The sequence below is a fragment of the Rutidosis leptorrhynchoides genome, chromosome 3, assembly GCF_046630445.1.
Source record: "Rutidosis leptorrhynchoides isolate AG116_Rl617_1_P2 chromosome 3, CSIRO_AGI_Rlap_v1, whole genome shotgun sequence".
Taxonomy (NCBI): domain Eukaryota; kingdom Viridiplantae; phylum Streptophyta; class Magnoliopsida; order Asterales; family Asteraceae; genus Rutidosis; species Rutidosis leptorrhynchoides.
The window spans coordinates 196,155,679-196,227,767 of record NC_092335.1 but is presented as its reverse complement, the minus strand read 5'-3'; the positions used below and the strand labels follow the sequence as shown (position 1 = coordinate 196,227,767).

The window sequence follows — 72,089 nt, the reverse complement described above, 5'->3', positions numbered from 1 at the left end:
CTCTAGTCGGTAAGCTACTGGTCCGACACGATCAATAATCTTGAATGGTCCAATATACCTTGGATTTAATTTCCCTCGTTTACCAAATCGAACAACGCCTTTCCAAGGTGCAACTTTAAGCATGACCATCTCTCCAATTTCAAATTCTATATCTTTTCTTTTAATGTCAGCGTAGCTCTTTTGTCGACTTTGGGCGGTTTTCAACCGTTGTTGAATTTGGATGATCTTCTCGGTAGTTTCTTGTATAATCTCCGGACCCGTAATCTGTCTATCCCCCACTTCACTCCAACAAATCGGAGACCTGCACTTTCTACCATAAAGTGCTTCAAACGGCGCCATCTCAATGCTTGAATGGTAGCTGTTGTTGTAGGAAAATTCTGCTAATGGTAGATGTCGATCCCAACTGTTTCCGAAATCAATAACACATGCTCGTAGCATGTCTTCAAGTGTTTGTATCGTCCTTTCGCTCTGCCCATCAGTTTGTGGATGATAGGCAGTACTCATGTCTAGACGAGTTCCTAATGCTTGCTGTAATGTCTGCCAGAATCTTGAAATAAATCTGCCATCCCTATCAGAGATAATAGAGATTGGTATTCCATGTCTGGAGACGACTTCCTTCAAATACAGTCGTGCTAACTTCTCCATCTTATCATCTTCTCTTATTGGTAGGAAGTGTGCTGATTTGGTGAGACGATCAACTATTACCCAAATAGTATCAAAACCACTTGCAGTCCTTGGCAATTTAGTGATGAAATCCATGGTAATGTTTTCCCATTTCCATTCCGGGATTTCGGGTTGTTGAAGTAGACCTGATGGTTTCTGATGCTCAGCTTTGACCTTAGAACACGTCAAACATTCTCCTACGTATTTAGCAACATCGGCTTTCATACCCGGCCACCAAAAATGTTTCTTGAGATCCTTGTACATCTTCCCCGTTCCAGGATGTATTGAGTATCTGGTTTTATGAGCTTCTCTAAGTACCATTTCTCTCATATCTCCAAATTTTGGTACCCAAATCCTTTCAGCCCTATACCGGGTTCCGTCTTCCCGAATGTTAAGATGCTTCTCCGATCCTTTGGGTATTTCATCCTTTAAATTTCCCTCTTTTAAAACTCCTTGTTGCGCCTCCTTTATTTGAGTAGTAATGTTATTATGAATCATTATATTCATAGATTTTACTCGAATGGGTTCTCTGTCCTTCCTGCTCAAGGCATCGGCTACCACATTTGCCTTCCCCGGGTGGTAACGAATCTCAAAGTCGTAATCATTCAATAATTCAATCCACCTACGCTGCCTCATATTCAGTTGTTTCTGATTAAATATGTGTTGAAGACTTTTGTGGTCAGTATATATAATACTTTTGACCCCATATAAGTAGTGCCTCCAAGTCTTTAATGCAAAAACAACCGCGCCTAATTCCAAATCATGCGTCGTATAATTTTGTTCGTGAATCTTCAATTGTCTAGACGCATAAGCAATCACCTTCGTTCGTTGCATTAATACACAACCGAGACCTTGCTTTGATGCGTCACAATAAATCACAAAATCATCATTCCCTTCAGGCAATGACAATATAGGTGCCGTAGTTAGCTTTTTCTTCAATAACTGAAACGCTTTCTCTTGTTCATCATTCCATTCAAATTTCTTCCCTTTATGCGTTAATGCAGTCAAGGGTTTTGCTATTCTGGAAAAGTCTTGGATGAACCTTCTGTAGTAACCAGCTAGTCCTAAAAACTGGCGTATGTGTTTCGGAGTTTTCGGGGTTTCCCACTTTTCAACAGTTTCTATCTTTGCCGGATCCACCTTAATACCTTCTTTGTTCACTATGTGACCGAGGAATTGAACTTCTTCCAACCAAAATGCACACTTTGAAAACTTAGCGTACAATTCTTCCTTCCTCAATACTTCTAACACCTTTCTCAAATGTTCACCGTGTTCTTGGTCATTCTTTGAGTAAATAAGTATGTCATCAATGAAAACAATGACAAACTTGTCAAGGTATGGTCCACACACTCGGTTCATAAGGTCCATGAACACAGCTGGTGCATTAGTTAAACCAAACGGCATGACCATAAACTCGTAATGACCGTAACGTGTTCTGAAAGCAGTCTTTGGAATATCATCTTCTTTCACCCGCATTTGATGATACCCGGAACGTAAGTCAATCTTTGAATAAACAGACGAGCCTTGTAGTTGATCAAATAAGTCGTCGATTCTCGGTAGTGGGTAGCGGTTCTTGATGGTAAGTTTGTTCAACTCTCGATAGTCGATACACAACCTGAATGTACCATCTTTCTTCTTGACAAACAAAACAGGAGCTCCCCACGGTGATGTGCTTGGTCGAATGAAACCACGCTCTAAAAGTTCTTGTAATTGGCTTTGCAGTTCTTTCATCTCGCTGGGTGCGAGTCTGTAAGGAGCACGAGCTATTGGTGCAGCTCCTGGTACAAGATCTATTTGAAATTCAACGGATCGATGTGGGGGTAATCCCGGTAATTCTTTCGGAAATACATCGGGAAATTCTTTTGCAATGGGAACATCATTGATGCTCTTTTCTTCAGTTTGTACTTTCTCGACGTGTGCTAGAACAGCATAGCAACCTTTTCTTATTAGTTTTTGTGCCTTCAAATTACTAATAAGATGTAGCTTCGTGTTGCCCTTTTCTCCGTACACCATTAAGGGTTTTCCTTTTTCTCGTATAATGCGAATTGCATTTTTGTAACAAACGATCTCCGCTTTCACTTCTTTCAACCAGTCCATACCGATTATCACATCAAAACTCCCTAACTCTACTGGTATCAAATCAATCTTAAATGTTTCGCTAACCAGTTTAATTTCTCGATTCCGACATATATTATCTGCTGAAATTAATTTACCATTTGCTAATTCGAGTAAAAATTTACTATCCAAAGGCGTCAATGGACAACTTAATTTAGCACAAAAATCTCTACTCATATAGCTTCTATCCGCACCCGAATCAAATAAAACGTAAGCAGATTTATTGTCAATAAGAAACGTACCCGTAACAAGCTCCGGGTCTTCCTGTGCCTCTACCGCATTAATATTGAAAACTCTTCCACGGCCTTGTCCATTCGTGTTCTCCTGGTTCGGGCAATTTCTAATAATGTGGCCTGGTTTTCCACATTTATAACAAACTACATTGGCATAACTTGCTCCGACACTACTTGCTCCGCCATTACTCGTTCCGACACCATTTGTTCCTTTCGTTCTATTAACCCCTGGTCCGTAGACCTCACACTTCGCCGCGCTATGACCATTTCTTTTACACTTGTTGCAAAATTTGGTGCAGAACCCCGAGTGATTCTTTTCACACCTTTGGCATAGTTGCTTCTGATTGTTGTTGTTGTTGCGGTTATTATTGTTGTTGGGATGATTGTTGTAGTTGCTGTTGTTGTTGTTGTTGTTGTTGTTGGGCCGTTTGTTGTAGTTGCGATTGATGTTGCGATTGTTGGGATAATTGTTGCGATTATTGTTGTAATTGCTGTTGTTGTTGTATTGGTGATTCTTATCACCGTTTTCCTCCCACTTTCTTTTGACTTGCTTCACATTGGCCTCTTCAGCAGTCTGTTCTTTAATTCTTTCTTCAATCTGGTTCACTAGTTTGTGAGCCATTCTACATGCCTGTTGTATGGAGGCGGGCTCGTGTGAACTTATATCTTCTTGGATTCTTTCCGGTAATCCTTTCACAAACGCGTCGATCTTCTCTTCCTCATCTTCGAATGCTCCCGGACACAATAGGCACAATTCTGTGAATCGTCTTTCGTACGTGGTAATATCAAATCCTTGGGTTCGTAACCCTCTAAGTTCTGTCTTGAGCTTATTGACCTCGGTTCTGGGACGGTACTTCTCGTTCATCAAGTGCTTGAATGCTGACCACGGTAGTGCGTACGCATCATCTTGTCCCACTTGCTCTAGATAGGTATTCCACCATGTTAACGCAGAACCTGTGAAGGTATGCGTAGCGTACTTCACTTTGTCCTCTTCAGTACACTTACTTATGGCAAACACCGATTCAACCTTCTCGGTCCACCGTTTCAATCCGATCGGTCCTTCGGTTCCATCAAATTCCAAAGGTTTGCAGGCAGTGAATTCTTTGTAGGTGCATCCTACACGATTTCCTGTACTGCTAGATCCAAGGTTATTGTTGGTATGTAGCGCAGCCTGTACTGCGGCTATGTTTGAAGCTAGAAAAGTACGGAATTCCTCTTCATTCATATTCACGGTGTGTCGAGTAGTCGGTGCCATTTCCTTCAAAATAGTTAAATGGAACAAGTTAATCATACAGAATATTAAGAGTAGTTAATAGTATTTCGTAGCATAATATGAACTCATTTATAAAAGCTTTTTCTTCATATTAGCGTTTTATAAGTTTAAATTCGGGTAGTACCTACCCGTTAAGTTCATACTTAGTAGCTAATATACAATTCAACTACTACAATTCTATATGAAAAACTGATTATAATAATATTTCGCGTTCAAAATTTTATACAATATTTTACAAACTTACAATACCGCTTATTTTACTTAAAGCATGAAATATAGCACACAATAACTTTGATACAAGATAGTTGTGAAGACAATTCTAGCTAGTACACAAGTCGTTCAGCAAAGGCAATAAAGACACGTAATTCATACGTCCAGAAACAAGTCATGCATTCTGGTTTTACTAGGACTACTTCCCATCCTTGGTCTTGTGCAACATAACCGTTATGGCCGTTGATAAGACAGCGTGTTGTAACGTCATCAAAGGGACGAGGGTTACGTAATGTCCAACAGTCTCGTAATAATCTAAAAACCTCATTTCTTACCCCAATTACCGACTCCGTCACTTGTGGAAACGTTTTGTTTAACAGTTGTAGCCCGATGTTCTTGTTCTCACTTTGGTGAGAAGCGAACATTACTAATCCGTAAGCATAACATGCTTCTTTATGTTGCATGTTAGCCGCTTTTTCTAAATCACGAAGTCCAATATTCGGATATATTGAGTCAAAATAATTTCTTAACCCGTTGCGTAAAATAGCATTTGGGTTCCCCGCAATATATGCGTCAAAGTAAACACATCGTAACTTATGGGTTTCCCAATGTGATATCCCCCATCTTTCAAACGAAAGTCTCTTATAAACCAAGACATTCTTGGAACGTTCTTCGAATGTCTTACAAACTGATCTCGCCTTAAATAGTTGTGCCGAAGAATTCTGGCCGACTCTAGACAAGATTTCATCAATCATGTCTCCGGGTAGGTCTCTTAAAATATTGGGTTGTCTATCCATTTTGTGTTTTTAAACTGTAAAATAGACAAGAGTTAGATTCATAAAAAAATACTTATTAATACAAGCAATTTTTACATATATCATAAAGCATAAGAACACTATATTACATATATTACACCACACGAATACAACTATCTTATTCCGACTCGCTCGTTTCTTCTTCTTCGGTTTTGGTTCGTTTTGCCAAGTTTCTAGGGATATATGATGTTCCCCTAATACGAGCCGTCGTTGTCCACATTGGTTTAGAAAAACCTGGTGGTTTAGAGGTTCCCGGGTCATTGTTACAACTTAAGGACTTCGGGGGTTGACGATACATATAAAGTTCATCGGGGTTGGAATTAGATTTCTCTATTTTTATGCCCTTTCCCCTATTAGTTTCTTTTGCCTTTTTAAATTCAGTTGGGGTAATTTCTATAACATCATCGGAATTCTCGTCGGAATCCGATTCATCGGAGAATTGGTAATCCTCCCAATATTTTGCTTCCTTGGCGGAAACACCATTGACCATAATTAACTTTGGTCGGTTGGTTGAGGATTTTCTTTTACTTAACCGTTTTATTATTTCCCCCACCGGTTCTATTTCTTCATCCGGTTCCGATTCTTCTTCCGGTTCCGATTCTTCTTCCGGTTCCGACTCTTCTTCCGGTTCCTCTTCGGGAACTTGTGAATCAGTCCACAAATCATTCCAATTTACATTTGACTCTTCATTATTATTAGGTGAGTCAATGGGACTTGTTCTAGAGGTAGACATCTATCACATAATATCAAACACGTTAAGAGATTAATATATCACATAATATTCATATGTTAAAAATATATAGTTTCCAACAAAAATGTTAAGCAATCATTTTTAAAGAAAACACGGTCGAAGTCCAGACTCACTAATGCATCCTAACAAACTCGATAAGACACACTAATGCAAATTTTCTGGTTCTCTAAGACCAACGCTCGGATACCAACTGAAATGTCCCGTTCTTATTGATTAAAAACGTTCCATATTAATTGATTTCGTTGCGAGGTTTTGACCTCTATATGAGACGTTTTTCAAAGACTGCATTCATTTTTAAACAAACCATAACCTTTATTTCATCAATAAAGGTTTAAAAAGCTTTACGTAGATTATCAAATAATGATAATCTAAAATATCCTGTTTACACACGACCATTACATAATGGTTTACAATACAAATATGTTACAACAAAATAAGTTTCTTGTATGCAGTTTTTACACAATATCATACAAGCATGGACACCAAATCTTGTCCTTATTTAAGTATGCGACAGCGGAAGCTCTTAATAATCACCTGAGAATAAACATGCTTAAAACGTCAACAAAAATGTTGGTGAGTTATAGGTTTAACCTATATATATCAAATCGTAACAATAGACCACAAGATTTCATATTTCAATACACATCCCATACATAGAGATAAAAATCATTCATATGGTGAACACCTGGTAACCGACAATAACAAGATGCATATATAAGAATATCCCCATCATTCCGGGACACCCTTCGGATATGATATAAATTTCGAAGTACTAAAGCATCCGGTACTTTGGATGGGGTTTGTTAGGCCCAATAGATCTATCTTTAGGATTCGCGTCAATTAGGGTGTCTGTTCCCTAATTCTTAGATTACCAGACTTAATAAAAAGGGGCATATTCGATTTCGATAATTCAACCATAGAATGTAGTTTCACGTACTTGTGTCTATTTTGTAAATCATTTATAAAACCTGCATGTATTCTCATCCCAAAAATATTAGATTTTAAAAGTGGGACTATAACTCACTTTCACAGATTTTTACTTCGTCGGAAAGTAAGACTTGGCCACTGGTTGATTCACGAACCTATAACAATATATACATATATATCAAAGTATGTTCAAAATATATTTACAACACTTTTAATATATTTTGATGTTTTAAGTTTATTAAGTCAGCTGTCCTCGTTAGTAACCTACAACTAGTTGTCCACAGTTAGATGTACAGAAATAAATCGATAAATATTATCTTGAATCAATCCACGACCCAGTGTATACGTATCTCAGTATTGATCACAACTCAAACTATATATATTTTGGAATCAACCTCAACCCTGTATAGCTAACTCCAACATTCACATATAGAGTGTCTATGGTTGTTCCGAAATATATATAGATGTGTCGACATGATAGGTCGAAACATTGTATACGTGTCTATGGTATCTCAAGATTACATAATATATAATACAAGTTGATTAAGTTATGGTTGGAATAGATTTGTTACCAATTTTCACGTAGCTAAAATGAGAAAAATTATCCAATCTTGTTTTACCCATAACTTCTTCATTTTAAATCCGTTTTGAGTGAATCAAATTGCTATGGTTTCATATTGAACTCTATTTTATGAATCTAAAAAAAAAGTATAGGTTTCTAGTCGGAAAAATAAGTTACAAGTCGTTTTTGTAAAGGTAGTCATTTCAGTCGAAAGAACGACGTCTAGATGACCATTTTAGAAAACATACTTCCACTTTGAGTTTAACCATAATTTTTGGATATGGTTTCATGTTCATAATAAAAATCATTTTCTCAGAATAACAACTTTTAAATCAAAGTTTATCATAGTTTTTAATTAAGTAACCCAAAACAGCCCGCGGTGTTACTACGACGGCGTAAATCCGGTTTTACGGTGTTTTTCGTGTTTCCAGGTTTTAAATCATTAAGTTAGCATATCATATAGATATAGAACATGTGTTTAGTTGATTTTAAAAGTCAAGTTAGAAGGATTAACTTTTGTTTGCGAACAAGTTTAGAATTAACTAAACTATGTTCTAGTGATTACAAGTTTAAACCTTCGAATAAGATAGCTTTATATGTATGAATCGAATGATGTTATGAACATCATTACTACCTTAAGTTCCTTGGATGAACCTACTGGAAAAGAGAAAAATGGATCTAGCTTCAATGGATCCTTGGATGGCTCAAAGTTCTTGAAGCAAAATCATGACACGAAAACAAGTTCAAGTAAGATCATCACTTGAAATAAGATTGTTATAGTTATAGAAATTGAACCAAAGTTTGAATATGATTATTACCTTGTATTAGAATGATAACCTACTGTAAGAAACAAAGATTTATTGAGGTTGGATGATCACCTTACAAGATTGGAAGTGAGCTAGCAAACTTGAAAGTATTCTTGATTTTATGAAACTAGAACTTTTGGAATTTATGAAGAACACTTAGAACTTGAAGATAGAACTTGAGAGAGTTCAATTAGATGAAGAAAATTGAAGAATGAAAGTGTTTGTAGGTGTTTTTGGTCGTTGGTGTATGGATTAGATATAAAGGATATGTAATTTTGTTTTCATGTAAATAAGTCATGAATGATTACTCATATTTTTGTAATCTTATGAGATATTTCATGCTAGTTGCCAAATGATGGTTCCCACATGTGTTAGGTGACTCACATGGGCTGCTAAGAGCTGATCATTGGAGTGTATATACCAATAGTACATACATCTAAAAGCTGTGTATTGTACGAGTACGAATACGGGTGCATACGAGTAGAATTGTTGATGAAACTGAACGAGAATGTAATTGTAAGCATTTTTGTTAAGTAGAAGTATTTTGATAAGTGTATTGAAGTCTTTCAAAAGTGTATAAATACATATTAAAACACTACATGTATATACATTTTAACTGAGTCGTTAAGTCATCGTTAGTCGTTACATGTAAGTGTTGTTTTGAAACCTTTAGGTTAACGATCTTGTTAAATGTTGTTAACCCAATGTTTATAATATCAAAAGAGATTTTAAATTATTATATTATCATGATATTATGATGTACGAATATCTCTTAATATGATATATATACATTAAATGTCGTTACAACGATAAACGTTACATATATGTCTCGTTTCAAAATCATTAAGTTAGTAGTCTTGTTTTTTACATATGTAGTTCATTGTTAATATAATTAATGATATGTTTACTTATCATAATATCATGTTAACTATATATATAACCATATATATGTCATCATATAGTTTTTTTACAAGTTTTAACGTTCGTGAATCACCGGTCAACTTGGGTGGTCAATTGTCTATATGAAACCTATTTCAATTAATCAAGTCTTAACAAGTTTGATTGCTTAACATGTTGGAAACATTTAATCATGTAAACATCAATCTCAATTAATATATATATAAACATGGAAAACTTCGGGTCACTACATAAAGCATCCGGTACTTTGGATGGGGTTTGTTAGGCCCAATAGATTTATCTTTAGGATTCGCGTCAATTAGGGTGTCTGTTCCCTAATTCTTAGATTACCAGACTTAATAAAAAGGGGCATATTCGATTTCGATAATTCAACCATAGAATGTAGTTTCACGTACTTGTGTCTATTTTGTAAATCATTTATAAAACCAGCATGTATTCTCATCCCAAAAATATTAGATTTTAAAAGTGGGACTATAACTCACTTTCACAGATTTTTACTTCGTCAGGAAGTAAGACTTGGCCACTGGTTGATTCACGAACCTATAACAATATATACATATATATCAAAGTATGTTCAAAATATATTTACAACACTTTTAATATATTTTGATGTTTTAAGTTTATTAAGTCAGCTGTCCTCGTTAGTAACCTACAACTAGTTGTCCACAGTTAGATGTACAGAAATAAATCGATAAATATTATCTTGAATCAATCCACGACCCAGTGTATACGTATCTCAGTATTGATCACAACTCAAACTATATATATTTTGGAATCAACCTCAACCCTGTATACCTAACTCCAACATTCACATATAGAGTGTCTATGGTTGTTCCGAAATATATATAGATGTGTCGACATGATAGGTCGAAACATTGTATACGTGTCTATGGTATCTCAAGATTACATAATATACAATACAAGTTGATTAAGTTATGGTTGGAATAGATTTGTTACCAATTTTCACGTAGCTAAAATGAGAAAACTTATCCAATCTTGTTTTACAAATAACTTCTTCATTTTAAATCCGTTTTGAGTGAATCAAATTGCTATGGTTTCATATTGAACTCTATTTTATGAATCTAAACAGAAAAAGTATAGGTTTATAGTCAGAAAAATAAGTTACAAGTCGTTTTTGTAAAGGTAGTCATTTCAGTCGAAAGAACGACGTCTAGATGACCATTTTAGAAAACATACTTCCAATTTGAGTTTAACCATAATTTTTTTCATGTTCATAATAAAAATCATTTTCTCAGAATAACAACTTTTAAATCAAAGTTTATCATAGTTTTTAATTAACTAACCCAAAACAGCCCGCGGTGTTACTACGACGGCGTAAATCCAGTTTTACGGTGTTTTTCGTGTTTCCAGGTTTTAAATCATTAAGTTAGCATATCATATAGATATAGAACATGTGTTTAGTTGATTTTAAAAGTCAAGTTAGAAGGATTAACTTTTGTTTGCGAACAAGTTTAGAATTAACTAAACTATGTTCTAGTGATTACAAGTTTAAACCTTCGAATAAAATAGCTTTATATGTATGAATTGAATGATGTTATGAACATCATTACTACCTTAAGTTCCTTGGATAAACCTACTTGAAAAGGGAAAAATGTATCTAGCTTCAACGGATCCTTGGATGGCTTGAAGTTCTTGAAGCAAAATCATGACACGAAAACAAGTTCAAGTAAGATCATCACTTGAAATAAGATTGTTATAGTTATAGAAATTAAACCAAAGTTTGAATATGATTATTACCTTGTATTAGAATGATAACCTACTGTAAGAAACAAAGATTTCTTGAGGTTGGATGATCACCTTACAAGATTGGAAGTGAGCTAGCAAACTTGAAAGTATTCTTGATTTTATGTACCTAGAACTTGTAGAATTTATGAAGAACACTTAGAACTTGAAGATAGAACTTGAGAGAGATCAATTAGATGAAGAAAATTGAAGAATGAAAGTGTTTGTAGGTATTTTTGGTCGTTGGTGTATGGATTAGATATAAAGGATATGTAATTTTGTTTTCATGTAAATAAGTCATGAATGATTACTCATATTTTTGTAATTTTATGAGATATTTCATGCTAGTTGCCAAATGATGGTTCCCACATGTGTTAGGTGACTCACATGGGCTGCTAAGAGCTGATCATTGGAGTGTATATACCAATAGTACATACATCTAAAAGCTGTGTATTGTATGAGTACGAATACGGGTGCATACGAGTAGAATTGTTGATGAAACTGAACGAGGATGTAATTGTAAGCATTTTTGTTAAGTAGAAGTATTTTGATAAGTGTATTGAAGTCTTTCAAAAGTGTATAAATACATATTAAAACACTACATGTATATACATTTTAACTGAGTCGTTAAGTCATCGTTAGTCGTTACATGTAAGTGTTGTTTTGAAACCTTTAGGTTAACGATCTTGTTAAATGTTGTTAACCCAATGTTTATAATATCAAATGAGATTTTAAATTATTATATTATCATGATATTATCATGATATTATCATGTATGAATATCTCTTAATATGATATATATACATTAAATGTCTTTACAACGATAATCGTTACATATATGTCTCGTTTAAAAATCATTAAGTTAGTAGTCTTGTTTTTACATATGTAGTTCATTTTTAATATACTTAATGATATGTTTACTTATCATAGTATCATGTTAACTATATATATATATATATCCATATATATGTCATCATATAGTTTTTACAAGTTTTAACGTTCGTGAATCACCGGTCAACTTGGGTGGTCAATTGTCTATATGAAACATATTTCAATTAATCAAGTCTTAACAAGTTTGATTGCTTAATATGTTGGAAACACTTAATCATGTAAATAACAATTTCATTTAATATATATATAAACATGGAAAAGTTCGGGTCACTACATTAAACGGTAAAACTCCCCTTTTATATATTATTATTACTGTATATAATTATATATATTTTATATAAATATAGTTTTTTTAAAAATATAGTACGTAATCGCTAGCTCCCTGTGGAATGAACCGGACTTACTAAAAACTACACTACTTTACGATTAGGTACACTGCCGATAGTGTTGTAGCAAGGTTTAGGTATATTCCATAAATAAATAAATAAATAAAACTTGTGTAATTTCATCGTATTTCGTAATGAACAATAATAGTGTTTCGTATACACCGCTGCATACATCAAGTTTTTGGTGCCGCTGCCGGGGAGCATACGCCGAAGCGAAACACTATATAAATAAAATTAGTTTTTAAGCTATTTTTGTAAAAATATAATAAGTTTTAAACATAAAAATACAAAGATATAAATATATATATATATATATATATATATATATATATATATATATATATATATATATATATATATATATATATATATATATATATATATATATATATATATATATATATATATATAAGTGTCTAAATAAAAAGAAAATATATTCTATATAAAGTATAAAAGTATATTTTTTTAGTTCTTAAAAATATAATTCTAAATATTTCTCATATATTAATTTTGTAAAAAGTATAAATTAAATTCATATTTGAAAAAAAAAGTTAAAAAAAAACGATTTGAACCTGCAAAATTTCGGCCTGCAACCTTTTTTGAATCTGCACTCCATGCGACCGCATGGCCCAGACACCCAGAACTCATGCGATCGCATGAGCGTGTCTGACAGGAAACCTAGTACGCCATAATTACAGTTTAGGGTTTAAATTAATTATTATTATTGTTTAACCTAATTAGGGTTTAATTAATTAATTAGTTTTTAATTTTAGTTTTGGTTTATAATTAGTAATATTAAGTTTTAAAATTATTATTAATTATATAAATTATTACTTTTATAAAATAATAATATAAAAATAATATTTTTATAAAAATAAGTAATTTTATAATTTTTTTTGTTCTCTTTTTATAAATTGTATATTTTAATCTTTTAATTCGTAAATTGTATATTTATCGTTCGTAATTAGTTTTAACTTAGTTTTTGCCATAGAATTTTTATATTTCTAGATTTTTAGGCTTTGCCATAAAATCCGTTAAGTGCTTTTTCTTTAGATTAAGATTTAGGCGCTTTAGAATTTTACGACGTCGCTTATCGCTTTAATATTTAATAGATTTTAGTGCCTTTTAAGTTATTGACGTTTTGGATTTAGAGTTCCTTTTAAGTTTTAATACCTTTAGACGCAAGTTTTAATTTTTAGTTTTTAGACTTTTAAGTTTCGACGCTTTACTTTCTTTCTTATTTTTTTCGACTCTTATTTTTCGATGCGCTTTTTCTTTCTCATTTCTACGCTCTAGTTTTTAGGACATAGATTTTATCTTCTTTAAATTTCGACGAAAAATTATTTTAAGCTGTTAAATTGATAGACATCTAAAATTTTCTGGTTCGTAGTAATAGTTGGATTTGTTAGTGGCGAGTTGTGGGCTTCCGATTTAAAGGGTCATGGCTACCTGCTGCATCTATTGGCTATTCGAAATGTGGGCAAAATCAGAAAAGTCTATTAATTTGATAACTTTAATAATTTTTATATTTATAACTAATAGGATATTTAGTGAATGCACCGAGCAAAACGTTCACCACCTTTCATACGTTCACCTCCTGTTACTCGATCAAGACATCTAGCCAATATTGTCGCCGTTGATTTTTCTTTAGAATCATCATCTAGTAGAACGAGTACTCCAATTCAAATTTCTGACAATCCATTTTTTGAACCCGACCTCACAATTGAGAACCCGGAGGATATTCAAGGACAATTCAGAGATTCTGAACCACTAATATTTCCTCCGGAACCACCAATCATACAACCAGAGATTGTCGAGGAAGAAACCATTAAATCAGAATCCTCTAGTGATTCAGATTCAACAAATTCAATCATGGAAAATCAGGAACCTCTAAGTATGAAAGATCAAATGAGAACCACACGCACTGGCCAAGGTCATGCAATTACTCAACCAGACATTAATGCACCAGATTATGAAATCAAAGGACAAATCCTACACATGGTAACTAATCAATGCCAATTTAGTGGTACGCCAAAAGAAGATCCAAATGAACATCTTCGAACCTTTAATAAGATCTGTACTCTATTTAAATTCAGAGAAGTTGAGGATGAACAGATTTATCTCATGTTGTTTCCCTAGACTTTAAAGGGAGAAGCCAAAGATTGGTTAGAATCGTTACCTGAAGGGGCGATTGACACATGGGATGTTTTAGTTGAGAAATTTCTTAAAAGATTCTTTCCGGCATCTAAAGCCGTGAGACTTCAAGGAGAAATTGTTACGTTCACGCAAAAGCCAAATGAAACATTATATGAGGCGTGGACAAGATTCGGAAAGTTGTTGAGAGGATGTCCTCAACACGGTTTAGACACTTATCAAATAGTACAAATATTCTACCAAGGTGTCGACGTTGCTACACGAAAAGACATCGACACAGCAGCTAGTGGTTCCATTATGAAGAAAACTGCAACTGAAGCTCACAAAAATATTGATAACACAGCATCCCACTCAAATGAGTGGCACCAGGAAAAAAAGATATTCTTCGTTCATCTAAAGTGGCTAGAGCCGATTCTAGCCATGACTTTGATTCCGTTTCCGCAAAAATAGATGCTTTCGAGAGACGAATGGAAAAGATGACTAAAGATATTCACGCAATACGAATCAGTTGTGAGCAATGCGGTGGACCACACTTAACGAAAGATTGTCACATTCAGTAAACGATGGAACAACGAGAGAATGTTTCCTAAATGAACCAAAGGCCGGGAAATAATTATCAAAATAATTATCAACCGCCAAGGCCAAACTTCAATCGAAATCAAAACATTCTTTACAATCCAAATGAACCCAACAATAACTCGTACAACCAACAAGGTCCGAATAACCAACCAACTCAAAACAACACTTTCAGTCAACAAAGACCTAGCTTGTATAAACCACCACAACAAACCAAAGAGAAAAAGCCAAATCTGGAAGAAATGATGGCAAAGCTAATGGAATCTCAAACACAATTTATTACATCTCAAACCCAAACGAATGAGAGGTTTGATCAGTCATTAAGAACTTAACAAGCTTCCATTTTGAATCTAGAAAAACACGTAGGTACTCTTGCTAGCTTGATGAGTGAGAGGGAACAAGGAAAGCTACCGAGTAATACTGAAGTAAATCCTCAGAATGAGAATGATAATATGGTGTCAACAAATTCTAAAAAACCAACACCAGAAAATGGGAAGGTTTTAGATGTGAGTAACAATGAAGAAGTTACACCACCACCACCACCCGAGTATGTAAAGCCAGTGGTGGCACCATACAGACCACCCATCCCGTTTCCAAGAAAAGGACTTGAGTATGAGCAAGTAATAGGTAATAAAGTTTGTGATGCATCTAGAAAGAAGAAGAATAAGAAAGAGCAAGAAACAAAAACCGTAAAGATAAACCCGGTGAAGACAGTTCCACCAAAACCTCCACCTAGGTTGGGTGATTCGGGTGAATTTATTATTCCTTGTCTACTTAGTGATTGTGTCATGTATGATGCACTAGCAGATTTAGGTGCAAGTGTGAGTGTTATACCTCTTTCATTATATAAGAGATTAGGAGTAGGTGAGTTAAGTCCAACGGAAATGAGTGTTCAACTCCTTGATTAAACCATTAAGCACCCAGTTGGAATTGCTGACAACCTACCCGTTCAAGTAGGTAATTTAACCTTTCTAATCGAATTTATTGTCATTGACATAGAAGAGGACTCAAACATTCCTCTAATTTTAGGTCGACCATTCTTAGTGTCCACCGGGGCATTATTTGATGTAAGAGAGGGTAGAATGACACTTAGTAATGGTGAAAAATTGATCACCTTTATGATTCGAAAGTCTAAATCTCCACCAACTAAAACCGTTGAACCAATAAAGACGATTGGTAAGAACCATGTTGTTTTACCAACTCCAACGGTAGTGCTTAACAATAATAAAATGCCTAAGTGTGGGAAAAATGAAGTAACACCTAATGATGACCTGATAACAAAGAACCCCGTTGTTGATACAAAATTAAATGACTCCGTTATTGACAGTTCAATGAAGAAACTTATTAAACGGATTCGCGATGCTAGAACCAAGAGGAACTTTAAGTTATGTAACTGGTTAGTATCTAATCTATCGCCTAAAGAAAAGGCGAAACTAGTTGAATTTGTGGATATTACACAGGAATCCGACCAATGGCTTAAAGCAAAAGTCACAGATATACTAATTGATTATGGTCCAAAAGAAATTGATGATGAAGTTAATCACAATTTTGACACCACAGCTACCTAAGTGTGGGGAGATTCTATTGTTATAAAAAGAAAATGCTGCCTAGAGTTAGATGTTCTGTTCTCGTGTAGTTCCGAGAATGGAATCCGATTGGTCTTTTCCACTAGCAGACACTAAAGAACTAGTTTTCTCCCCCCATTCTGAATTTTTTTGTTTTGTAGGTTTTATATGAAATTAATATGCTTTTTAAATTTAAGTTTTGTGTAAATTTTAAAAAAACAAAATTTACTTTATTTCATTAAGTTTAAAAAATGATTTCTAAAATTCGTCGTAAGTTAAAGACTAGGTCATGGAACTGAAATTGCTTTACCCGAGGGCGGGGCGAAAAATTTTATTATCATTATTTTAATATTATTGATCTAAAGTATGTAATATATATATATATATATATATATATATATATATATATATATATATATATATATATATATGTTTGTAGTTTATCTTATGTAAAACAGGGTAAAACATCGCACTTTCAAAGACTGACATTAAGTTCAGCAAAAGCTACTAATTTTGACGATAAGACGCAAAACATATGTGAAATTACAACAAAAGGAATGAACGATGAGGCGCGCCATCTATCATTCGACGAGCTTAGTAATTACAAATTGGGTATTTTTAATCACTTTTCTACACTAATCACCCTCATGAATTTAAATTTTTACTGATTTCTTGCAAATGAGGGCATTGCAAGATCTCAAGTGTGGGGAAGGGTTATAAATTCTCTCGGGTTTACACTTGGTTTAAATTGCCAAATTTTGTGAAAATTTGAAAAATTTTCAATTAAATGAACTCAAAATCATGTTTATACATATTTATGAATGATAAAACTAGGTGATAATACCGAAATTATTGTTACCTCGGAGAGAACATAAATTGAGAAACAACCCAAAACGCTTGAATTCATTTAAAATGGAATAAAGGAGAATAAAAAGGCAAAGAAAAGAATAAATAAAAACTAAGTGTGGGAAGAATTTACCAAGGTCTTTAAAACATATATCACATATTTTGTACAAGATTATTGCAGGTACTTTTGCTTTGGACTAAACTAATCAGTTTTACCCGATTTACTGTAATATATTTGAAAGAAAGATGGATCTACACGATGAATCAATTCCATCATTAAAAGGAAGTAAAGTCTTTCGAAAAAGAAATGCGCTTCTTGATTTCGGTCAGGAAGTTGTCATCCAGACCAGCTGTAGGTTAACGAAAAATCTAGAAAAGTCATCTCTAAGATCAGCAGGAAATCCATGGACCTCAGCATCAAACAGAGTCGCCAAGTGGTCAGACTTATCCTAACCATGAGAGGATCTGTCTCGTAAAATGGGGAGGGTACCGTGCAAATTAGCTTGATAAGACTAATGAATCAGACCCCCAGAAAGGATAATCTCCTTAAAGATTAAAAATCAGCATTTAAGCCTGATATTACTCAATCTTTGAGATTGACCTTAAAGATTGAGAATTATAAACTCATGGAATTCGATGATATCTAAACTCGAGCTTGAACGAGAAAATATTTTGATCAAATTAAAACCGATTTATTTTCTGAAAACCTATTTTTATTGCGTTCATTACCATTGAACGTAAAATCCTAAGAATTCACCTGAAATTCATTAGGTCACCTGAACCAAATCGGGTGTCAACCGTAAGAACGGTGGTTGCATAGCACGGTCGAAGACAGGACCTTGTGCCAGACCGAAAAACTATAGGGTGATCTTTGCTATTGCTCCAACAAAGGATAGTAATTGCATCCGACACGTTTTAGACCATGAACATCTGCATGTCATTAGACATTGCCTTAACAATTGTTTGTTCATCGCTTTCCTTTACAACCGGATGGTAGTTTACCGAAAGGTAATATACGGGACAAGTAAACTGGACGTGTGCTTTCCTAATACAAGGTTAGCAAGTGGGTGACACAAAACCACAAGTTTTGAGCTAAAATTTTAAAATCTGAAACCCACAAAATCCACAAAAACATTTTGCAAACACCGGTGAAGGGATATTCCGGAAAACTTGTCTAGGATAAAATCTAGCTTGAATTTTCAAAAGATCAAATGTTTTCATAAAGATCCAATTTCCTTAAAGGATCTAAATTTTCATAGTCATGTGGGACTGTAAACCACATTGTTACTATCATTGTTTATACCGCCATATTCAAATCACTGATGTATAAAGTGTGAGAATAAAAAAGTGATTCGAGTGAAGTGTGATTTAATTTCAAGTTCTGTATTGCTTGAGAACAAGCAACGCTCAAGTGTGGGGATATTTGATAGTGCTCCAAATGAACATATATTTAGTATCAATATCCTTCCAATATGTAAAGTTTTTAGTTACAATTTTTCTATTTCCAAGTGATATTCATTTAAATAAATAAGTGTGAAGACTGAAGACGCAAATGAAGATTTGAGGACACAAATGACCAAAAAGCTCAAATGTAAAATAAACAATCCAAGTGGTTAAATTTATTGATAAGAAAACGTCTAAAATGACAAATGTACAAATCGCGGAACGCAAAGTACAAGATATCTAAGCATACGAAAAGGCTTTCGAAAATCCAGAATCGGGACATAAACCGAGAAGAAATGTACGACTCAACAGACCTAAAATTACAAGAAAACTATGCACATGAATATATATATATATATATATATATATATATATATATATAATTATATATATATTATATATATATATATATATATATTTAAAAGTGTCGGCAAGCTAGTGTACAAAGAAGTGTGAGCTGGGCAGCCCTCCATGCGATCGCATGGAAACTGGGCATCACAGCCATGCGATCGAATGGCCCCAAAAAATCTGGCCAGGTCCTATAAATACCACGATTTCAGACGAGTTCTTTACCCCTTTTCCAACCTCAATCTCTCTATATGTATTTATATTTATATTTATATTTATATTTATAATTTTAATTTAAGTTTAATAATAATAAGGTTATTGTAAGAAATATTTTGCGGGTTTTAAGTCAGAACTCTGTCCGTGTAACGCTACGCTATTAATAATCACTGAAAGCTATGTTCTTCCTTTTTAAATTAATGTCTCGTAACTAAGTTATTATTATGCTTATTTGAGCCAAAGTAATCGTGATGTTAGGCTAAATATTAAGACGAGGTTATTGGATTTTGTACCATAATTCGGGTTTGGACAAAAGACGACACTTGTGGACATTGGACTATGGACTATTAATAGATGGGGGTATTGTCTAATCGAATGACAACTCATTAGAATCTGTCGAACCTATCTTTAAATTAGTTAATCTAATAATTATTAAATGATTATGCATGTCCTATTTAGTGACGTTTATACGACATCTTTTACGATCATTTAATTAATCAATTGGATTGGGTAATTGATTATTCATTATGGCCAAGTGAATAAATTAATGTATCATGGACTAATTAAAACAGGGGTGGATTACATACAAGGATAATTGGTGTAATTGTTAACAAAGTATTAAAACCTTGGATTAGACGGAGTCGATAATCTGGTGTAATTATTAACAAAGTATTAAAATCTTGTTACAGTTCGAATCCCTAATTAGTTGGAATATTTAACTTCGGGAATAAGGTTAATTTGACGAGCATATTATAATTATGACCGATGGACTATTATGGGCAAAACCCAGATAGGTATCAAATAAGCCAGAACAAAGGACAATTAACCCAGAGTAATAAATTAAAATCAAAACGTCAAACATCATGGTTACGGAAGTTTAAATAAGCATAATTCTTTTATCGTATTTCTCATCGTACTTTTAATTACTGTCATTTTATTATTCGCAATTTTATATATCGTCATTTATTTTACGCATTTTAATTATCGTCATTTATCTTTACGCTCTATTTAAAATTGACAAACCGGTCATTAAACGGTAAAACCTCCCTTTTATATATTATTATTACTATATATAATTATATATATTTTATATAAATATAGTTGTTAAAAATATAGTACGTAGTCGCTAGCTCCCTGTGGAACGAACCGGACTTACTAAAAACTACACTACTCTACGATTAGGTACACTGCCTATAGTGTTGTAGAAGGTTTAGGTATATTCCATAAATAAATAAATAAAACTTGTGTAATTTCTTCGTATTTCGTAATAAACAATAATAGTATTTCGTATACACCGATGCACACATCAACAAGGTTCAATCTACATATCAAAGAAGTGGTGATGGTGGGGCAGAGTACACTGTTAAATATTTGGCCAAAAAGTGCACTTGTGGAAGATGGCAACATCAAAGAATGCCTTGCTCTCATGGCATTGCAGTATGTCGCATGAGAAATAAAGATCCAAAAACCTTGATCAGTATATACTACACTACTACCACGTGGAGGGAATAATATATTTATCACTTACATCCACTAAGAGATGCCACATACTGGACCACAACAAACTGGACAATGAAGGCCGATCCAACACGATTGATCACACATAGGGGTAGGAGACAATCACGACGACACCATAATGAAATGGATGAAACGCACAACAGAGATACAGGTCCACCTAGGTGTGGTTTTTGCTCACAACCAGGTCATAACAGGAATTCGTGTCCTACTAGGTTCGGTTAAGATAAGAAGTAGCTGTAACCGTAGTTATTTGTGATCAATTGTTGTAAGCATAGTTATGTTGTTGTAACCGTACTTATGTTTTCAATAAAACTGTTGTTCGTAATAGTGACAATGATAATAATGAAATAACTCAAACCTATTACAACTTATAGTTTGAGATGCAATTTTACAAAATATATATATATATATATATATATATATATATATATATATATATATATATATTAGAACTAAAAAAAATGGATGAATTAGCATGAAATTTTAAATAAAACTAAAAAAAAAAATAGCATGCAAACAGGCCTTTAAAATGCCAGTTTGATTGTTTATACGGGTCCACATCGAAACCCTAAATATCGTATATTAGTTTGTATAAAAACACCCAAATCGGCATTTGAATAGCCGGTTTGGTGTCGAAACAGACAAACCGGCAAATAAATGCTCGGTTTACCTATTTTTATAAAAAAAAAATTTAAAAACTATTTCTATAAAACCTATAAATATATTACTATTTTGAAAAAAAATTCTGATGTGTGTGTAAAAGTGAGCGAGGGAGGTGAAACATTAGCTTATTCTAGAGGTGGAGATGGTATTTATACCTCATACCATCCCGTTACATATATGCACTCATTCCATAACCCTCTTTTTTCTCTCTGAATTGGGAGGTGTTACCAACTGCTTTCTGGCCTGATTTCGGCTACTTCCGGCAGATTGATCCTCTTCTTCAGTCATTTTTTCTTCTTCCGGTCAGGTTTTTCCATTTCACTTCGTCTTTTTATTCCTTTTGTTTTCATGGTAAACGTGGATTCTTCTAGTGTAGGGGATTCTATTTTTGTGGGGAGACTGAATAGGGTTTCTCATAATCTTTTCAAGGATGAATTCGGTAAATTTGGACCGATTTGGGAAATCAAATCTTGGTCCTTTAGGTGGTTTGCTTTTATTTCGTTCGAAAAACCAGTTCACGCTGCGTTGGCAATTCAAGAATTGAACTGGTCGTGTATTTTTGGCTCTCCTATCTATGTTGGAAGGCCATGTAGGCGTGGTGGTGGAACTCATAGTCGTCGTGGTCTTGGTGGTTCTCAGGTTACACTTGCACCGAACCGTCAAGCTGCTGATTGCTTGTAATGATGTGTGCTTTGTGTTGACTCGTCGTCGTCTCTATCGGAAGAAAAAATTAAGAATTTCTTGATTAATTGCAAAGTTAAGGAATATATTTTCAGAAGATTGGGGGCCTTTACAGGGGTTGTTGAGACGACCCGGAAATTTCCGACCAAATTTAAAACTTAATCTTTATATGATTTCCACAAGATAAGCAAAGTCTGTAATGTTGAGTCTCAAAATTTTTGGAATTTTATTCATGTAATCAATTACCCTTTTGACTATTGACCGACGATTCACGAACATCTATTTGTAAATAGATATATATATATATATATATATATATATATATATATATATATATATATATATATATATACACACACACACAATAAGTTGGAATATTAATTACTAAAATTAATTATAAATAACTTGCAATGTGTATTTAAAAACTGATTTATGTATATTAAATAAAGATAAATATATATATATATATATATATATATATATATATATATATATATATATATATATATATATATATATATATATATATATATATATATATATATATATATATATATATATATATATATGAAAGGACCCGTTCATATACATTATAAACGATTCACAATAGTTGATTACATCGCTAGGTATTTGAATTCTATATGATACATTTTACAAACATTGCATTCGTTTTTAAAAGACAAACTTTCTTTACATCGAAAATTGACAGGCATGCATACCATTTCATAATATCCACTATCCAACTATAAATTGACTTAATAATAATCTTTGATGAACTCAAAGACTCGAATGCAACGTTCTTCGAAATATGTCATGAAAGACTCCAAGTAATATCTTTAAAATGAGCAAATGCACAGCGGAAGATTTCTTTAATACCCGAGAATAAACATGCTTTAAAGTGTCAACCAAAAGGTTGGTGAGTTCATTAGTTTATCATAATCATTCATTTCCATCATTTTAATAGACCACAAGAATTTCATTTCCATTTCTCATAAATATACGTCCCATGCATAGAGACAAAAATCATTCATATGGATTGAACACCTGGTAACTAACATTAACAAGATACATATAAGAATATCCCCTATCATTCCAGGAAATCCTTCGGACATGATATAAAACAACATCGAAGTACTAAAGCATCCGGTACTTTGGATGGGGTTCGTCGGCCCCATAGATCTATCTTTAGGATTCGCGTCAATTAGTAGATCGGTTTACTAATTCTTAGGTTACCAAGCAAAAAGGGGCATATTCGGCTTCGATCGTTCAACCATATAATGTAGTTTCGATTACTTGTGTCTATTTCGTAAAACATTTATAAAAATTGCGCATGTATTCTCAGCCCAAAAATATAAAGGGTAAAAAGGCAAATGAAACTCACCATACTGTATTTCGTAGTAAAAATTCATATAACATCATTGAACAAGTGCAAGGTTAGCCTCGGATTCACGAACCTATATTAATTATATATTTATATGTTGGTCAATATTTGTCTAACAATTAAGGTCAGGTCATAGTGTACCACATTCCTAATGCCCGAGACTAATATGCAAAAGTCAACAAAAGTCAATTTAACTCAAAATGATTTCCAAAATCTATACATGATTCATATATAGTTTAAATATCGTCATTTTATATTTTTAAATATCTTTAAAAGATTTATTAGAGTAAATAATATAATTCATTTATTAATAAATAAAACTTTAAAAAAATATACTTTTATATATCTTAAGTAATAAAATTTATAAAGTTCATTTAATATCATAAAGATAATATGATAGGTATTATTAAAGAAATTTTATTACACGTAGTAAAAATATGTTTGTATCTCATATGTATTTGATAAAATAATATCTATAATAATAGTAAGTAAAAGTTGCATTATTTTGTAATAATAATTATTATTATTCTATTAATTAAAATATCAATATTCATAATTACTAAAATAAAATGATAATTCTAATTATGATAACATAAATATTTATGATACTTTTTAATATTATCTTTTAAAATAATAATTCTATTTAAAATGATAATAATAATGATATTTTATAGTAACAATGACATTTCTATTAAAATGGTAATTTTTGTTAAAATGATAGTTTTAATATAACGATACTTTTAATAATAATAGTAATGATAAAAAAATAATAAGAACGATAATTTTATCTAAATCATTATCTTACAATATTTAATTTTCATCATGATACTCATACTCATTATTTCTTAATTGATTCGTTTAATAGTTTTTAATCGTCTTTTATATCGTTTTCATGTTAATGATAATAATAGTAATCATAATAATTAAGTGTTACTAATATAAGTTTTGATCATAATAATACTAATGATAATAAATATTATGAGTATATTAATGATAATACTAATTATAACTTTAACAATAATAACGATAGTAATAATAATAAAAATAACAATTTTTAATGATAATACTTTTTATAGATAATGATAATAATAATAATAATAATAATAATAATAATAATAATAATAATAATAATAATAATAATAATAATAATAATAATAATAATAATAATAATAATAATAATAATAATTGAATAAAAATTAGGACGACGATAGTAACGACGATAATAATAATCATTTTTAATAATAATACAAAAATTCAATTGATTATAACTTCTAATCCGTTCATCGAAACCATTCGATATCTAAATGAAAAGTTCTTAATTTTTCGCTAGCTTTCCAACGACATGCATATCTTATACCTTATCTCAACCGCATACGTAACTAATTCAGGATTCAACATATCCTATCTAATGGCAATATCAAAAGAACAAGCATGCATAATCCTATATTCTCGAGCACTAGTCAGGGATACACTATTAATATATAAAAATTAAATTATGAGTACTCACGTATCAATATTGAGATTCAATATTGCAGGAAAAGTACGTAGACGCAACGGAGATGATAAACACTAGTTTGACTTACGAGCAATACTTCCGAACCATACCCATAACCTCCATAGCTATAACCCATAATTTCCTTAGCTCTATCCCGCTCGAAAAACAATTTCGAAATCACTCGGACAGCACTCCGTCGCAATATTTTATGTATACTAATGATATCTTGAAATAATACGGAGTAAATATATATATGTAAATCGATTGAGAGAGTTTAGAGAAAATATTTTTAAGTTTCTATGAAATAATGAAACCTACTGAATTCTATTTATAATAGATTTTTGAATTATTAAAGTGAATTATTAAAGTATGAATTATTAAAGTGAATTATTAAAGTATGAATTATTAAAGTAAATTATTAAACTATGAATTATTAAAGTGAATTATTAAAGTATGAATTATTAAAGTGAATTATTAAAGTTAAAGTAAAGTAAAAATAAAGTAAAGATAAAGTTTAAGTATAGTAAAAGTATAAAACTATGTACGCATAATACGCATATAAATATATATAATATTAATTTAAATCGTTATATATATTTAATAAAATAAAATATAAATATCGATATCTTTATCATACTGGTTAAGTAATGAGTTGTCAAAAGTGGTTCTAGATATTTATAAAAGTTATATACGTTTTAATAATAAAGTTCTTTTTAAACTGAAAACGTTTTTGTACGTTTGAAACTAAATCAAATAAATATGATAATTTTGTTTTCCAAAACTAAATATATTTAAGAATTATTTTTTTTAAAGGTTAAAATAATGAAAATCGTTATACCATAAAACGTTTTAGAAAAGTAGAATCATATATATTTATAATATGTTACAAGTCTTTAAATTACAGTCTGTTGGTGAAGCATGGGATAAAGTCCAAAGGTTAAATAAACGTATGAAATCATCTTAATGAAAAATGTCGAGTTACTTAACTTTTCGATATCTATTTCCTAAGTTATCTATATTCCCAAATTTCACTTTCACCCTAAATAATATGAAAGTTAACTAGTTAACACCTATATAGGAAATTGAACAGTAAACTCCACTAACCCTTGTCTAGTTCTCGTTAATTGACACATTTGTTCTTACTAATAAATCACTTTACCAATTATTCCGAATACCGTTAAAAAGAAATGTTTTCTAAATCAAAGTGGACCTCCTTACAGAGACTCGTAATCGTAATTCAATGTATCTAATAATTCAATCATTTGATATCATCTTTTAATTTCATTGATAACTATTAGAATATATTTTGAAACAAATACGTTTATATAAAGTATTATACATCTAATACTTTGTTAATGTTTTCAAGTTATAATATATACACATACACATATATAATCATGTTCGTTCATATAATGGTTCGTGAATCATAGAAACTTGGTCGAGGTTTAAATGAATGTATGAACACAGTTTAAAAATCTTTGAGATTCAACTTACAACTTTGCTTATCGTATCGGGAATATATAAAGATTAAAGTTTAAATTTGGTCGGAAATTTTTGGGTTGTCACAGTACCTACCCGTTAAAGAAATTTCGTCCCGAAATTTAAGTGGAAAGGTCGTGAATGATAATAAGTATGTTTTCATGATGCATACGGGCTGAAAATTAGAGTTTTATCATCAGTGAATAATTTGAATAAACAATCCATTTATATGAAGAGTACGAATGAAGCTAACATAGAAGAGTGAAATGAGTAAGTGTAGATTCATCTTATCATTTGACGTAGATATGATTGATTTCCAGATTTCAAGGGATTTGAAGAAAATCTTTGTAATAAGATTTGATTCTCCGGTAACCAAGGGAATTAGGATCCGCTTTAAATGCGATCGTCCATTTTAATTTTTCTGTCGGAGATTTTCTTATAAATTCACCTCCTTTGTTCCCTCATAACTCACACCTTCTGTTGATGCATTTTATGTAAATCCCTAGACATCTACCCACATCCATTGCAGGTACAATAGTTTACAGGCCACCATGATCGCTCGTTATTATCCTATCCGTGTTTGTATGTGGTTGCAGGAACTGCAGGAATGAGATTTGGATGTTTAACTATGTTAGACTTAGTCAGATGTACAAGTGAAGCCTCATTTGTACGGCTGACATGCTCATACACACGGTTGATGCTGAGCTAAGTCACAATTACAACCTAAATGAGAAGACACGAGTGAGTGATCACCCGTACGGCTGATGAAGATAACTCGTACGTGTGATGGATGAATCGTACGGGTGAGTCAACAGCAGGGGTATATAAAGTCTTATGTTTCTCATTTTAGGTTAAGCCTCTCATTTGTTACACACACTCAGATCTGGTGAGCTCCTCCGATTCCCTCTCAACCTAAATCACCCAGGTGGTGAATTATAGCTCTAGGTGTTGATCTAAACACACTTGATTTAGTTGTGGTTTGACTAAATTAATCCTAAAAAGCTTAACCTATTCACTAGAGGGATTGATTCACTTATTCCGTCATTGTGTGAGTTAAATCTGTTGATTTCTAAGTTCCTAGTCATGTTTCATCACCTTCTATTCTTTCTCCCTCAACTCATATTTTAAAGTATTCATCAATATGCTCCATCCAGTTCCGATTCTCGATATATTTCTAACTTTCATATCGGTCATTTTTCTTTTTCACCTACCGCCAGAAGAATCTATTTACTTCTACTATACTCTTGGGTTTATAGTGTTTCTAGTTCTCCCGTGTCTTTATATTGCTATATGCATCGATATATATGGTTTATAATTTTTGGTTTGTCGTTGGGCTTTATATCTTCCCTTATATTTCAAAGTCTCTGCTTCTGTCTTCTATAATCATTGTCATCCACAGTTAATGCTCTCTTTTATTTGCTGCAATTTATACCCCAATTTCTATTTCGGAGTTTTGTCCTTTCGTTTCTTCTTCTTGCGATTAAACACCGCTTGTAATGGTTCAAAATTCGCAGATATGAATTTCGGAATGAACATTGTTAATGTTCTAGGAAGGAAATTGTGATGGCACGATCTTGACTTGTCAAATTACCAGAATACCTTGGAAAAGGCTGAATCATCAAGAAATATTTTCTTGATATTTTAGAGGTTAAATAGAATACAAGAGTCGTATAACATGGCACATGATGATGTTATGATCTGTGAATCATCACGTTCCATTTAGAAACTTAGCATGACTTACTGTAATATAATCACGTTGATCAAGTGTCATTTTATTATATTAACTCATGCTTCAGCTCCCAACACTACTTCTAAAATATTCCTATTTTAAACTCAAATGTTTTAGAATTTAGAAACTAAAATAGTTTCTTTCATGATGTAATACAGATAGCGCGAAGAGGTAAATGATTTCAGATAAGAATAATTATGAAAATATCTTCAGAAATATGGAGGATATTTATAATGAAAGATACGATGATATCTTAGAATTTCTAATATCAGAGGATGATGAAGGATATTGTCCGCAGGAGTTTAGAGTCAGAAGCAAGGTATTCATTAATGACTTCAGCAGATACTGAATCATTTGGATTCTTTGAAGTCAGGTTCAGTCTTTGTGATATGTCCACAGCCTCCTTCATACTTTGCTCAATCCTGTTTCCAGTTCCAAGACTTCTCTTTTTTTGCGCTTTGCCAGTACACTATTCATTATCATCAAACTTTTTACTGTTAAGGTCGTTTTATAGTTTTTGCTGCTTCATCAACATTTCGAGAACTATTCCGCAGTTCAGGATGTTTTTCAGAAACTTCACATCCGAAGTATGTAAGTCCGTTATATGTACACATATAACTAATGGTGTAGACATGCTGCGAGATTTCAAAATACTAATTGCTAATTCCCAATGATTCGTATGGCAATTCTCGTTACAAGATGCGAATGAGTAAATGATGGGGTTTCAATGAATAATTATAATGACTTTTTGGAGAGGCTAAAGTCAAAGGGTAATGAAGTTGTTGGTACATCTGCTAATAATGTGGTGGAATGTAAAAGGTTCCCCGATAATGATGGTGTATATCTCAAGGTTATAATAAGGTTAATCTGACTGAAAAGTCGAAGTTGACTTGCTGGAGCTGTGACAAAACTGGCTACTTTGAAAAGGAATCGCAAAGTTATTTTTGCTAATAAATGCCAAAGAATCTGACGCGGATACGTTGTTTAAACTTTTACTTTGGTTTCAAGAGTTTTTCGGGTACATAACTGTGGGTAACATGTTGTTGGATCATCATCTCGATTGCTCATCATTCGAAGTGTCTTTAGAAATTTTTGAAGGGTTTGAACACAGATTGTAATTGTTAACATACATTTGATGTTCTAACACAGTTTTGAAGTCAAAATATAGCTTTGAAAGATGTAGGAATCTAAAGGTGATGGTAACCAGTTATATCTCGAATTTAATTCAGAGGTTTCAAAATCAGAATATGTAATTGAGTTTGAATGAGTATGGTTGTTTTGATATGAAAGAATGTATATTATTGTGAAAGTAGGAAGTATGGTTGATAATTTGCTTAATCAGATTCGAAGAATGTAACATATTAATTGTGAATATATATATATATATCTCTCGGGTATTACCTACCCGTTAAAAAAAAAATTTCACAATTAATATCTTTAAAAAAAAAATTATTACAGTCTTTATGAAAATATATATGTATATATTCTCTTCAGATGTAACATAGATTTTAATGAGTTAATACTAAATTAAACTCATTCGATTTACAGTTGGAACTAGATTGAATAATAACTTGAAGGCTTTAGAAATTACATAAGTATTTCTTCAATAATATTGAAATTATGAATCAATACTTCGTTATTTGTTAAGATGTGATGTTGGTTTTCGTTAAATTCTTGTGAACTTCGCAGAGTACGAATGATGTTATCTGAAAAGTTTCGGTTACATCAATGATGAAGTGTAAAATCAAATATATACTTGATTTATTAGCAATTGGAATTTGTTGAATTGAGACAGAGATTGTAGTTAACGCTGGTTAAGTTACGGCCGAAGGACGTACATTATTGCATATTTGTAATATGAATTAACCGATTAGTTAAGATTCACACACAATAGCTTAGCACGGAAAGATTTATTTTTATTTCAAAATATATATATATATATATATATATATATATATATATATATATATATATATATACATATAATTTCTTCAGAAGGAATGAGTTAATTCTTCATAACTCGTTGACACAATATACGCGTTACTGATTCGTAATGTTATCCACAGTGATTCTTGAACTGACGGATTTTGTGATGTTATAGGTGTTGTTGATTCTGATGTTGACTGTACTGACGATGCTGGTGACGTTGAAGGTACTGTTGATGCTGTTGGTAAAATAAGTTTAACTTGTTAATCACACACCATTTTGTCAGGGTTTCTACTCTTTCTTCTATCATTTTGGTTCGCTTAACTGATTTATGGTTAGGGCTAGATTAGATAATCTCTAAGACTTTAGAGATTATATAATCGCCACGGAATGTTTCTCCAATGAAGTTATGAATTAATATTTCGTCAGTTATTTTTGTTGGTACTCCTTGGTATCTATGGTGCATATGACGTTGATGTTCGTGGGACAGATTGTGAAGTTAAGGTTTACGACGCGGTTGTGGTTGGAGGTGGTAATAGTACTATTGGCGTTGATGATGGTGGTACTGGTTATGCTGCTGGCGTTTGTAATCTCTGCACCATATTCTCCAAAGCCACTACCCGAGCGCAAAGCTCGTTGTCTTCTTCTATTACACCGGGGTGATTGTCGGTTTGGATTAGTGGATAAATAAAATCTAGAATTTGATGTAGTATATAATCGTGACGAGATACTCTGGAAATGAGAGAGAAAATGGTGTTTCGGACAGGTTCACCGGTAAGTGCTTCAGGTTCTTCGCCAAGAGGGTAATGTGATGGATGGAAGGGATCACCTTCTTCTTGTCTCCAATGATTGAGAAGGCTACGAACCCATCCCCAATTCATCCAAAATAGATGATGGCTGATTGGTTGATCCATTCCGGTCACACTGCTTTCGGAGCTTGAATGGGATTCCATTTCGGAATCCGAGTGACTTGAACTAATGACGAATTCCATTTCGTACGATTGGATAAAGGATTTTTCGATATGAAATGATTTTGGCTAACTGATGGTATTCTAATTACATAGAATATCCATATATATAGAACAAAAGATTTCGTAATTTACGGAGGAATTTACGGAATATATCAGGCAACGTTTACAGTAATAGATACGATAAGATATGATTTAGCAAATACGCTAAGATATGAATTTTTGTCTATACACTATTCATGCAATCAATGCAGCAAGACGTGTCTAGATTAAGCAGGAAATTTTTCTAAGGGTGATAAGCAGATGATTTCCGGCTAGACATGATAAGCAAAACTTTTGACATGTAGACACGGTCGAAGTCCAGACTCACTAATGCATCCTAACGACTTATCAGTTAGACACACTAATGCAGACCTGGTTCGCTAAGACCACCGCTCTGATATCAACTGAAAGGACCCGTTCATATACATTATAAATGATTCACAATAGTTGATTAAATCGCGAGGTATTTGACCTCTATATGATACATTTTACAAACATTGCATTCGTTTTTAAAAGACAAACTTTCTTTACATCGAAAATTGACAGGCATGCATACCATTTCATAATATCCACTATCCAACTATAAATTGACTTAATAATAATCTTTGATGAACTCAAAGACTCGAATTCAACGTTCTTCGAAATATGTCATGAAAGACTCTAAGTAATATCTTTAAAATGAGCAAATGCACAGCAGAAGATTTCTTTAATACCTGAGAATAAACATGCTTTAAAGTGTTAACCAAAAGGTTGGTGAATTCATTAGTTTATCATAATCATTCATTTCCATCATTTTAATAGACCACAAGAATTTCATTTCCATTTCTCATAAATATACGTCCCATGTATAGAGACAAAAATCATTCATATGGATTGAACACCTGGAAACCGACATTAACAAGATGCATATAAGAATATCCCCTATCCTTCTGGGAAATCCTTCGGACATGATATAAAACAAAATCGAAGTACTAAATCATCCGGTACTTTGGATGGGGTTCGTCGAGCCCATAAATCTATCTTTAGGATTCGCGTCAATTAGTAGATCGGTTTACTAATTCTTAGGTTACCAAGCAAAAAGGGGCATATTCGGCTTCGATCATTCAACCATATAATGTAGTTTCGATTACTTGTGTCTATTTCGTAAAACATTTATAAAAATTGCGCATGTATTCTCAGCCCAAAAATATAAAGGGTAAAAAGGCAAATGAAACTCACCATACTGTATTTCGTAGTAAAAATACATATAACATCATTGAACAAGTACAAGGTTGGCCCCGGATTCACGAACCTATATTAATTATATATTTATATGTTGGTCAATATTTGTCTAACAATTAAGATCAAGTCATAGTGTACCACATTCCTAATGCTCGAGACTAATATGCAAAAGTCAACAAAAGTCAATTTGACTCAAAATGATTTCCAAAATCTATATATGATTAATATATAGTTTAAATATCGTCATTTTATATTTTTAAATATCTTTAAAAGATTTATTAGAGTAAATAATATAATTCATTTATTAATAAATAAAACTTTAAAAAAATATACTTTTATATATCTTAAGTAATAAAATTTATAAAGTTCATTTAATATCATAAAGATAATATGATAGGTATTATTAAAGAAATTTTATTACACGTAGTAAAAATATGTTTGTATCTCATATGTATTTTTTAAAATAATATCTATAATAATAGTAAGTAAAATTTGCATTATTTTGTAATAATAATTATTATTATTCTATTAATTAAAATATCAATATTCATAATTACTAAAATAAAATGATAATTCTAATTATGATAACATAAATATTTATGATACTTTTTAATATTATCTTTTAAAATAATAATTCTATTTAAAATGATAATAATAATGATATTTTATAGTAACAATGACATTTCTATTAAAATGGTAATTTTTGTTAAAATGATAGTTTTAATATAACGATACTTTTAATAATAATAGTAATGATAAATAAATAATAAGAACGATAATTTTATCTAAATCATTATCTTACAATATTTAATTTTCATCATAATACTCATACTCATTATTTCTTAATTGATTCGTTTAATAGCTTTTAATCGTCTTTTATATCGTTTTCATGTTAATGATAATAATAGTAATCATAATAATTAAGTGTTACTAATATAAGTTTTAATCATAATAATAATAATGATAATAAATATTATGAATATATTAATGATAATACTAATTATAACTTTAACAATAATAACGATAGAAATAATAATATAAATAACAATTTTTAATGATAATACTTTTTATAGATAATAATAATAATAATAATAATAATAATAATAATAATAATAATAATAATAATAATAATAATAATTGAATAAAAATTAGGACGACGATAGTAACGACGATAATAATAATCATTTTTAATAATAATAATACAAAAATTCAATTGATTATAACTTCTAATCCGTTCAACGAAACCATTCGATATCTAAATGAAAAGTTCTTAATTTTTCGCTAGCTTTCCAATGACATGCATATCTTATACCTTATCTCAACCGCATACGTAACTAATTCAGGATTCAACATATCCTATCTAATGGCAATATCAAAAGTACAAGCTTGCATAATCCTATATTCTCGAGCACTAGTCAGGGATACACTATTAATATATAAAAATTAAATTATGAGTACTCACGTATCAATATTGAGATTCAATATTGCAGGAAAAGTACGTAAACGCAACGGAGATGATAAACACTAGTTTGACTTACGAGCAATACTCCCGAACCATACACATAACCTCCATAGCTATAACCCATAATTTCCTTAGCTCTATCTCGCTCGAAAAACAATTTCGAAATCACTCGGACAGCACTCCGTCGCAATATTTTATGTATACTAATAATATCTTGAAATAATACGGAGTAAATATATATATGTAAATCGATTGAGAGAGTTTAGATAAAATATTTTTAAGTTTCTATGAAATAATGAAACCTATTGAATTCTATTTATAATATATTTTTGAATTATTAAAGTGAATTATTAAAGTATGAATTATTAAAGTGAATTATTAAAGTATGAATTATTAAAGTGAATTATTAAAGTATGAATTATTAAAGTGAATTATTAAAATTAAAGTAAAGTAAAAATAAAGTAAAGGTAAAGTTTAAGTATAGTAAAAGTATAAAACTATGTACGTATAATACGCGTATAAATATATATAATATTAATTTAAATCGTTATATATATTTAATAAAATAAAATATAAATATCGATATCTTTATCATACTAGTTAAGTAATGAGTTGTCAAAAGTGGTTCTAGATATTTATAAAAGTTATATACATTTTAATAATAAAGTTATTTTTAAACTGAAAACGTTTTTGTACGATTGAAATTAAATCAAATAAATATGATAATTTTGTTTTCCAAAACTAAATATATTTAAGAATTATTTTGTTTAAAGGTTAAAATAATGAAAATCGTTATATCATAAAACGTTTTAGAAAAGTAGAATCATATATATTTATAATAGGTTTCAAGTTTTTAAATTACAGTCTGTTGGTGAAGCATGGGATAAAGTCCAAAGGTTAAATAAACGTATGAAATCATCTTAATGAAAAATGTCGAGTTACTTAACTTTTTGATATCTATTTCCTAAGTTATCTATATTCCCAAATTTCACTTTCACCCTAAATAATATGAAAGTTAACTAGTTAACACCTATATAGGAAATTGAACAGTAAACTCCACTAACCCTTGTCTAGTTCTCGTTAATTGACACATTTGTTCTTACTAATAAATCACTTTACCAATTATTCCGAATACCGTTAAAAAGAAATGTTTTCCAAATCAAAGTGGACCTCCTTACAGAGACTCGTAATCGTAATTCAATGTATCTAATAATTCAATCATTTGATATCATCTTTTAATTTCATTGATAACTATAAGAATATATTTTGAAACAAATACGTTTATATAAAGTATTATACGTCTAATACTTTATTAATGTTTTCAAGTTATAATATATACACATACACATATATAATCATGTTCGTTCATATAATGGTTCGTAAATCATAGAAACTTGGTCGAGGTTTAAATGAATGTATGAACACAGTTTAAAAATCTTTGAGATTCAACTTACAACTTTGCTTATCGTGTCGGGAATATATAAAGATTAAAGTTTAAATTTGGTCGGAAATTTCCGGGTTGTCACAATATATATATATATATATATATATATATATATATATATATATATATATATATATATATATATATATATATATATATAATTTCAAGTTATTTAGTAAACGACAGTAACATTCTATTATTGATTCGATTGATATTTAGATAATTTAACTAAAACGTTTAAGATGAACAAGTAAAACACTAATTTGCTACAGTATTTTCGAATTGTTACAGTACCCGAAAAGCTACAGTGTTTTCGAAAACCACTATTTACTACAGTAAAAATCATTTTGCTACAGTAAAACACTATTTCAAAATAAAAATGTATGTATATTTTACAAATGTTATAAAATATAATATTAACTTAGATATAAAACGTTTTGATTTAAAATAATATTATTATATATTAAGACGTTAATTTATAGATGCAAATGATCAAAACACTCGAACGTACAAGATACACTTCGGGTAATATAGTTATTGGTAATGTAAGTCTATATTTTGATAAAGGTGCACGTCGCGAAACGTAAAGTATAAGTTATTACAACATACGAAGTAACGTTTGAAAATTCGGAACCGGGACATAAGTCAAGTGACAACGTACAAGTAATCGGAACTAAAATTACAAGTCAACTATGCACATGAATATAATATAATATATATATAATTAATATAAATTATATATATATATATATATATATATATATATATATAATATGTCAACAAACAAAAAAACAAAACATATATGAGCTGTCAGAGGCGGCCATGTGATCGCATGGCAAATAGCTTTCCAGTCCATGCGATCGTATGGGAGGTGGCTGGCCAAAACATTATAAAGCTCGATCGATTTTGCACTCTGGTCTCATTCATTTCTCTCTTACTCCCTCTGTATTATATTTATATTATTATTATTATTATTATTATTATTATTATTATTATTATTATTATTATTATTATTATTATTATTATTATTATTATTATTATTATTATTATTATTATTATATTATTATTATTATTATTATTATTATTATTATTATTATTATTATTATTATTATTATTATTATTAAGATTAATATTATTATTGATCTTATTATTATTATCAGTAGTATTAATATTATTATTATTAGTATTATACATAAAATACTACGACGAAGTACTGCTTAAATGATTTCAAACCGAATTTTCAAATGAGTCAAAGTTAAGGAAACTATGGAGGTTATGGGTAATGTTCATGGGTATTGTTCACAAGTCAAACATAGTGTTTATCATCTCCGTTGCGTCTACGTACTTTCCTGCAATATTGAATCACAATATTGATAAGTGAGCATTCATATCTTATCTTTTATATATTAATAGTGTATCCCTGTCTAGTGCTCGAGTATTTATATTTATGCATGCTTGTATGCTTTAATTTTGTCGTTAAATAGTTTATGATGAATCATGAATTTGATACATATGCTACTGATATAAAGTATATGATATGCATGTCGTTGGAAAGCTATCGAAAAATTTATAACTTCTCCTTTAGAAATCGCGTGATTTCGATAAATGGATTAAAAGATATGGTCAACTGAATTATGTTTGACGTTAATTGAAATTGTGTTTGAAACTGTATATTAATATTTAAACAACTTGTCTATGAGATTGATAAATTGGATTTCTAGATATTACTAAGCGAGTAAATGAATTTCTATATAAGGCACGTCTCATTTTGTTGAACAATTGTCAAAGTTGACTGTCTTATCATGTTTTAAAGCTTTATAAACACTATAATCTGATTTTACAAGTATTGGAAAACTACGTGAAATAGTAAAATATGTTCGATTGCCAAGATAATTCAAATATAATATAGCTCCTGAAATAAATAATATTTTGAGTTTGACAAACAATAAATTCGTTCAATTATCAAGACTTATACTATGTTAATATAATAAACATGTATAAAGATCATATTGGGTCAGGTTGACTTTTGAGATGACTTTTGTTAACTTTTGCATGTCGGTCTTGAGCATTAGGATTGTGATACACTATGACCCGACCTAACTTGTTAGTCCTGTATTGACCAACATATGTTCTCTAGGTTGAGATCTACGATTATCTTGCATTCCGAGTTTCGGTCACATTTCGGTGAATGACCTTATGTGCTGCTAAGGTGAGTTTATAGATCCCTTTTTAATTGCTTTTGCAATCTATATTTTTGGGCTGAGAATAAATGCACTTTATTTTAAACGCAATGGATACAAGTACATACTAAATTCTACACTGAGTTTGAACCAAAAATCTCTTAGCTTTGGTAACTAGTAACTACCAGTTATAAGAACTGGTGGGCGCGAGTAGTTGTATATGGATCCATAGGGCTTGACATCCCCGTATGTTCCAGGTATAGAAACCCTAGCCTGAACTATAAAACAGACGTATGCTATTTGAGTTTATTACATATTGGATTTTGTGTATTGTACATGTTGGTTGCATGTATATTAAAACAGGGGTACTTATTATATATACGTTAAAGTTTACTTACCAGGGTGCTCAATCTTGTAAAATATTTTGATAAACGTTTCTGAATGAAACAACTGAAATCTTGTGATCCACCTTTATATACAGATTATGTGCTACATTAAAACTATGAACTCACCAACCTTTGTGTTGACACTTTTAAGCATGTTTATTCTCAGGTTCCTAGAAGTCTTCCGCTGTTTGCTTATATGTGATACAAGCTATGTGCATGGAGTCATACATGCTTTATTCGAGAAAACGTTGCATTCACAAAATCATCACCATGTATCTTATTTTGACTGCATTATCAACAGATGTAGTATTGTAAACTATTAATTACGGTGATTGTCTATATGTAGAAATCATCAAACGTCAAAAACCTTGGAATTTAATATTCAATTATGGTGTGCCTTTTCAAAAGAATGCAATGTTTACAAAATGTATCATGTAGAGGTCAGTACCTCACTGTGAAATCGATGAATAATGTATTCGTTCAAATAGATTTGGACGGGTCATCACAGTTGTAGAGTGTTTTGATTCGGCTTCTTATTCACCTGTTCTTGCTAAGGGACTTGATTCGGGTTTTGATTTGGTGGCTCCTTTTTCTCCAAAGACGGATGCTTTTTTCAGGTATGTTTGGGTGGAGCTCAGGGGTTTTTCGACGAAGTTTGTATCCCTTGATAATATTAGAAGTATTGCTAGTAGGGTTGGATCAGTGGTGCAAGTGGCGTGTTCTTCTCCTGATTTGTTAGGTTATGGGTCCTTTTTGTGTTTGTCGAAACCTCTCATGCCAAACACATTCACGAGCTAGTTCCGGCTTCGTTGATTTCAGACGTTTTGGTTAATGGACATATTTGGGTCAATGAAGTTTCCGATGTATCGATCTTCGAAAGAATTCAGATGGCTACTGTTTTGACTGATTTTATTCATGATGTTAACGGTTCGGTTATGAAGGAAATGATGGCAGGAGGGGGTGATTTGGAAACAGGGGAGCCTAGGATTGCTCCTGATCATGATGGTAAGGTTTTAGGTGAAGGCAATGAGGATGGTGGTGTTGTTGGTGGCGAGAAGGATGTTGGCTTTTCTTCCCCATTTAAAACGGGCATTAAGGCAAATCATGATTGTTTCAATGTTGTTGATTCGGGTAAGGGTATTGCTACTCCTACTCCGGTTACGTTCTCTTTAGATCAAGTTCAAGTGGCTTTAGATTCTCAAGGATTTCGAAAACTTAAAAGGGCTCGTTGTTTAGATTTAAGTTCAAGTGGTAATGATGGGAGGTTAGGGAGTCATTCAATGGTGAATGGCACAAATGGCTCGGGTCTTGCTACGGGAATTGCAGGTTTGGATGTGGGACAACCGAGTAACAAGTTGAACGGGTTGGAGTCGGGTCGTGTGAATTATTTGTCGGATAAATATTCGGGTGGGCTTTCGAAGGAACTCAGGTATGATGTTGGGGTTGACCATGGCACTAGTTTCGGGTCTATCTCGGATGATGGGGCAGGTGAGGGTGATGGGTCGGGTAGAAAGTCTAGTTTTTTTGAAGAGGCGGTAAAAGGTATTGAAGGCTTGGTTAGGGTGGAAGGCAAGTTGATTGGGTCGAAGACGCTTCCGAAGCTAAAAGAGGGTTCAAGGGCTCGGTCAAAGAAAGGTAAAGGGGTGGTAGTTCGACGGTTTAAGTTCGATGGTTAAGTCATTTTTTTCTTTTGTTAGTTTGGTGTGTTATTGCGTTATAGTGGGTTTTTGTATTGTTATGCGTATTGTTAGAGGTGTTGTAGTTTGTTTGGTCTCGGTTGAGGTGTTGTTGTTTGGGGCCTTGTTGCCGGGTTTGTATTCTTTTGCTTCTGTTTGAGTCTTCATCCTTTGGATGAAATCTCATTTTATTATATAAAGTTAAAGTTTTTTGCCAAAAAAAAAAAAAATGCACTTATTCGTTAAGCATAACCACTTAATCGCTTAATCAATCACAATCAATATCTATGATCAGAATTTCTATTCCTAACACTAAAATTTAAACACTTCACCAATTTTTCTCAGTGATAACAAAGTGTCCAATAAATCTAATGAATTTGATTTTCTGTGAAGGTCATTCAGATCACTAGGGTCGTCTCAACAATTTAAAAGCCCTAGACGAAAATAAAAATGGGCTCACATATACGTTAAACTTTTTTACTACGCATTAAAAAATAATACTCCAATTTATCTATTTATTTAATTACGTTGTATTTATTGTATTTAACTATTAAAAATAAAGTATTTTAACATTAATTGACAATTTTTTATTTGATTTTAAATATATTGAATAAAATATATACATATTCAAAATTTTAAGACCTTCTAAATTTTTGGGCCATAGACGGTTAACTTTCTTGTCTATATTCGAAGACACCTCTTGCAGCTCCTCCCTTATATCACAATAAAAAGAAGGTATATCTAACCATAGGGTTATTTTCGTAATTGTTGGACATTTTAAAATTTAAATTAGTGGATATTTAAGTTTTTGTTTTCATGACCTTTTTTTCTATTTTTTCTGCAGGCGCTACAAAAAAAATTCTTTAATTTGACTTTGATATAGTGACAGGCTTATGAGCTAGTTATGCCTTATCTATCACTATCTTTACAAATTTAGTCGTCCTTAACATATTTACTTTATATTAGTCAACTTTTGTTCTTTCTTGTCATTTCTTCCAAACTGTTCAAATTGTCAATGAAGCAAAATGTATATGATTAGAATAATACAACAAAGTATGGTATTCACTTTAAGAACAACAAATAAAAAGCTATGATTCGATATGAAAAACAGCAGGCAAATTCCTGCAAATCGGACAAGTCCCATTCATCTTAAGCCACTCATCGATACAGTCCACATGAAAGCAATGTTGACACACGGGTATACACCTCACCGCTTCCTTAACGTTGTATTCTGATAAGCATATAGGACATGCTGCATCGGCATGTCCTGGGAGACGCTTACTTTCACCCAGAACGACTTTTGTGTAGGACTCGATAGTCGCTTGGTCTAGACCAACGATGTTTGATGGAACAATCGGGTCTTCTGGGGTTACGGTAGTGATGGTGTTTCTCCAGTTGCTAATCAAGATTCGGTTTTGTCGATCTCTATAACACATGAAACATGCGATCGCAAGGGAGGCTGTCATCATTGGTATAACCATGACAAAAGCTAGGATTCTGAATAGACTAGCCTCACTCGTGGCACCTGAAATCAGAATATTAAAGGAGCTGTATTTTTTATTCTTTTGAAAACTAGTTCCTTAGAAAATTGAAATGAAAAAGAAATGGATGTTACTTTCAATTTGTTCATCATAAATATGCATTGCAAAAAATTACTAAAAAATATCATGAAACTATTCAATTTACCCTTATTTAATATTTTGTTAGGCTTGCATATGAAATCTACCTAGCGACAACTACATTGGGTCCTCATTAGCGAGTAAAACCCTTGGGTGACGAGCTCCCCGAGCAACCAGACTCCTAACCGGGTGAATTTCGCACATTGACGCCCCTCTAGTCAAATTATTTAATACTTTCAATAATGTATTTCTTATATAAATTCAGTCGAACTTATAGGCAAAAGTGATATTTATCAAACATATCTTAAATCAATCAAATATTCATTTTATGTTTATATTTTGCATTCGATAGGATTAATAGACTTATAAATGTTTCAGAAAGAAAGAAAAAATGTATAAATATAGAGATGTCTTACTGTCACCACCACCAGTGTTATTGGAGAAAGGGAAGCGTATTGCGTTTGAATTATTACCACAGTAAGAAGCTTGACAATCATTTGTTTGTGCTAAAGAAAGAAAAGGAAGTAAGAGGGAAAAAAAGAGAAATGTGTAGGCATTCATATCCTGATCCTGTTAGTTAGAAAGTTGTTTTAAAGAATGGTAAAGCAAGAATCTTGAATGAACAAATTTGGAAGAACATATAAGGGTTGGTAAATGGCTATCATTTAAAGAATGATCAAAGTCAACGGATTAAATATTGGTAGTGAGTTGTGACAGAGGAGTTTGGGATTGTATATTAAACTTGTTAGTTATATATAAACCATACTTAAAGTCAATGATAAGTAGTGTTGTTATTAGGAATGTGTCAATTTCATATACTGTAATAAAAAAGTTGTATAAGTTGGTAAACGAATAAGATTTTCTCTGTTTATACTATTAGGGATGGTATTTTTTACTAAGATTTTTGCGACCTAATCAGATATCCCCTGATAGTTTATGGCCAATTTTTCTAACCAAGTAAACATCCAGGTTTGATGCTGAAACATTTTGAGATGTTAAAAAGTTGTACGTTTATTTCGGACTTATAAGTTCTTTCTTTATTTCAGAATATTAGGCCGAACAAAAGTGATAGACATATTAACAAGTGCATTACAAGAAAAAGTATTTTTCGGACGCCGCTTTTCCAGATCATGTCATCCGGAAAAGATCCGCTTACTTTTTGATCAGGTTCTGGATCTTTCCCGGATAACTATCGTCTGGAAAGGTCAATGTATTTTTTATTTTCTATTGTGAAATTTTGGCTCGAGGATATGTCATCCAATTTAGTGATCCAAAATTGTTCATTTTCTTGTAGTGGTGGTGGTTAACTGGTTACAAAATACAATTACTATGTGACCTTATGTGAACGTTGACCATAGCTAAAAGTAACATTAAATAAACAATACTCCGTATGTCACAGTCTTTCGTTATCATAATTAATCAATTCTTGTATAAACAACGGACAAGAGAGTTGCTAACACATACTATATGTAATCCATCATTAAATTTGAAAGACGGACATACTTCTTTTGTATCTCTGGTTGAACACGTTTTCTTTTCTATTTGAGTTTCCACATCAACACTAACTCCATTCACAGAGCATTCACAAAACACTCATTATCTTTTTACTAGACAATATTCACAAATGTAACCCACAAATATAATATTAATATGTACAAGTTAACTACCAACCAAATTTTAGACCATTCTTAATGGTGGGGAGGTGACGAGTGTTTTTGTGGAGTATAGTGCTGATGTGGCAAAAGTGATGACATGATGGCGTGATGGAGTTTGTAGTAATATGACGTGATAGTTATGTGATGGGCTAATTAGTCCCACATTTTTATTTGTATTTTCATTTTCATTTTTGAGATAATTATTATTAGTCTTGTTTTTATTAATTATTAATTAATTAAATTAATTTAAAATATTTATTAAATAATAGTAACAGATTGTTAGTTTTATACGGAGTATTATTAAGATATTTTGTATTATATATATATAATAGGTTTCAAATGATACGTTATTATTTTACTGAACTATTTTGTAAACTTATTAGAAATATAGAGACTTATTATGTAAATTGTTATTAAAAACACTCACAAAAAACTAAGATATTCCACTTCTGAAGAAGGAACCTGCAAGTCAAAATCACACAGAATACACACACTTATCACATATTGTGTGATTTTTCAAAAGAAAAGAATAAAACAAGGAAAAGGAAAACAGAAATGACACATGGAAACCTGGGAATGGGTATACTCAACCATGGCGCCGTGTGATGCTCGAAACACGCCAACAAGATTTTGCTTCCATCACGCCGCATAGTGGCGTGATGGTGGTGATTTCAGAGTGTTCACGTTGCGTTATTAATGGTCTTATAGAATGAAATAGCATTGGGTCCACCAATGACTTCAGGAAACTCATTTCACGACACCACTGACGGTGCCTCGACTATCCACACCAAAGTATGAAACTACGGCAAAAGAGTTCACACTATGTTTTGAAGATATGGACTGCTCTTTAACTGTTTATTATCCGAACTTTCCGGCAGAGAATTGACTTCCTCTTAACTCTTAACTCTTAACTCTAGGCTAGAGGAACAATTCTCTTTAGATTTAAATAAAGATTCTGTACTTTTTGGTTGTTTATCTACTTATAGTTTATTCTGTTTGCGTGATTAGATATGTTGTTTATTTACTACTCCATCCGTCTTAAATCTATTGTCTTTAAACGAAAAATACACAGTTTAAGAAAAATACTTGTCACATGTATTTTTTTGTTCACTTTTCAGTCTTACCCTTTAGTTTTTACCCATTTTTTGTCTTACATGAATAAAGTAGAGACACAAAAATTATTTTTCACATTATTCTTTTACATTTATGAAAGTAAACAATTGATTTGAGACATTTCAAAATAGAATAATGGACAATAGATATGGGATAGAGAAGTATATAATTACACTAGAAATAATTGATGACTTAATGCACGCTAACAAAATTATTATTGTATTATTACTGTGAGGTTTTTATTATTACCCCAGTAATTAATCAGCCTACACTAAACGACATAAAAGTATTAATAGTGTCTCATAAAAAGAGTACCTCATTTTCAATTTCAATAAGAAGAAAAAAGCTAACAGATGGCTAGAGATTTACAAGCTACCTAAAAATTCAGGTTTACTGGTGTGCTAGATGATGTATGTTCTTCGGATGTTTACTTTCTAGCACATTGCTAAGAGACTAGGTTAAACCTAGTGACATTAACTTGATCCTTATCGAGTTAGTTGTTGACGAAAGCCGTGGATCAATTTCGGTATCGATTTCATTTGCTAAAGTATTGTATTGTAATTACACACAAAAATTAATATACACGTTTATATTCAAAATTGAGTCTTGTGCATCTTCAACATCATCGTCATAGTTCACCTTCATATTCAATACATACACTTTCGAATCAAATCAACTAGCTAATACAAATTGAAGCTGAAACAAGTATTATCAAGATCTAAAACGACTAGGATAAAGAATAGTCAAAACAAGTCAAACACAATCAACTAAATTAAATGATCATAGTTTGTCAATTTAAGTCAAAATGACTTAACATTAGTGCAAATAAGTCATAAGTTAAATATAGTAAGCACAAACTCAAACAAAGGTCTCAAAAGATCAATTAATGGCAAACCAAACAAGTCAAATAATGTCAAAAATGTCAAACAAGGTAAAAAACAAACTCAAAATGGTAAAACGGGCTGTGTGCCGCAAAACACTAAAAAATAATCATAATCAACAAATGTCAAACTATTCAACATAATAGCAAATAAGTCATATATTGTCAAACATAGTCAACTTAAGTAAAACAGAGTAAAGTGAAGTCAAATAATGTCAAACAAGGTCAAAGACGTGGAAAGGTCAAACAAGGTACAACCGAGATCATTGTCCTAGCAACAAACAAACATCACCAATACAAGTACATCAAATATTGACATAAACACTAACAATTCTATGTCAAAAACACAGAAATAATATGCACACAAAGGAACCATTTTTATCCTTCAATTTCTAGCTTAAAACACAAATCTCGCGTTTTGCGAATAGTATATAGGGTTCTTTTTAGATTTGCTTGGTGGAGCATGGTTTCCAGTGGTGGTAGCTTAATATAATTGAAAAACGATAATTTGGAAATATGAAAAACAAGTTTTGGCGAGTAAATGTAATCAATGACAATTGACAAAAGTAGATATGTATATGTACATGTTCGAGTGAGACCTACCCGACCCGGAAAAAGACTAACCGGGGTTGTATATTATCGGCTTGTAAATTGAAAATCACAAAAATATGACGACGTTAGACACTCAATCTGTAAATTTTGTTGGTAGGGCGAAGACGAGTTAAACTCGAGTTAGATCCTGAGCTGGAGTACTCTCGTGACCGCGAGGTAGTTGGTGGTGGTTTTACGAAGTTTGGCTCGAGACAGGAACTTAGTTGTTATGGTCACAAATATCACACATTAAAGAAAGGGTTTGCTAAGATGACAAAACTTGCGACCGAGAGGATTTCTATCCGTTCGCAAGTGGCACTGACCGCAAGGAATTGGTTTCGACTTGGGACTCCTCATTGTGTCGCGATTCTAATTAGTTTTTTGCACTATAAACTATAACATCCCAGGTAAACGTTCCCCGTAGCATGATATTGTCCGCTTTGCCCGTAGGCGCACGGATTTTTCTTGGCAACCACACACAACGAGCACTTTCCCAGGAGGTCACCCATCCTGGTAGTGCTCTCGTCTGAGCACGCTTAACTGCAGAGTTCTCATGAAATCTGCTGCGCTTGTGGTCCCAAAACGCGTCATGCTAGGAAAGGTCTCCACAACCTTATAAGGCATGCTTCGTTCCTCTCTCCAACCGATGTGGGACGGATGTAACACGGATGTTACAATCCTCCCCCCTAATGGGACACAGCGTCCTCGCTGTGCACATTTGGTCCGGGGCCTGGCTCTGATACCATCTGTGACATCCCAGGTAAACGTTCCTTGTAGCATGATATTGTCCGCTTTGCTCGTAGGCGCACGGATTTTTATTGGCAACCATACAGAACGAGCACTTTCCCAGGAGGTCACCCATCCTGGTAGTGCTCTCGTCTGAGCACGCTTAACTGCAGAGTTCTCATGAGATCTGCTGCGCTTGTGGTCCCAAAACGCGTCATGCTAGGAAAGGTTTTCACACCCTTATAAGGCATGCTTCGTTCCCCTCTCCAACCGATGTGGGACAGATGTAACACGGATGTTACATAAACACCCCCATATGTAACCTGCAATGTATACCTACGAAATTTATAATAAAGAATACTCTTTGGTTGGTCGAGGATTAAAGTAATCACTTTGATTACATATAATCTCGTTATATTCTCGTATTTTTATCGTTCTTGCTAGTTTTTTCATGTTCTATTTGTTTAATCCGTTTATTGTTAGTGAGTTTGATAGCTTGAGGTTATCAAGTTTTGGTAAGGCTCACACGTTTATTCCTAACAAGTGGTATCAGAGCTTAGGCTCGTGTTTGCGGGAACAATGGTGAAAAAGAGTAATGTGAAGATTGACCGTTGTGATGGGACTGATTTTAGCTTTTAGAATATGCAAATTGAAGACCTTCTTTATCGAAAGAAACTTTATTAACCGTTAATGGGTGTTAAACCGAAAACAATGGCCCACGACGATTGGCATTTGTTGGATAGGAAAGCCCTAGGAGTTGTACGACTTTCTATTGCCAAGAACGTTGCTTACAACATTGTGGGTTAAACCAACACTGCGGGATTGATTGCGGCGTTATCCAACATGTATGAAAATTCATCCACTTTGAACAAGGTTTTCTTGATACGATAATTAGTAAATGCTAGGATGATAGAGGGTTCCTCGGCAGTTGTAACGACCCTGGATTTTCCAACGTTTAATTAATAATAATTATTATTAATACTTGTGTTTTAACGAATGTATTTTATTACATTTACTTGTCACCATGATTGACTTTTAATTGCCCGACACGTCTTTGTGACACACGAACTTTTCACGAATAATATTTCGGATATTATTTGCATCCATGATTAATTATTATTAATCATTTTTAATTAACTAGTGTTAATAGTTAATTACTTGGGCTTTGTTGAATTAATTTGTTAATTACTTGAACTTGGGCTTTTATTAGTGTTAATGGACTTAGAAGCCCACCCTATATCCTTAATGGACTAGTTAGCCCATATTTATGTAAGTATTACATTAGGTTACAACTAGATAAATTAGCTTAGCAAAGAATCTAGTTACTTGCATATTTCCCACACCATTTTGCTTTATTTCTATTTCAAGCTAACACCATTCTCCCATGTATGAAAGTAAAAGCCTTGACCTTCCTCTTTGGCTCCTCTTTGGCCGTCCACTATGGTAGTGTGGGGGAGTGGTTTTGTTTTCAAATTTTGATTACATATTACTTGCATTCACCTCACTTTTACACACAACTTCATTTGCTACTTTTCTTTCTCTCTTTTTCTCTCAAATATTTGTAATATAACACCCCGTTTTTCCCCGTACATGATTTATAGGTGTATTGTGTATGTACGACAGGCGTATGAAGGGTTCGATACATGTTTGGGTGTTAAAGTCTTGTATGCGAGAAAATGTGTCAGGCCACGTTGGGTGTCGCGGCGCGACAAAGGGAGCCGCGGCGCGGCGTTTCAAATAAATCCAGATCAGAAAGCTTGTTAACAAAGTCACCAGTTCGAGGCAATCGTCGCGGCGCGACGAATTAGTCCGCGGCGCGGCAAATGGTGTGAACTGGCACCAGATTCTTGTAAATTTAAATGAAGTTCAAGGGCAATTTGGTCTTTTCGTGTTTGAGCCAGATTTGAGGATTTAACCTCATCCATTCATTTCATTTCCTAATTTCTTTTCCCTTTTCATTTCATTTTCCTCTCAAAAACTCAAACACCCATTTGATTTCAAAAGGATTTTTGGAAAGGAAGGATCGGGAGTTGATCCTTGGCGTAGTTGACAAGTGTGTTATCCTCGTTCTTAGCTACACGGTGATACTAGTGGTAAGCTCTAACTCCGAAATTCATTTTCGTGTTCATCATTCAAGTTTAGGGCTTTTGATTGTATGATTCATAGGTGAAACCCATTTAGTTGTTAATTGAAGGTTAACACCAAGATTCGGGTTTTTTGTTGTTAATGTCGGGTTTTGGGTTTGGTGTGCAAGTTCATGCTTGTAAGACTTGTAAATGGTGTATAATCACTAGTATTAGTGATTATTGAGGTTTTGGGGACATTTAGGGTTCTTGGAGTTGACTAATTTTGACTAGAGCCAAAATTAGGGTTTGGTGATGATTTTGACCCGATTGTTGATTTATTAAGGTTTATAAACTTAAAATGGATTAAGTTGAAGTATTAAACCGAGTTAAATGTGTTTTGGTGTCAAGACTTGTAAACGGAGAGATTTTGACTTAATGGGTCAAAATTAGGGTTTTGGTGTCAAAATGGGTGAGACATGTGTTTAACACTTGTGCTTGGGTTTACTTGGCATATTAGGACCATTTTCACCCGTGTTAGTAATTATTGGTTAGTTTGGGCGCGGTTTGTACTTGGAATTACATTTGGGTCGAATTTGCACTAAGTGTCAAATTGGGTTGGTTTGTAAATCCAATCTAAGTGTGTTGTTGAATTTGTGATAATGGAATAGGTACTTTCCATTGACGAGTTGCGGATTACTTGGTTGCATTCATCAAGGCTTAAGGTGAGTGTTAATATCCTATATGCATATGTATGTGTAGGATGGGTGCGGGTCGGGTGAAGTGGTTCTCGGTTATAGAGCTCACTTCACATATAGGTGGATTGATGGACTTGTGTGTAGGTCCAATTGGCACGGTTGTGCGTTTTGGTTGACCATCTTTGACGAGGTGCACACCTTGCGTGTACTCTATCACATGGGCGTGTGATGTGGATTATATAACCCCAATGGCGAAGGGTTAATATTGTGAGTGGAATAATTATGCGTGTACGTATATAATGTATTTATTTGTGTAGTATGAATGTGGTATTATCGCGGTGTTCAAGACACCACATTCTAAGTAACGAGTAGTAGTGTCGCGGTGTTTAAGACACTACTCATTGTTTGATTGGCATGTGGTATTGTCGCGGTGGTTAAGACACCACATTGTCATGGGAGTGGAATTGTCGCGGTGTTCAAGACACCACTCATTATTTTGATTGACGTGTGGATTCGTCGCGGTGTTTAAGACGCCACATTGTCATGGGGGTGAATTAGTCGCGGTGTTTAAGACATCACCCGGGGGATTAGTGATTACGCGGTGTTTAAGTAACGCTAATGGATGTTACGAACTCCGACGGTCTCTTACGAGTATCGTTCCCTTGTACGATTGGTTAACCATGGTTATTGTGTTGTAAGCGTAAGCAAATTATGTTATTCGAGAGATATATACATATATATTGTATACATATAATGTTGTATTGTCGTGTTGTAGCTAACCCTCCGGGTGTAGCTTATTGGCATTGTTCACATCGTTGTTGGCAAACTTATATTTTGTTGATGTATCTTTAGCTCATTGCTTAGTGATCTTACGGTATGCTTAGACTAGCTTGCCTTTATGTTTGGATGCTCCGGTATGCGGTATTTGCTATTTTGTGGCGTGTCCATTTTATGCATATATATGTATGTAGTATATTCTCACTCACTAAGCGTTAGCTTACCCTCTCGTTGTTGATATTTTTATAGGTTCGCATGCTTGGCGGCTCGGGTAAGCTTGGGAATTAGAGATCTCGGCTAGGTTGCTTTAGAAGATCTTGCTTTTGGACTCGATTAGGATTTGGGTAGCGTAGTCCCAAATCACCATGCTCGGTTTTGTGTAAACGTAACTAGTCGGGTCATAATGATTATAACCGGTTTACGATTTAATTAATGAACCATTGTATTAAGGAGTTTAAATCATTAATATATGTTTTAAGTCCGATGAACTTACTTTGATAACAAATACGTTTTGGAATATGTGTAACGGGACCTAAAGTATTATTTAACGCGTATTAAAAGGAAAAAATTTTATGGGCCGGTTTTAATACGGGTTGGGTTGTTTCAAGTGGTATCAGAGCATGGTCTAAGGGATTTAGGTGACTTGAGATAGGTACCTAGACTTAGACTTTTGTGTGTGCTTAATTTGTTGCGGGACTTGTAGGAGTACGGGTCGGAATGGGTTCTAGCTAGTGCCTTGTTTATAGGTTGACTAACGTTTATATTAGTAATGCGAATATTATTAATATGCTATTGTGATGTGATAATAATTCTCGCGTGTGTTTATATCGCGTAGAATTTTGTTTGTGTTTGCATATATCATCGAGCGATACGGTTGTTGTACTAACGAGCCGATACAGCGTGTATGCGTAATAAGGACTTGCAAACCTTATTACGGGTGCAAATCGTGTCTAGCAAGTGATGTACGACAAATGTTTAGCAAGATGGGGCGGTGTTGTGCGTGTGATTTACACGTTCGTGGTCTAACCGCTTTGCATTCCTTAGAATGGCGACGGGAAATGGGATCGAGACGAACGACGCTGAGTTTAACGCTAGAGTTGCGGCCGCCGTTGCGGAGCAAATGAGTGCGTTTCGAGAAGAAATGGATAGGAAGTATTCCGAATTTCGAAATGGTGGAGAAATGGAGCATTGTCTTAAGAGCTTCATGAGGACTAAACCTCCGATGTATGACGGGAAACCGGATCCTTTAGTAAGCACAACTTGGATCTCGGATGTTGAAGGGTGTTTTCGTACTATTGAATGCCCTCCCGAGAAAAAGACAAGACTCGCTACTAGTTTATTGCGGGGTAGGGCGAAGGATTGGTTGGATGGTAAGATTGATCTTGTCGGTGGTGAGCCGTTTATGGCATTATCGTGGGACGATTTAAGAAGGAATTCTTCGAGGAGTTCCGAACTTCGGCCGACTTGTCGGAATTGCGTGATGAGTTGCGAAACTTGCAACAGGGATCTATGGATTTGAATACTCTCAAGACGACCTTTATGGCGAAGGCTCGTTTTTGGCCGGAGTATTTGGGGAATGATCGTTTGTTGATGGAGGATTTCTATCGAACTTTGAACGATGACTTGAAAAATAAAATTAACCGGGGTTACGCGAAGTCATTTGCGGAGTTATTCGAGTTGGCTAGGGGTTTCGAATCGTATTCGCGATCAAAGAAGGGTGAACCTTCAAGTGAGAGAAGGGTTGTTTCGTATGTTGCTCCGAGTAAGAGGACTAAGAGTCCGAGTGTGAGCACGGGTGGTACACGGACGGGTATATTGGAATCTAGTGCGTCTAGGTGTTACAATTGTGGCGTGAGGGGTCACAAGTTTTGGGAATGTTCGGTACCAAAGGGTGATGGTATGGTGTGTTTCAATTGCCAAGAACAAGGACATCGTAAGTCGGAATGTCCCAAGTTAGCGGGGACGGGTGCAGCAAGGAGACGTTAAGGTACGTTTCGTTTTAATAAATATGCCCTTTGATTATTTATTAAGTGCCGTTTGAGTTTGAGTTGATTAAATGCCTTGTGTTGTTCATATTGTTGTTATGGGTGACATTCCTAATGGAAGTACCCAATGGTGACGTTGATTGTCGGGCGAAGGGCGTAAGACTTGGTGCCACCAAGCATTCCTTAGTATCTGGGAAATGTTTCTACCAAGCCATGGAAATGGGTTGGTGTTCGGTTGTTAAGCGCGTGTTCGCTTTTGTGTTGAGGTCGATGAACCGTGAGGTTCGACGGGTGGGCCGAAACCCTTGAGATCGAGTGTTTTGAATCTCGATGTATGTTGGTAATGGAGTCTTTATGACGCGACATTAGGTGCCTCTTTTATACCTACTAGCGTGGTGTTCGACTCCGATTATGTTGCGGTTACATTGTACTTAGGGTACCGAAGTGAAATCCTTAGGTACATGAGTGACTAGGTGTAATTTGACAAACTAAAGCAATTGGATGATTGCGAAGGTATGGTTTGTGTAATCGTGGTACACTTTTTGCTCGAAGTGTTTAAGGATTGATTGAAATCCTTTGTGTGCTCAAGGCTGGAGCAAGATATGGTGACGGGTTGTGTGAGCCCAATCTTTGTAAAGTCTACCTTAGGTAGCATTGTACGGTTGTACGAGTTGTGGATATGGGACGTAGTTCCAAATGGGGGAGTTACACTCCCGCACGAGGAAGTTTTAGTGTGAGATTTCGGATGATGCTTTTGGTAGATCCGGAAAATGTTGTCGAGACCTGATTTTGGTCGATTTGTGGTAGATTACAATTTCGGATAAATTGTACTTATGGTTTGGATTTGAATTATCACCGAGGTGGTAATGTGGTAAATCTCGATTGAGAGATAATGGACGTGTTTGGCGAGCAAGGTGAAATCCTTCGGTTAAGGGAGGTGTGTGTCGGATTCTCTTCTAGAGAATAATTGTTTTGTGCCTATGTTTGATATAGGTGGTTCTTGCTCGTGTATGTGAATGGTTAGTGGTATCCATTAGGATTCACTATGGCGTAGCAGAGCGCGATGTTACGCTACTCGTCGTTCGAGGCCAAAAGGGCGTTGATTGATGAAGCATGACTTTCGGGTCCGCTGACTTCATCATGGTATTGGTGATTGATGAAGCATGACCTTTAGAGTCCGCTGACTTCATCATGGGAGTATGCGATTGGTGGAGCATGACCTTCGGGGTCCGCTGATTTCATCATGAGCGAGGTGTTATATCGGTGAAGCATGACTTTCGGAGTCCGCTGACTTCATCTGGTGTTGAGATTGGTGAAGCATGACCTTCGGGGTCCGCTGACTTCATCATGGGATTATTGATTGGTGAAGCATGATATTCGGGTTCGCTGACTTCATCATGGTAGTGAATCGCGTGTAGTTCGGATTCACTAAGGCGCGTGTGTTTTCGGCCAGCCTTCGTGATGTGTGATCTGTCGGTTGTTTTATACACCGATGGTGGGGTCGTAAGGACCGTGATGTTGATCTGTTGGTTGTTTTATACACCAATGGTGGGGTCGTAAGGACCGTGTTGTGTGATCGATCGGGTGTTTTTATACGCCGATGGTGGGGTCGCGAGGACCATGTGGTATGATTAGTGATGCGATAGCCGTGTTTCGCTCACGTGTTGTTACGGGTGTGACGATAGTCGATTTTGTACACCTTTGGATTTGGCATTTTCATAGTCGTTTTGGGCGCTATCGGTTTTAGCCTTTTGATTATGATGTTACGGTAGTTGCGTATTGATCGTATTGCGCACTACAAGGGATGTTTAGTGATTGGTGTTATCCGTCAGGATTCGTTGGTTCGGTCTTCATCGTTTCGGATTGTTGACCTTAGGTTGAGACTTGGTTGCTTTTAGCGTTGTACTCGGTAAGGGTACGCTAAGGGGTTGATATCTCTGTACGAGATTGGTTGAGTTTCCCCGATGTTAGGGAATGAGCATGGTTTTAGTGCTCGGATTGTGGATTTGATAAATCGCGGGTGACGATTTAGTTGTTAAAGGCAATTCAGTGGGAAGAATTGCTTAGGAAAGTCGGTTTGGACTTATGTTTGAGGACCGTGAAGTGTGGTCCGTTTGGTTAAATGACAAGGATCACGAGGACGTGATCGAGTCTAAGTGGGGGAGAGTTGTAACACCCCGTTTTTCCCCGTACATGATTTATAGGTGTATTGTGTATGTACGACAGGCGTATGAAGGGTTCGATACATGTTTGGGTGTTAAAGTCTTGTATGCGAGAAAATGTGTCAGGCCACGTTGGGTGTCGCGGCGCGACAAAGGGAGCCGCGGCGCGGCGTTTCAAATAAATCCAGATCAGAAAGCTTGTTAACAAAGTCACCAGTTCGAGGCAATCGTCGCGGCGCGACGAATTAGTCCGCGGCGCGGCGAATGGTGTGAACTGGCACCAGATTCTTGTAAATTTAAATGAAGTTCAAGGGCAATTTGGTCTTTTCGCGTTTGAGCCAGATTTGAGGATTTAACCTCATCCATTCATTTCATTTCCTAATTTCTTTTCCTTTTTCATTTCATTTTCCTCTCAAAAACTCAAACACCCATTTGATTTCAAAAGGATTTTTGGAAAGGAAGGATCGGGAGTTGATCCTTGGCGTAGTTGACAAGTGTGTTCTCCTCGTTCTTAGCTACACGGTGATACTAGTGGTAAGCTCTAACTCCGAAATTCATTTTCGTGTTCATCATTCAAGTTTAGGGCTTTTGATTGTATGATTCATAGGTGAAACCCATTTAGTTGTTAATTGAAGGTTAACACCAAGATTCGGGTTTTTTGTTGTTAATGTCGGGTTTTGGGTTTGGTGTGCAAGTTCATGCTTGTAAGACTTGTAAATGGTGTATAATCACTAGTATTAGTGATTATTGAGGTTTTGGGGACATTTAGGGTTCTTGGAGTTGACTAATTTTGACTAGAGCCAAAATTAGGGTTTGGTGATGATTTTGACCCGATTGTTGATTTATTAAGGTTTATAAACTTAAAATGGATTAAGTTGAAGTATTAAACCGAGTTAAATGTGTTTTGGTGTCAAGACTTGTAAACGGAGAGATTTTGACTTAATGGGTCAAAATTAGGGTTTTGGTGTCAAAATGGGTGAGACATGTGTTTAACACTTGTGTTTGGGTTTACTTGGCATATTAGGACCATTTTCACCCGTGTTAGTAATTATTGGTTAGTTTGGGCGCGGTTTGTACTTGGAATTACATTTGGGTCGAATTTGCACTAAGTGTCAAATTGGGTTGGTTTGTAAATCCAATCCAAGTGTGTTGTTGAATTTGTGATAATGGAATAGGTACTTTCCATTGACGAGTTGCGGATTACTTGGTTGCATTCATCAAGGCTTAAGGTGAGTGTTAATATCCTATATGCATATGTATGTGTAGGATGGGTGCGGGTCGGGTGAAGTGGTTCTCGGTTATAGAGCTCACTTCACATATAGGTGGATTGATGGACTTGTGTGTAGGTCCAATTAGCACGGTTGTGCATTTTGGTTGACCATCTTTGACGAGGTGCACACCTTGCGTGTACTCTATCACATGGGCGTGTGATGTGGATTATATAACCCCAATGGCGAAGGGTTAATATTGTGAGTGGAATAATTATGCGTGTACGTATATAATGTATTTATTTGTGTAGTATGAATGTGGTATTGTCGCGGTGTTCAAGACACTACATTCTAAGTAACGAGTAGTAGTGTCGCGGTGTTTAAGACACTACTCATTGTTTGATTGGCATGTGGTATTGTCGCGGTGGTTAAGACACCACATTGTCATGGGAGTGGAATTGTCGCGGTGTTCAAGACACCACTCATTATTTTGATTGACGTGTGGATTCGTCGCGGTGTTTAAGACGCCACATTGTCATGGGGGTGAATTAGTCGCGGTGTTTAAGACATCACCCGGGGGATTAGTGATTACGCGGTGTTTAAGTAACGCTAATGGATGTTACGAACTCCGACGGTCTCTTACGAGTATCGTTCCCTTGTACGATTGGTTAACCATGGTTATTGTGTTGTAAGCGTAAGTAAATTATGTTATTCGAGAGATATATACATATATATACATATATATTGTATACATATAATGTTGTATTGTCGTGTTGTAGCTAACCCTCCGGGTGTAGCTTATTGGCATTGTTCACATCGTTGTTGGCAAACTTATATTTTGTTGATGTATCTTTAGCTCATTGCTTAGTGATCTTACGGTATGCTTAGACTAGCTTGCCTTTATGTTTGGATGCTCCGGTATGCGGTATTTGCTATTTTGTGGCGTGTCCATTTTATGCATATATATGTATGTAGTATATTCTCACTCACTAAGCGTTAGCTTACCCTCTCGTTGTTGATATTTTTATAGGTTCGCATGCTTGGCGGCTCGGGTAAGCTTGGGAATTAGAGATCTCGGCTAGGTTGCTTTAGAAGATCTTGCTTTTGGACTCGATTAGGATTTGGGTAGCGTAGTCCCAAATCACCATGCTCGGTTTTGTGTAAACGTAACTAGTCAGGTCATAATGATTATAACCGGTTTACGATTTAATTAATGAACCATTGTATTAAGGAGTTTAAATCATTAATGTATGTTTTAAGTCCGATGAACTTACTTTGATAACAAATACGTTTTGGAATATGTGTAACGGGACCTAAAGTATTATTTAACGCGTATTAAAAGGAAAAAATTTTATGGGCTGGTTTTAATACGGGTTGGGTTGTTTCATGTAAGTAACAAACTTATTTCTTCTTCCTTTTTCCTTCATGAAAACCGAAATATATATGCATGTATATCATCATCATTTGGTTGTTTTATCACTTGTTCTTGTTTATTGATTACTTACTTGATGTTATTGTTGTTTATTTACTAGTTATAAGAATCAAACTTTTTAGTTTAATTATTCATATCATCTTGTTATTTCAAGAACAAACAAGGACCTAAACTTTCTAGTTTATGGTTCTACAAATAATGTTTAAAGATTTAAAGTTCATGAGTGTTAAAATCATACTTGAAGTTCATGTTGTAAACTTAAAGTTTACTTTCTTAAAGATCAAAGCCTTGGCTTGAATCTTTAAAAGTATGAACAACCATAAACTTGATACTTGTTTATTTAGTTTATTTCTTCATATTATTCACTTTAAATTCGTGTTTGTTGGATAAATGGTCAAGTATTACAAGTTAATCTTGATCTCATACTTTCTTGAACTAAAAGCTAACTTTGTAAGTTCAAGAACATGGAAGTTTAACTTTCTAGTTACAACTTCACATACATATGAAAGATCTAAGTTTCTATAGCTTATGGTCTACTTATTTTGTCATAAACAAAAGCTTGAAAGCTTACATATACTTTACAAGATGAAAATCTAAGTTTTATAGCTTATGGTTTCATTAAAGTAAAGATTCAAGTGTTATTACTTAGGATTTAACTTAATAACTTTAGATCTAGACTTTTAGGTCTTGGATCTTCAAGATTAAACTAAGAACTATGTTCTACAACTTAAGATCTTGATTAGTTAGTTTACTTTCAAGTTTGTAGCTTAATATTACTTTTAGAGTTCATGTATGTGTCGGATCTAAGATCTTGATGTAACTTTGGTTCATCAAACTACTTGCAACACTTAATTGAGTTGTGCTACTTATCTTAGACTTAAACTTGTATTATGATGGTAAAAACTTGGTAAAGATTATGTAAACACATCAACGAGTTGTACACTTGAAGCTATATGCATCAAGGATGAGAACCGTGATGAACGTCAAGCACCAAGAACCCACCGGAACACATTGTTTACTGTTTTCTGGAACTTATCAGAATACCTGGGCTACTGTAAAGTTGATTTTCAGTTAGCTCTGTTCGAGTAGATAATTTTTCATTTAAGACTTGTCTTAATCCGAGTTACGGTTTAGGATCTATGCCCCTCTGAACGTCACTATGTCCTTTTAACGTTGTGCTGAAAATTCTGACCTACTCGCGCTTAAACCGTCACCACGGTCAAACGAAGGCGAGTTTGGTTCTGAAATTTTTACAGCAACTAAAGGACTTATATACGGAGCCATGGACACTGGTCTCACCTTATTTCAGTAGGTATAGAGTCCGTGGTGACTGATCGAAGTCAGCCTTTGTTTTAAACTCTTTTCTAGAACGAAACTTACTTTATACTTTTTGTTTGATGATGAATGATGATGACCCTTAAGACCTAATTTACATACATTTAAACCTATTGGGATGATTTACTGACTTAGTAATATTTGACTTAGGTTGAGGACTTTCCGGACCTACATACTTGCTTACTTCCCGACTCAACTTTACTACTACTTTACCACTGTGAGTTATAGCATCCCTTTTTTACTTTAACTATTTTGGGAACTGAGAATACATGCGCATTTTACGTTTTACATACTAGGCACGAGTACTTAAACTTTATATATGTGTGGGTTATACAACGGCATAAACATTCCCTTTAGCTCGGTAACGTTTAGTCATTGGTTTTTGAACCGGTGAACGCGAATCTTAGATATGGATCCATAGGGTTTGACATGTAGTGACCCGAACTTTTCCATGTTTATATATATTAATTGAGATTGATATTTACATGATTAAATGTTTCCAACATGTTAAGCAATCAAACTTGTTAAGACTTGATTAATTGAAATATGTTTCATATAGACAATTGACCACCCAAGTTGACCGGCGATTCACGAACGTTAAAACTTGTAAAAACGACATGACGATATATATATGGATATACATATGGTTAACATGAGATTATTATAAGTAAGTATCTCCATAAGTATATTAACAATGAGTTATATACATATAAACAAGACTACTAACTTAAGGATTTCGAAACGAGACATATATGTAACGATTATCGTTGTAACGACATTTAAATGTATATATATCATATTAAGATATATTAATATATCATAATATCATGATAATATAATAATTTAACATCTCATTTGATATAATAAACAATGGGTTAAAAACATTAATTGAGATCGTTAACTTAAAGGTTTCAAAACAACACTTACATGTAATGACTAACGATGACTTAACGACTCAGTTAAAATGTATATACATGTAGTGTATTTAGATGTATTAAAATACTTTTGGAAGACTTCAAGACATATATCAAAACACTCATACTTAACGAAAATGGTTACAGTTACTTTCCCATTCTTTTCTTTCATCAAGAATTCTAGTCGTATTCTTACCCGTATTATACACAGCTTCAAAACGTACTTACTATGGGTATATACCAATAGGAACTAGCATGGGATTCCACTCTTGATTATGTCATGTATGACTAATCAATTTTAACTTCTACCATGAGCTAGTCAACTAACTAGAACTCCTTTTAACCCCACTCACCACTCACCAATTACCACTCATCATTCACTCCATTTCACTTCCAATTCTCTTTCTAATTCTCTCTCAACACACACACACTATTATGAACGTATTTTTTCCAGTAGTTAATCATCATCTTCATCAAAAATCACTTCAAGAATCAAGCTATAATCATCATAGGAAGAACACTTCAAGAACACTTCAAAAATCCCTTCAAGTTTACTAATTTACTTCCAAGCTTTCTAATCCATTCCAAGTAATCATCTAAGATCAAGAAACCTTTGTTATATACAGTATGTTATCTTTCTTATTCAAGGTAATATTCATATTCAAACTTTGATTCAATTTCTATAACTATAAACTATCTTAATTCGAGTAAAAATCTTACTTGAACTTGTTTTTGTGTCATGATCCTACTTCAAGAACTTTCAAGCCATCCAAGATCCTTTGAAGCTAGATCATTTCTTGTCACTTCCAGTAGGTTTACCTACTAAACTTGAGGTAGTAATGATGTTCATAACATCATTCAATTCATATATATAAAACTATCTTATTCGAAGTTTAAACTCGTAATCACTTGAACATAGTTTAGTTAATTCTAAACTTGTTCGCAAACAAAAGTTAATCCTTCTAACTTGACTTTTAAAATTAACTAAACACATATTCTATATCTATATGATATGCTAACTTAATGATTTAAAACCTGGAAACACGAAAAACAACGTAAAACCGGATTTACGCCGTCGTAGTAACACCGCGGGCTGTTTTGGGTTAGTTAATTAAAAATTATGATAAACTTTGATTTAAAAGTTGTTATTCTGAGAAAATGATTTTTATTATGAACATGAAATTATATCCAAAAATTATGGTTAAACTCAAAGTGGAAGTATGTTTTCTAAAATGGTCATCTAGACGTCGTTCTTTCGACTGAAATGACTACCTTTACAAAAACGACTTGTAACTTATTTTTCCGACTATAAACCTATAGAGTTCAATATGAAACCATAGCAATTTGATTCACTCAAAACGGATTTAAAATGAAAAGTTATGAGTAAAACAAGATTGGATAATTTTTCTCATTTTAGCTACGTGAAAATTGGTAACAAATCTATTCCAACCATAACTTAATCAACTTGTATTGTATATTATGTAATCTTGAGATACCATAGACACGTATACAATGTTTCGACCTATCATGTCGACACATCTATATATATTTCGGAACAACCATAGACACTCTATATGTGAATGTTGGAGTTAGCTATACAGGGTTGAGGTTGATTCCAAAATATGTATAGTTTGAGTTGTGATCAATACTGAAGTACGTATACACTGGGTCGTGGATTGATTCAAGATAATATTTATCGATTTATTTTTGTATATCTAACTGTGGACAACTAGTTGTAGGTTACTAACGAGGACAGCTGACTTAATAAACTTAAAACATCAAAATATATTAAAAGTGTTGTAAATATATTTTGAAAATACTTTGATATATATGTATATGTTGTTATAGGTTCGTGAATCAACCAGTGGCCAAGTCTTACTTCCCGACGAAGTAAAAATCTGTGAAAGTGAGTTATAGTCCCACTTTTAAAATCTAATATTTTTGGGATGAGAATACATGCAGGTTTTATAAATGATTTACAAAATAGACACAAGTACGTGAAACTACATTCTATGGTTGAATTATCGAAATCGAATATGCCCCTTTTTATTAAGTTTGGTAATCTAAGAATTAGGGAACAGACACCCTAATTGACGCGAATCCTAAAGATAGATCTATTGGGCCTAACAAACCCCATCCAAAGTACCAGATGCTTTAGTACTTCAAAATTTATATCATATCCGAAGGGTGTCCTGGAATGATGGGGATATTCTTATATATGCATCTTGTTAATGTCGGTTACCAGGTGTTCACCATATGAATGATTTTTATCTCTATGTATGGGATGTGTATTGAAATATGAAATCTTGTGGTCTATTGTTACGATTTGATATATATAGGTTAAACCTATAACTCACCAACATTTTTGTTGACGTTTTAAGCATGTTTATTCTCAGGTGATTATTAAGAGCTTCCCCTGTCGCATACTTAAATAAGGACGAGATTTGGAGTCCATGCTTGTATGATATTGTGTAAAAACTGCATTCAAGAAACTTATTTTGTTGTAACATATTTGTATTGTAAACCATTATGTAATGGTCGTGTGTAAACAGGATATTTTAGATTATCATTATTTGATAATCTACTTAAAGCTTTTTAAACCTTTATTGATGAAATAAAGGTTATGGTTTGTTTTAAAATGAATGCAGTCTTTGAAAAACGTCTCATATAGAGGTCAAAAACTCGCAACGAAATCAATTAATATGGAACGTTTTTAATCAATAAGAACGGGACATTTCAGTTGGTATCCGAGCGTTGGTCTTAGAGAACCAGAATTTTGCATTAGTGTGTCTTATCTAGTTTGTTAGGATGCATTAGTGAGTCTGGACTTCGACCGTGTTTACTTGAAAAATGATTGCTTAACAAATTTTGTTGGAAACTATATATTTTTAACATGTGAATATTATGTGATCTATTAATCTCTTAACGCGTTTGATATTATGTGATAGATGTCTACCTCTAGAACAAGTCCCATTGACTCACCTAATAATAATGAAGAGTCAAATGTAAATTGGAATAATTCGTGGACTGATTCACAAGTTCCCGAAGAGGAACCGGAAGAAGAGTCGGAACCGGAAGAAGAATCGGAACCGGAAGAAGAATCGGAACCGGATGAAGAAATAGAACCGGTGGGGGAAATAATAAAACGGTTAAGTAAAAGAAAATCCTCAACCAACCGACCAAGGTTAATTATGGTCAATGGTGTTTCCGCCAAGGAAGCAAAATATTGGGAGGATTACCAATTCTCCGATGAATCGGATTCCGACGAGAATTCCGATGATGTTATAGAAATTACCCCAACTGAATTTAAAAAGGCAAAAGAAAATAATAAGGGAAAGGGCATAAAAATAGAGAAATCTAATTCCAACCCCGATGAACTTTATATGTATCGTCAACCCCCGAAGTCCTTAAGTTGTAACAATGACCCGGGAACCTCTAAACCACTAGGTTTTTCTAAACCAATGTGGACAACGACGGCTCGTATTAGGGGAACATCATATATCCCTAGAAACTTGGCAAAACGAACCAAAACCGAACAAGAAGAAACGAGCGAGTCGGAATAAGATAGTTGTATTCGTGTGGTGTAATATATGTAATATAGTGTGCTTATGCTTTATGATATATGTAAAAATTGCTTGTATTAATAAGTATTTTTTTATGAATCTAACTCTTGTCTATTTTTACAGTATAAAAACACAAAATGGATAGACAACCCAATATTTTAAGAGACCTACCCGGAGACATGATTGATGAAATCTTGTCTAGAGTCGGTCAGAATTCCTCAGCACAACTATTTAAGGCGAGATCAGTTTGTAAGACATTCGAAGAACGTTCCAAGAATGCCTTGGTTTATAAAAGGCTTTCGTTCGAAAGATGGGGGATATCACATTGGGAAATCCATAAGTTACGATGTGTTTACTTTGACGCATATATTGCGGGGAACCCAAATGCTATTTTACGCAATGGGTTAAGAAATTATTTTGACTCAATATATCCGAATATTGGACTTTGTGATTTAGAAAAAGCGGCTAACATGCAACATAAAGAAGCATGTTATGCTTACGGATTAGTAATGTTCGCTTCTCACCAAAGTGAGAACAAGAACATCGGCCTACAACTATTAAACAAAACGTTCCCACAAGTGACGGAATCGGTAATTGGGGTAAGAAATGAGGTTTTTAGATTGTTACAGGACTGTTGGACATTACGTAACCCTCGTCCCTTTGATGACGTTACAACACGCTGTCTTATCAACGGCCATAACGGTTATGTTCCACAAGACCAAGGATGGGAAGTAGTCCTAGTAAAACCAGAATGCATGACTTGTTTCTGGACGTATGAATTACGTGTCTTTATTGCCTTTGCTGAACGACTTGTGTACTAGCTAGAATTATCTTCACAACTATCTTGTATCAAAGTTATTGTGTGCTATATTTCATGCTTTATGTAAAATAAGCGGTATTGTAAGTTTGTAAAATATTGTATAAAAGTTTGAACGCGAAATATTATTATAATCAGTTTTTCATATAGAATTGTAGTAGTTGAATTGTATATTAGCTACTAAGTATGAACTTAACGGGTAGGTACTACCCGAATTTAAACTTATAAAACGCTAATATGAAGAAAAAGCTTTTATAAATGAGTTCATATTATGCTACGAAATACTATTAACTACTCTTAATATTCTGTATGATTAACTTGTTCCATTTGACTATTTTGAAGGAAATGGCACCGACTACTCGACACACCGTGAATATGAATGAAGAGGAATTCCGTACTTTTCTAGCTTCAAACATAGCCACAGTACAGGCTGCGCTACATACCAACAATAACCTTGGATCTAGCAGTACAGGAAATCGTGTAGGATGTACCTACAAAGAATTCACTGCCTGCAAACCTTTGGAATTTGATGGAACCGAAGGACCGATCGGATTGAAACGGTGGACCGAGAAGGTCGAATCGGTGTTTTCCATAAGTAAGTGTACTGAAGAGGACAAAGTGAAGTACGCTACGCATACCTTCACAGGTTCTGCGTTAACATGGTGGAATACCTATCTAGAGCAAGTGGGACAAGACGATGCGTACGCACTACCGTGGTCAGTATTCAAGCACTTGATGAACGAGAAGTACCGTCCCAGAACCGAGGTCAATAAGCTCAAGACTGAACTTAGAGGGTTACGAACCTAAGGATTTGATATTACCACATACGAAAGACGATTCACAGAATTGTGCCTATTGTGTCCGGGAGCATTCGAAGATGAGGAAGAGAAGATCGACGCGTTTGTGAAAGGATTACCGGAAAGAATCCAAGAAGATATAAGTTCACACGAGCCCGCCTCCATACAACAGGCATATAGAATGGCTCACAAACTAGTGAACCAGATTGAAGAAAGAATTAAAGAACAGACTGCTGAAGAGGCCAATGTGAAGCAAGTCAAAAGAAAGTGGGAGGAAAACGGTGATAAGAATCACCAATACAACAACAACAGCAATTACAACAATAATCGCAACAATTATCCCAACAATCGCAACATCAATCCCAACTACAACAAACGGCCCAACAACAACAACAACAACAACAACAACAACGGCAACTACAACAATCATCCCAATAACAATAATAACCGCAACAACAACAACAATCAGAAGCAGCTATGCCAAAGGTGTGAAAAGTATCACTCGGGGTTCTGCACCAAATTTTGCAACAAGTGTAAAAGAAACGGTCATAGCGCGGCGAAGTGTGAGGTCTACGGACCAGGGGTTAATAGAACGAAAGGAACAAATGGTGTCGGAACGAGTAATGGCGGAGCAAGTAGTGTCGGAGCAAGTTATGCCAATGTAGTTTGTTATAAATGTGGAAAACCGGGCCACATTATTAGAAATTGCCCGAACCAGGAGAACACGAATGGACAAGGCCGCGGAAGAGTTTTCAATATTAATGCGGCAGAGGCACAGGAAGACCCGGAGCTTGTTACGGGTACGTTTCTTATTGACAATAAATCTGCTTACGTTTTATTTGATTCGGGTGCGGATAGAAGCTATATGAGTAGAGATTTTTGTGCTAAATTAAGTTGTCCATTGACGCCTTTGGATAGTAAATTTTTACTCGAATTAGCAAATGGTAAATTAATTTCAGCAGATAATATATGTCGGAATCGAGAAATTAAACTGGTTAGCGAAACATTTAAGATTGATTTGATACCTGTAGAGTTAGGGAGTTTTGATGTGATAATCGGTATGGACTAGTTGAAAGAAGTGAAAGCAGAGATCGTTTGTTACAAAAATGCAATTCGCATTATACGAGAAAAAGGAAAACCCTTAATGGTGTACAGAGAAAAGGGCAACACGAAGCTACATCTTATTAGTAATTTGAAGGCACAAAAACTAATAAGAAAAGGTTGCTATGCTGTTCTAGCACACGTCGAGAAAGTACAAACTGAAGAAAAGAGCATCAATGATGTTCCCATTGCAAAAGAATTTCCCGATGTATTTCTGAAAGAATTACCGGGATTACCCCCACATCGATCCGTTGAATTTCAAATAGATCTTGTACCAGGAGCTGCACCAATAGCTCGTGCTCCTTACAGACTCGCACCCAGCGAGATGAAAGAACTGCAAAACCAATTACAAGAACTTTTAGAGCGTGGTTTCATTCGACCAAGCACATCACCGTGGGGAGCTCCTGTTTTGTTTGTCAAGAAGAAAGATGGTACATTCAGGTTGTGTATCGACTACCGAGAGTTGAACAAACTTACCATCAAGAACCGCTACCCACTACTGAGAATCGACGACTTATTTGATCAACTACAAGGCTCGTCTGTTTATTCAAAGATTGACTTACGTTCCGGGTATCACCAAATGCGGGTGAAAGAAGATGATATTCCAAAGACTGCTTTCAGAACACGTTACGGTCATTACGAGTTTATGGTCATGCCGTTTGGTTTAACTAATGCACCAGCTGTGTTCATGGACCTTATGAACCGAGTGTGTGGACCATACCTTGACAAGTTTGTCATTGTTTTCATTGATGACATACTTATTTACTCAAAGAATGACCAAGAACACGGTGAACATTTGAGAAAGGTGTTAGAAGTATTGAGGACGGAAGAATTGTACGCTAAGTTTTCAAAGTGTGCATTTTGGTTGGAAGAAGTTCAATTCCTCGGTCACATAGTGAACAAAGAAGGTATTAAGGTGGATCCGGCAAAGATAGAAACTGTTGAAAAGTGGGAAACTCTAAAAACTCCGAAACACATACGCCAGTTTTTAGGACTAGCTGGTTACTACAGAAGGTTCGTCCAAGACTTTTCCAGAATAGCAAAACCCTTGACTGCATTAACGCATAAAGGGAAGAAATTTGTATGGAATGATGAACAAGAGAAAGCGTTTCAGTTATTGAAGAAAAAGCTAACTACGGCACCTATATTGTCATTGCCTGAAGGGAATGATGATTTTGTGATTTATTGTGACGTATCAAAGCAAGGTCTCGGTTGTGTATTAATGCAACGAACGAAGGTGATTGCTTATGCGTCTAGACAATTAAAGATTCACGAACAAAATTATACGACGCATGATTTGGAATTAGGCGCGGTTGTTTTTGCATTAAAGACTTGGAGGCACTACTTATATGGGGTCAAAAGTATTATATATACCGACCACAAAAGTCTTCAACACATATTTAATCAGAAACAACTGAATATGAGGCAGCGTAGGTGGATTGAATTGTTGAATGATTACGACTTTGAGATTCGTTACCACCCGGGGAAGGTAAATGTGGTAGCCGATGCCTTGAGCAGGAAGGACAGAGAACCCATTCGAGTAAAATCTATGAATATAATGATTCATAATAACCTTACTACTCAAATAAAGGAGGCGCAACAAGGAGTTTTAAAAGAGGGAAATTTAAAGGATGAAATACCCAAGGGATCAGAGAAGCATCTTAATATTCGGGAAGACGGAACTCGGTATAGGGCTGAAAGGATTTGGGTACCAAAATTTGGAGATATGAGAGAAATGGTACTTAGAGAAGCTCATAAAACCAGATACTCAATACATCCTGGAACGGGGAAGATGTACAAGGATCTCAAGAAACATTTTTGGTGGCCGGGTATGAAAGCCGATGTTGCTAAATATGTAGGATAATGTTTGACGTGTTCTAAGGTCAAAGCTGAGCATCAGAAACCATCAGGTCTACTTCAACAACCCGAAATCCCGGAATGGAAATGGGAAAACATTACCATGGATTTCATCACTAAATTGCCAAGGACTGCAAGTGGTTTTGATACTATTTAGGTAATAGTTGATCATCTCACCAAATCAGCACACTTCCTGCCAATAAGAGAAGATGACAAGATGGAGAAGTTAGCACGACTGTATTTGAAGGAAGTCGTCTCCAGACATGGAATACCAATCTCTATTATCTCTGATAGGGATGGTAGATTTATTTCAAGATTCTGGCAGACATTACAGCAAGCATTAGGAACTCGTCTAGACATGAGTACTGCCTATCATCCACAAACTGATGGGCAGAGAGAAAGGACGATACAAACGCTTGAAGACATGCTACGAGCATGTGTTATTGATTTCGGAAACAGTTGGGATCGACATCTACCGTTAGCAGAATTTTCCTACAACAACAGCTACCATTCAAGCATTGAGATGGCGCCGTTTGAAGCACTTTATGGTAGAAAGTGCAGGTCTCCGATTTGTTGGAGTGAAGTGGGGGATAGACAAATTACGGGTCCAGAGATTATACAAGAAACTACCGAGAAGATCATCCAAATTCAACAACGGTTGAAAACCGCCCAAAGTCGACAAAAGAGCTACGCTGACATTAAAAGAAAAGATATAGAATTTGAAATTGGAGAGATGGTCATGCTTAAAGTTGCACCTTGAAAAGGCGTTGTTCGATTTGGTAAACGAGGGAAATTAAATCCAAGGTATATTGGACCATTCAAGATTATTGATCGTGTCGGACCAGTAGCTTACCAACTTGAGTTACCTCAACAACTCGCGGCTGTACATAACACTTTCCACGTCTTGAATTTGAAGAAATGTTTTGCTAAAGAAGATCTCACTATTCCGTTAGATGAAATCCAAATCAACGAAAAACTTCAATTCATCGAAGAACCCGTCGAAATAATGGATCGTGAGGTTAAAAGACTTAAGCAAAACAAGATACCAATTGTTAAGGTTCGATGGAATGCTTGTAGAGGACCCGAGTTCACCTGGGAGCATGAAGATCAGATGAAGAAGAAATACCCGCATCTATTTCCAGAAGATTCGTCAACACCTTCAACAGCTTAAAATTTCGGGACGAAATTTATTTAACGGGTAGGTATTGTAGTGACCCGAACTTTTCCATGTTTATATATATTAATTGAGATTGATATTTACATGATTAAATGTTTCCAACATGTTAAGCAATCAAACTTGTTAAGACTTGATTAATTGAAATATGTTTCATATAGACAATTGACCACCCAAGTTGACCGGCGATTCACGAACGTTAAAACTTGTAAAAACGACATGACGATATATATATGGATATACATATGGTTAACATGAGATTATTATAAGTAAGTATCTCCATAAGTATATTAACAATGAGTTATATACATATAAACAAGACTACTAACTTAAGGATTTCGAAACGAGACATATATGTAACGATTATCGTTGTAACGACATTTAAATGTATATATATCATATTAAGATATATTAATATATCATAATATCATGATAATATAATAATTTAACATCTCATTTGATATAATAAACAATGGGTTAAAAACATTAATTGAGATCGTTAACTTAAAGGTTTCAAAACAACACTTACATGTAACGACTAACGATGACTTAACGACTCAGTTAAAATGTATATACATGTAGTGTATTTAGATGTATTAAAATACTTTTGGAAGACTTCAAGACATATATCAAAACACTCATACTTAACGAAAATGGTTACAGTTACTTTCCCATTCTTTTCTTTCATCAAGAATTCTAGTCGTATTCTTACCCGTATTATACACAGCTTCAAAACGTACTTACTATGGGTATATACCAATAGGAACTAGCATGGGATTCCACTCTTGATTATGTCATGTATGACTAATCAATTTTAACTTCTACCATGAGCTAGTCAACTAACTAGAACTCCTTTTAACCCCACTCACCACTCACCAATTACCACTCATCATTCACTCCATTTCACTTCCAATTCTCTTTCTAATTCTCTCTCAACACACACACACTATTATGAACGTATTTTTTCCAGTAGTTAATCATCATCTTCATCAAAAATCACTTCAAGAATCAAGCTATAATCATCATAGGAAGAACACTTCAAGAACACTTCAAAAATCCCTTCAAGTTTACTAATTTACTTCCAAGCTTTCTAATCCATTCCAAGTAATCATCTAAGATCAAGAAACCTTTGTTATATACAGTAGGTTATCTTTCTTATTCAAGGTAATATTCATATTCAAACTTTGATTCAATTTCTATAACTATAAACTATCTTAATTCGAGTAAAAATCTTACTTGAACTTGTTTTTGTGTCATGATCCTACTTCAAGAACTTTCAAGCCATCCAAGATCCTTTGAAGCTAGATCATTTCTTGTCACTTCCAGTTGGTTTACCTACTAAACTTGAGGTAGTAATGATGTTCATAACATCATTCGATTCATTTATATAAAACTATCTTATTCGAAAGTTTAAACTCGTAATCACTAGAACATAGTTTAGTTAATTCTAAACTTGTTCGCAAACAAAAGTTAATCCTTCTAACTTGACTTTTAAAATTAACTAAACACATGTTCTATATCTATATGATATGCTAACTTAATGATTTAAAACCTGGAAACACGAAAAACACCGTAAAACCGGATTTTCGCCGTCGTAGTAACACCGCGGGCTGTTTTGGGTTAGTTAATTAAAAACTATGATAAAATTTGATTTAAAAGTTGTTATTCTGAGAAAATGATTTTTATTATGAACATGAAACTATATCCAAAAATTATGGTTAAACTCAAAGTGGAAGTATGTTTTCTAAAATGGTCATCTAGACGTCGTTCTTTCGACTGAAATGAATACCTTTACAAAAATGACTAGTAACTTATTTTTCCGACTATAAACCTATAGAGTTCAATATGAAACCATAGCAATTTGATTCACTCAAAACGGATTTAAAATGAAGAAGTTATGAGTAAAACAATATTGGATAATTTTTCTCATTTTAGCTACGTGAAAATTGGTAACAAATCTATTCCAACCATAACTTAATCAACTTGTATTGTATATTATGTAATCTTGAGATACCATAGACACGTATACAATGTTTCGACCTATCATGTCGACACATCTATATATATTTCGAAACAACCATAGACACTCTATATGTGAATGTTGGAGTCAGCTATACAGGGTTGAGGTTGATTCCAAAATATGTATAGTTTGAGTTGTGATCGATACTGAGATACGTATACACTGGGTCGTGGATTGATTCAAGATAATATTTATCGATTTATTTCTGTATATCTAACTGTGGACAACTAGTTGTAGGTTACTAACGAGGACAGCTGACTTAATAAACTTAAAACATCAAAATATATTAAAAGTGTTGTAAATATATTTTGAACATACTTTGATATATATGTATATATTGTTATAGGTTCGTGAATCAACCAGTGGCCAAGTCTTACTTCCCAACGAAGTAAAAATCTGTGAAAGTGAGTTATAGTCCCACTTTTAAAATCTAATATTTTTGGGATGAGAATACATGCAAGTTTTATAAATGATTTACAAAATAGACACAAGTACGTGAAACTACATTCTATGGTTGAATTATCGAAATCGAATATGCCCCTTTTTATTAAGTCTGGTAATCTAAGAATTAGGGAACATACACCCTAATTGACGCGAATCCTAAAGATAGATCTATTGGGCCTAACAAACCCCATCCAAAGTACCGGATGCTTTAGTACTTCGAAATTTATATCATATCCGAAGGGTGTCCCGGAATGATGGGGATATTCTTATATATGCATCTTGTTAATGTCGGTTACCAGGTGTTCACCATATGAATGATTTTTATCTCTATGTATGGGATGTGTATTGAAATATGAAATCTTGTGGTCTATTGTTACGATTTGATATATATAGGTTAAACCTATAACTCACCAACATTTTTGTTGACGTTTTAAGCATGTTTATTCTCAGGTGATTATTAAGAGCTTTCACTGTCGCATACTTAAATAAGGACGAGATTTGGAGTCCATGCTTGTATGATATTGTGTAAAAACTGCATTCAAGAAACTTATTTTGTTGTAACATATTTGTATTGTAAACCATTATGTAATGATCGTGTGTAAACAGGATATTTTAGATTATCATTATTTGATAATCTACTTAAAGCTTTTTAAACCTTTATTGATGAAATAAAGGTTATGGTTTGTTTTAAAATGAATGCAGTCTTTGAAAAACGTCTCATATAGAGGTCAAAACCTCGCAACGAAATCAATTAATATGGAACGTTTTTAATCAATAAGAACGGGACATTTCATGACATCCCCACTCGGGCTAGTAGCGCTAGCATTTAACGGGTGTTTAATACTTTGTATACATACGCACTCACCAAGTGTACTTTTAGGGGGTTATAAACGTTAAGTTAGTTACCAAGTGCCCACGGTTAAATATATACTTTATCATACTGTTTTAAAACGCTCTTTGTAGCACTGAAATCTCGTGGCCTACCTTACATTACTGTTATACTTAAACTATAGCTCACCAACCTTTGTGTTGACGTTTTTAAGCATGTTTTTCTCAGGTGCTTAAGGTTGCTTCCGCTGTTGTAATAGTCATGCCTCGTAGACTTCCGCTGTGCTTTACTAGAGATGTCACCGCATGAAACACTTTATCTTGCATTCAAACTTTAATACTTTTGAAACAATGATTTGTAACGACCTAAGGGTCACACACTATTATCTTTGCTTCTATTCATAGAAGCATACTTTTGATGTAAAACATTCGACGTTAGTTATGACGTCACCTTTTATCATGAACGCAAACTTGTTTTGAAAATGCATACAGTGTTTGACCTTGTAATGATCCTGTTGTTGATGGTCCGTACATGTTGATTTAGTACGGGGCATCACATTTAGTATCAAAGCATTGGTTGTAGGGAATTAGGTTGCATTAGTGAGTCTGGACCGACCCGAGTAGGATTCACTAATAGG

At 33.9% G+C, this 72,089-nt stretch overlaps 1 protein-coding gene across 1 annotated transcript; it reads right to left on the bottom strand.

Moving 5' to 3' along the window:
* Positions 1-40,780: 40,780 nt before the first annotated feature.
* On the bottom strand, positions 40,781-41,158 carry LOC139900738 (RING-H2 finger protein ATL20-like). Its single transcript, XM_071883496.1, has one exon. The coding sequence runs from the start codon at positions 41,156-41,158 to the stop codon at positions 40,781-40,783; it is 378 nt and encodes a 125-aa protein (XP_071739597.1).
* Positions 41,159-72,089: the final 30,931 nt, after the last annotated feature.

Bases quoted from the DNA above. Each gene is read 5' to 3' on its own strand.
- LOC139900738 (XM_071883496.1), bottom strand. From the start codon at position 41,158: ATGACAGCCTCCCTTGCGATCGCATGTTTCATGTGTTATAGAGATCGA.